At 36.1% G+C, this 65,643-nt stretch overlaps 3 protein-coding genes across 6 annotated transcripts; 2 read left to right on the top strand and 1 right to left on the bottom strand.

Moving 5' to 3' along the window:
• The first annotated feature begins 10,295 nt into the window (after positions 1-10,295).
• LRP2BP (LRP2 binding protein) lies at positions 10,296-31,971 on the top strand. The gene is made up of 7 exons (XM_012946780.3): positions 10,296-11,230; positions 11,267-11,404; positions 11,436-11,593; positions 16,520-16,677; positions 28,285-28,456; positions 30,367-30,523; positions 31,812-31,971. The coding sequence occupies exons 1-7, from the start codon at positions 11,009-11,011 to the stop codon at positions 31,875-31,877; spliced, it is 1,071 nt and encodes a 356-aa protein (XP_012802234.3). The 5' UTR covers positions 10,296-11,008; the 3' UTR covers positions 31,878-31,971.
• On the bottom strand, positions 29,154-44,720 carry MRPL28_1 (39S ribosomal protein L28, mitochondrial; the record flags this gene model as incomplete). 3 transcript variants are annotated; one of them, XM_035730665.2, is made up of 9 exons in its annotated part: positions 29,154-30,196; positions 33,259-33,348; positions 34,937-35,466; positions 36,647-36,806; positions 43,708-43,839; positions 43,876-44,017; positions 44,049-44,171; positions 44,212-44,377; positions 44,537-44,720. In XM_035730665.2, 7 exons carry the CDS (start codon positions 44,718-44,720, stop codon positions 35,417-35,419), a joined length of 957 nt encoding a protein of 318 aa, XP_035586843.1. In that variant the 3' UTR covers positions 29,154-30,196; positions 33,259-33,348; positions 34,937-35,416. The 3 variants fall into 3 exon arrangements, with proteins under 3 accessions (XP_035586843.1, XP_051069297.1, XP_051069298.1); XM_051213327.1 differs by lacking the exons at positions 29,154-30,196; positions 44,537-44,720 and adding an exon at positions 31,331-31,683 and having other exon boundaries at positions 44,212-44,385; XM_051213328.1 differs by lacking the exons at positions 29,154-30,196; positions 44,537-44,720 and having other exon boundaries at positions 33,030-33,348; positions 43,876-44,171; positions 44,212-44,381.
• A 2,947-nt stretch (positions 44,721-47,667) lies between these two features.
• On the top strand, positions 47,668-57,833 carry MS3_00005293 (uncharacterized protein). 2 transcript variants are annotated; one of them, XM_051213326.1, is made up of 3 exons: positions 47,668-48,162; positions 51,755-52,378; positions 56,804-57,833. In XM_051213326.1, exons 2-3 carry the CDS (start codon positions 51,755-51,757, stop codon positions 57,221-57,223), a joined length of 1,044 nt encoding a protein of 347 aa, XP_051069296.1. In that variant the 5' UTR covers positions 47,668-48,162; the 3' UTR covers positions 57,224-57,833. The 2 variants fall into 2 exon arrangements, with proteins under 2 accessions (XP_051069296.1, XP_035586842.1); XM_035730664.2 differs by lacking the exon at positions 47,668-48,162 and adding an exon at positions 50,555-51,029.
• Positions 57,834-65,643: the final 7,810 nt, after the last annotated feature.

The following is a 65,643-nucleotide window of genomic DNA, read 5'->3' as shown; positions in this document are numbered from 1 at the left end:
ATGGAACTCATCCCAAAGTTCCTACTTTGAGTTTCGAAAGGAGTGGATCTCAACTGGTTACTTTGGAAAGGTCTTCATTTATGAGTACCTTCTTGACAAACGAATTAGCTCAGAAGTAACGTCATGAAAGATTTTGACAGGATCGGAAAAACTTCCATCGGACTATAGACCCGTTAGTCCAACCAAGGTCTTAGATAGCATATTTCAAATAATCATCTAACGAAATGTTATAACCATCATGAAAGTTGAGCAACAAGACTTCAGGAAAGGAATTTGTTGCGCGAATAGCCTCTCGCTAGCAGGAGAAAAATGGTCATGGTTCTTAATAGTGGAAACCGGAAATGTTGGCGATGACGACTTCGACGAAACACTTGATTATATGTAGCTTTGTGAACTTATATTGAAAATGAATATCTACAATTTGAAGAGTCTTTACGAATTTGGAGAAAAGATTTTCTAAAACGCTTAAATTAATCACAAATACTCATCCTCAGAACTAATAGTTAGCAAAGTACTACAAAGGTTCCTTCTAGGTTCAACAATTTTTGTACTTCATGTGAATGAAATCCTGCGTATCGTTAGGTCTTCAGTGGTAATTTAGGCTGGTGAAGTCAAAATCTAGCGAAGTCTAAAGGACGATACAAATACACGTGCAGTTCAGCCTGACTCAGTACTTCTGGTTCAACGGCTTACATCGTGTTCTGTGCGTAACATAGCGGTCGAGTATAAATACAAGCACCTTGGACACACAAAAATATGCAGAGAGCATCGAGAAGGCTTCTGTGCCCTTTATCCAGTTTTGTAATGTTTTACGAGTAATAGTGAGTTAAAACTTTACGATATTGGTTCACAGCCATACCGCTGAAACGTAATAGGTGGACATTTGCCTCGCTGAATTTAAATTTATGCACACGAGTGCACACACCCTTAAGGAGATCCAAAATTGAAGACTGAGCCTATGCTTCAGACCACTGTTTAAGTGGCTTGGATTTCTTGAAAACAATACTGGGTTATCTTTCAAGTTCTCGAAGTCTGAACCTAACCATACACGATTCAGCTTAAGAAGATTGAACACTTTACAATATCTGACTGAGAATTGAGAGATAACCTAATTTTGACGTTTATAGTTTTGACTTGAGTTTCCAACTTGAGACATGCTATATTTTCATAAGGTCAGGACGGCCCAAAGGTCATGTCCAAGAATTCACAGAGTATTACTTTATACTGATTAGCCCACCGGACAGTCAACTCTTGGATTCGACTACCAAAATGTGAAGTTCATACCTTTTACTGACTCATTCAAGAAGAGAACTGGTGCCCACTTATCTTACTAAAAAATGACTCGCACAGGCTTGTGCTTGTCTGCTTTTGATGGACGAATATGAACCTGTGCATCTTTTCAGTTCTAATCCAGGATAAACAGTGTCTCTTGTGCATCAAAGTGTGAGATTCGATCTTCACCTTACCACAAACTGCCAGAACTAATTGTGATAATCAGAAAAAATAGAGAACTGATTACATGAGAATTGAGAATAGGCAAATTAAGGTTAGCATCACTTAAAGTATCGTGTTTGGAGGTTAAGTCAGCAGCGTAATCACATGCACGGAAAACACCAATTTATGCAGATACCACGACCCTACATCGTAAGTGGAAATCCAGATTTCTGTCATTCATTTTACGTCTTCAATGCAGGCCCATCATGTGTCTATCTAACTGTTTATTAGATGAAGTCTATGTTCTCTAAAATGTATTGAAGTACTAGAAACGAACAGTTGATACAGTCAGTACGTCCACTAGAAAAACTAGCTTTTTGGACTTTATTTCTATGCATAATGCCTCAACACATACTGAATATATTGGTCTTCAGTTTTCAAGAAGTGATCACAAAGTTGTTGCTCGTATACAATATTGCGCAAATAAGCTCCTGTACTTCTATCGGAAAAAACGTTCCTGTAGATTCTCTCGGAAACTTTGTGAGCAACAAGTTGTCATGCTGTGAAATTCTACCATGTAGTTTTAATTAATACAACGTTTTGTTGTCTAGTGAAGTAAACACTACACGAGACTTTTCTTATTTCTATCTCAAGGCTTGTCGGGACTTAATCGCTTCAATTCTTGCCAAAAACCCAGACGTTCCTACCAAATTCTAAGCTGAGGAAGTTGAGAAAAATATTACTTGTTTAACATGACTTTTTTTCTACTTTCAAAATCTGAAGTGGTATTTGACGATTGTCAATATATCGGAATTGTCTGACCTAGTCTGGCTAGCGATTGCAGGGGATGTTGAGCACGGCGTTCTCACTCGTGATCTGGTGCGGATGCACGACCGAGTGCTTTCAGCTAGGTGACCCCACTAAGACTAATGTGGCCAGCATCCAATGTCGAAAACTTACAGAGCTATTTATTTTGGGGATTTATTTACTGCTACAGATCACTCCCCCTTAGTGGGGTAGTGATGACTCTAAGACGTAGCCAGTCAGAAGTTTAAACCCAATGGGTTTGTCTTTGTTAAACGCTCTTCTGATAGCGCCTGGTCGTCTTTCCTCACTATAAGGGACCATGAAATACAATATAGTAAGAAAATAATGTACAATCAAAATTTTGGTTCCTCGTAAACCTCATCGTTCTTTTTATCGTCTTTTCCAGCCGTCCTGGAAAAGAAAAAAAGAATGTGTAAGTGCATGTCGAAATAAACTCGTACGCGCTTTAAGACACAAAATGGGCGAAAAAGTATAAATAAAGTAAAAGCGATTTTTACGAAATTTTTTAAAAAAAATTGTTTTTATAATATACATATTAGCTGAATAACAACATATAAATATAAGCATGTAAAAATTGATTTTTTAAAATATTACATTATACCATGGGAAATCGAGATGAAACAAAATGTTAACTAGTGTCTTACGTGCAATAGTCGTTTAAATCTTCTGGAAATCTTACTCTTCTTCCAGAACGCGTTGTTTTAATTTCATTTTCAAATACTGTCGAAGTATTATCGAGCGTGTTGGTTGTCGGATGAAGTACTATAAGACTCGGAGTCGTGTCGTTCGATTGTACCGAAGGAAAATCGACGTAGATAGTATTTCCTACTAAATACTCCGCATTGAGGCGATCGATGCTGATGCTATCGTTGGTTCCGTTTTTATCGATTATATAGTACTAAGGTTCGCGTTGAACAGCTTTGAAAGGTCCTTCGTATGCTGATTCGAATGGTCGTCGATGCGAGTCTCGACGTACAAAGACGTGTGTACTATATCATAAGTCGGGTTGAACGAAAACATCAGTTGATTGAGGCCGAGTGGAAGCAGGTTTAACTGAACGCGTTGCGTTTGTAAGCTTGTTCGCGTAGGATGTTAGATCCATGTTCATTGAAGAGGATGAAGGATCCACGAATTCTCCTAGGAGTCGAAGTGTCGTTCCATAAACGAGTTGAGCCGCAGTGCATCCAATGTCAGCACTCACTGCATTGCGAACACCTAGTAAGACGAGTGGAAGAGCGTCAGTCCACTGTGAAAGGTTTGCAGCTGATAGTGAAGCTTTTAGTTGTCGGTGAAAGCGTTCTACCAACTCGTTTGCTCGTGGGTGGTAGGCGGTCGTTCGGAAGCGAGTGATTCCTAAAAGTGTGGTAGACAATCGAAAAGTTCAGATTCTAATTGACATCCACGATCTGTAGTGATGGTTGAAGGGTAGCCGAATTTTGCTGCCCATCGTTTGACGAAGGTGCGAGCCACTGTTTCAGCAGTGGTGTCCTTGATAGGTACTGCTTCTGGCCATCGAGTGAAACGGTCTACGCAGGTTAAGAGATAAGAGTATCCATTTGAATCTTGTAAAGGTCCCACCAAATCCAAATGAACATGGTCGAAACGAGCATCGGGATGTTTGAATGAGCCTAAGGGACATCTATTGTGTCTGATAACCTTAGATTTTTGGCAGCTCACACAGGAGCGTGCCCACTCCCTCACTTCTTTATTCATGCTAGGTCGGCAAACCGTTCTGCTATAAGCTTGATGGTTGCACGAACACCTGGATGAAAAAGTTTGTGCAACGTATTGAAGACGTCGCGTCGATAATGTTTCGGCACGATTGGGCGACCCCTACCTGTAGATGTGTCACAAAGTAAGGTTTCCTTACCTGTTTCCATCTGTTTGATGCAAAGCTTGAGTGTTGCAGACGATAACTCATGCTGAAGATCAGAGTCTTCTTTTTGCAGCTGGGCGAGTTTAAGAAGATCAATTCCTTAGAAACTGTTCAAGGAAATTATGCGAGATAAGGCGTCTTCAACTACATTGTTTGCTCCAGAAAGATATTGACGTGAGAAATTGCTTCTATTTGTCTGTCCAAAGATTAGAACAAACAACTGTTAATTTCGTTATCTTCATACTCGATGACCGAAGACAAATGAAATGAACAAGAACTAGAATATAAGTGATTGTGAGTGTATATTTAAATATTTGGATTACTATGGCGTTTGAACGAACTAGTGATTCTTTCGTACTTATTGAATGCTCGATTTCGAATTCTAAATACAATACATTAGTTTGTGCTCATCTAGTACTTCTTGATTCAGTTGCGTTATTTCTGGGATTCTTAGTTCATACTATAATTCAAATACTCGTTATTATCACATTAGCGTCACGATGGAGCCTATGATGGAACGGTTGGACATACATTCAGATTCTGATGCTTTTAAGGATTGCTTTGTAACGTTCGAAGTCTGGGCTTTGACCAAGGAATATTATGAGGAAGTTAATGTTGTCGCACATTTCCTCAAATTCATCGGAAAAGAAGCATATAGTTTATTAAAAACTCTGGCTTTACCGAAAAAGCCCATTTCGCTTTCTTATATAATTCTCAAGGATCTACTGCTAGGCTATGTTAAATATACAAATTTCGAATGTCGTAAAGGTGCAAGATTTCGTAGAATGATTCATGAGGATATAAAATACCACTACATTACTACGTCATCCCAATCCAGTGCATTCTGAAGGTTATGCAGGTAGTTCATTGAGTTTGGATGCAGTTCACGAAAATGGGCAGAAGTTTGGTCAGTGTTTATTCTGTGGCAAGTTCCACTCTCTTAATTCATGTAAATTTCGTAATTCTAAGTGCTTTAAATGTGGTGATATTGGACATATTCAATCAGTTTGTAATACTACTGTACATCTTGCTGCAACTAATATTAAGTCTTGTAATTCTGATTCTATTAAGTTGAGTACTTGTAATGATCATTCATCTTTATCAACGACTTCAAAAGACAGTGTAGAGCCTCTTAGCAGATCAGAGTTAAATAAAACTCAGAATCCATGCGAGACAACAGTTTGTAATCAATCAATTTGTCAGATTTCTCATGTTATTGTACCAAATGTGGTTTCTCCTAATGATTCACATATTTCTGATGAAATTTCTTACAAATGTGAAGAAAATATGTTGAGTGAGCATAATTATGATCAAAAACCTGATGTAGTTTTGATGAATGCTGATTTTTCCAACGATCCCATGCTCTACAATAAAGTTCCAACATTATTGCGTGGGGGAGGATAGTCTAAAAGTCTACGTTTCAAATTCTAGGTAGCGGCGGTTTCAGTGCACAACCAACATGCTGATTACACAATCCTAGGAAGCAGGTGAGTCTATTCCGATTTCAGTTGTTTATTCTAATGCTAATGCACACATTCTAGATAATACAGATTCCTCATCCAATACACTGTCCGACAGACATAGGATGAACTTGAATAGAAGACGTACAACTGATTACAGACACCTAGACCCCAATTTAAGCTGTGGCGGATGTGGTGTTTTATTGAACTAATGATAACTTTGTATAATTGGGCTTCATCCTTCTTAAATGGTCGAACCCAAGTAGTGAAAACAGGGCAACGCTTCTCCTCATGTTTTCAGTCATTGGACCCCTGTTTTTCGCCGTGTATGTTAACGACATATGCAAATGCTACACACTTGGAAAAGCATTCTTATTTCCTGATGACCGTAAATCGTTGTATGCATTCCACACAAGTCCCATTTTAAATATCGGTTATACGATACAGTAACATCTAGATGGGTTCCAAAACAATCGCGTTGCATGGTTTTGTAGAATTATGGTCTAATGCCGTATTAAGATTACCCTAATAACAGATCCAATCCCAAAATTGTAGATTTTTCATGATTTGATTACCTAATTTCTAAGATTTTACTTGGAAATCACATTATTGTCTATGCTGACTCGTCCTTTCACGACGATCAGAAATGTGTCTAACATTTATTAAGAACACATGTTACATTGTCTGCATCTGCGTGACCGAGTCATACCATTTCAATTAATAGTTCCCGCGTTCAACATCTTCGAATTTCTCTCCGTGTTAAATGTTGAGTGTGAATTTTCTGAGTTATTTTATGTACAGCTTAAAATAAATAAACATAACCACTGGGAAGAAAAATTATTTAATGATAATTATAGGTCAGTTTGTCAATGGTTTAATGCATTTTACCAATGATATTACGTAGTTTTCAAGTCACAACAGTGCTTTAGGACGATATTCAAAAACCATTATTAACGACCAGTTAAAATGTTGATTGAGGACTAGCTAGTGATAAATGAGTATTGTATTTTTGTGTGATTCGGAAATATCGGAAGTTCGTAGTACATACCGATCCAAGCCGCCTGATCGTATTACAAGTTTTGGTCTAGAAATATTTGTTCACTCAGCGTTAACTTTGGTAGTAAACTGCAGAGTTTTAATTTCAAATGCTTGTTTGACTAGCAATTACCTGACAGTTAAGTTATTATACCAATGCAGTACGATATCGTAACGAGGTAAATTTATTATCTGAACTACGTTAAACGTCTTTTTAGGCACTTAATATGGTAGTACAATTCATAAACCCGTGTGCTTATAGCAATAAGGACTGTGAAGCTTGTTCGAGAAATAATTTAAATGTTGAGACGACCTGTGAACCTACAGTTAGGAACATGGTGGGTATAATATGGACCTCAAAAAAGAGGTTACTGTAGTTGGTCTAGTAACATTTATAAATATGTAACAGTGATAATTAGAACCAGGGAATACCAAAAAGAAGTTGAATCTAATATGGCTTTCGCGGTAACGACACAATTATAGTAGCATTTCATCTGGACCTATTATGTCTTTTTCATAACGAAAACGGTTGTGAAGTATTAACACTATAGTTTCGCTCTCTTAATACCGAAAAGTCTAGGTATATGTACTTGAACACGTCGAACACGCAGATGAATTTGTAGCTGAACAAGTTGGGATTTAAACAACTAGGTAGCATTTTCGATTCTGTAGTGAAATATTCCAAAAGTCTCTTTTAGCGAAAAAGTTACATTCCTAATTTTTAAAGCTTGTAGACACGTTGGGCCTATCGAATGTAAATTCCATTCAAAACAATTCGAAATAAACCTCTATAAGGTATGTGTTCGGCTCTTACTAGAATACTGCTCAATCGTATTCAGTTGCATGTGTTTACCAGTCCATCAGAAAATTGGGAAAATATAGAGCTATTTTACAAGACTTCTCTCGCCAGACCTATCTCATAAAGGTAAAAGTGAAGCGCGGCAACTGGATCCACCATAGTGTAGACGAATTACACTTAAGCTTACCTTACTTTTTGAAATTCTGTATAATGGTGTAGTGGCACTGAACCATAACCACACAATCTTCAAAGCTGAACACGAGACTAATCGGAAAATAGATATCCAATATTTAACGTAGAGAAATACTCAACGATGGGGAAGGCGGGAACAAGGAATTGAAGTAATTGGAGTTGATCGGATGGCATGGCTTGTCCATGCAGGCGTGGTCCCTGTGGAATGTTACCTTATGCCTTTTTTCATATTCAATATATTGTTCTTTCTCTAGCCTAAGCTTGTTCTCCATCATGTATTGGTAATTGTTACGATACAGTGAGTTCGTGTAGACGATGATGTGACTTCCAGGTAAGATCTTATAGATTAAGCAGTTATATCATGACAAATCTACAGTTTTAGAATTAGGTCTATTATTAGAGCAGTTCTAATATCATAGTAGACTATAATTCTAAAATGGTAATACAGTAAACTGTGATATCTCGAAATTTGCAAAAACAATCATTCTAACCCTCAGAATTAAGATTTTGTGCTGGAGATATCGAGAACACTGAGCAAATTTAAGTCACATTTACTTGACACTAGCTACTCGGGCCTTTGAAATGGGTCATCAACAAACATGCGGTCTAATCAAATGCTTACCCAATTTATATCTATCGTAAGCTGCTTCATGGACCAATTTGGAGTTTTCTGCATTCCCAATGTGACGCATTTTAACCGAGCCCTACTTGACGATAGGCCATCTGACACCAAATCCTGTGAATAAATAGCCGACTGACACATAGTGCCCACGTCACAAAACACTGATATTTGCCACTTAATAAACTCTGTCACTTCAAATTTTACACGTCGCAGTCCTAACACTGTGCTTCACTCGTTTTTCTTTTCTATATGTATTGCATTTATCTTTAAATCCCCTTTGCTCTATTCTCGTCCATTTTGACAACGCTTAACACTTTTTTCGGTTTATTTAAATGCAACTACCTGTTAGGCAGCCATATTCCAATAAGTGATGAGTAATTTATTCAGAGATTGAAGTTTATCGACATGGCAATTGTATTGATGGTCCTGAAAAATTAATTCGCCATCAGAGACTTAATTTGTAATCTGCTTGACAAAAAATATCCCCGTAAATTAAAATAACTGTTTGTTGTTTGTATCTAGTTTCAAATGTCTTGGATGGTTAATTGATGGTGACGGCTTCAGCCCAACTTCATTGATATTTATTTGGAAAGGAATGCGATATTGGTACAGATCACAAAACCAAAAAGTTCATTAATTATCCTGAAAGAACACTAACATTTTTTTCTGTTGCTACGGTTCAACTAAATGGTATTACTTTGAGCGCTACTATTCAGCACAGAAGCATTAGACAAACTCAGCGTGTAAATGACGTGTCTCGTACGTTACGAAAAATGAACATGCTGATAATACGGAATGTTTATTAATGCAACCTTTATAAGGGAGCTATAGAGATCTCATTAGAGAACCGCGTCATTATTTCGGATGTGTACTTGTTCCTATACAAAAAGGTTGGAAGGATAATTTGACTCGAACATTTTCTGTCGCTTTCGCGAAGCCAATTGGATTGTCGACTTCTCTTGATAATATTTTGTGTTTGAACTATCATGCTGTTATCCTCTCTTCAATACGTAAATCCCTTTTGTGGATTTGCACAATGAACAGTTGAGAGTTGAAAAACGAAAATCGTAAATAAATGCAGATGTGTGCCACGTGGCAGACAACGAATAAGTATTTCGCAAGCCGAAATATCCTTCTTCAAAGGGAACATCATGCTCAGTATCATTTTAGATCTGAGGGTGAATCCATACAGCTACTTTGATTCATTTCACAGGACAAACTATGAACGTATCGTCAGTGATTCATATTCAAGTAACCTGAAGGTTTTTCACAACTTCGTCGAACTCTATCGTCACTATATAAGCACTGAGAAAGGTGTGCATTCTCAAAGGGATTCACATGGTAACAGTGACTGATGATGGCTATTATTTTATCTCAGGTGCAGTTACTGCCTGATTGAATAGCATAGAGTCCAAATAATTTTTTACTGCCCCCAAACACGCTTGTTCTAATTGTCAGATACAAAATATCTTCAGGACGTTACAAACCACTAATGATTTGACTGCTTCTGCAACATTCGATGAGCTGAGGAAGGAAGTTGACACATTTCTGCTGCAGTATAAAAGTGCCAAACATTCGGCAACAAAAGATGCTTCACCAGAATTGTTAGGGGGGTTAGACTGTGAGTTCGAGCATGAAAAGTTTAGAGTTCATGGGAGTTATAAATTATCATGGGAAGACTTTCGTTTAGACACGAAAATTTCGGTGAGGAAGGTTGGAAAATCTATGGTTCCAGCTCTAAATACCAATGATTTAAACTTACTCTGTGGGATTGTCGATTAAATGTAATTCTGAACATCAGAAAAGTTTGTTCTGATTCACGTTGTGGATCCTGATACAAACGGTAATTTCTTTCCATATAACTGTATGTTAAAAATGCCTTGACAGCTTTTAATTGTTATATGACTTACTGTAATAAGTTCCTCATTTAGGTTGGTACGTAATAGAACAGAAAAGAAGGTGAATTTGCACGCATAAAATGAATAACTATATGAATAATAATACAAATCAGGTTATGCCATTTTTACAATCATGATCAATTTGAAACATATATATGCAGACAAGATATTACCGAAGTAAGGTTAATAAATGGGAGAGGACAGTGAAAATTTTGGTACGATATTCATGCAATTGCGCTAAAGATGTCACAAATATTCGGAGTTTCATAACGCTTCTACTCATAACACCGTTAAAATCGAAGTATCCAAACCCAGTAAAATAAACTATCAGAAATGTAGGGGTTTGAAGATATATTTGGAAAGCTACCGATGTGTTGAGAAGCGTTTTTTCTAAGCTGGCTAACAGATGTAAGGTGTATGTCTCACAATGTACCCACTCTAGAACGGGTGTGGATGCGTGACTGAGCGCCCCCAGCTTGAATGTGACCAGTAAAACCAATGAGGCCAGCATAAGTGTCGAAGACATGTAGAACATTTTTTTGGGATTTATTTACTGCCAAAAGCTATTTAATAACAGGCCCTACCTGAATGCTTGCATGATCGACAAAAATAATGGAACTCATGACAGTTACAAGTACAGTTTAAACCAGTATCGATTTCATGAGAACCCAGTGAGCAAAACAGAGTGTTGAATCAGGAAATTAATTCAATCTCTGAATCATGTACAAAATAATCATCGGTTCGTACAAATACATCATTACCACAGGCCAACCAACCCCTTATGCTTACAACTGACCGCTAATTGCTTTTAATGCATCAATTTTCAGCTTCTGTTTCTATTACAATCACCCAATATTTTAATTGATGGAGTTACTAAATGGACTTCCTAAAAGTATTCGGCATGAAGATATAAAATTTTTGTCTTCTAAAACAGTAGAAAATGCGATTCCAAATGGCACGCTTGAGTCCGAAAGAATTTTCAATCGTCACTTAGTTAGTGAAAATTTGGAAACATTACTGAAAAAATGGTTAGATGAAGGTGATGAGCAATGTGCATTTTATCTCGGTCAGATTTACTTTGAGAAGGTAACCACGGTAGACAAAATTTAACTGAAGAATCAGGAGAAATATAACGAAGCGTGGACTTATTTCCGAATGGGTTATGAAAAGTTTAATGATCATAAATCGAAGTTCCAACTCGGTATTATGTTATATGACAATCTAGTCAGTAAAGACGTGACAAAAGTTTCAAACCCACAAGTAGTTTTCATGTTCATAGTTACTCCATCAGGCTAAAGCTTGTGAATTTTTTAAGGAGATTATGACCTTGAACGTCCAATTAGCTTTACCCGTCGACCAAAGAAACTTGGTTTTTAGTGCAGCTTTTAATCTTGGAAGAGCATATTATCAAGGCTACGGAGTATGTCCATCTACGGAAGATGCTTTGAGGTGTGTCTAATGGGTGTTATCAAAGGGATGTAGATCTAAGTGAAAAAATGATTTCTATATATATATTCTTTATTTGTATCTGGCGCAATGAATGCATTGACTATCAGACGATGGATTGCAATGGGCAGTTACTTTCGAGTAATCGCTTACCATCTCTTCCAAGTCATTTCGTTCCTAAACACGTGTTGGAGATTTACCGTTGACAGATTACCGGTGACCGTTTCTAGGTCCATCGCGTATTAACACGCTGCTTCTAGAGTTGATTTTTCTCCCGAACTTGATGTATGTTTTCGATTCCAAGAACCATGTTTTTTTGTCTGTTTCTTTGTCTTTTCCCTTGAGTACTCCAAGTTAGAGCTCGTATTGTGGTTCAGTTGGATGGTTTCTGTAGTATGTCCAATCCACATTCAGAATACTTTCCTAATTTTTTCCTCACTTGACGGCTGATTCGTTTCGTGCTAAAATAGATTATTCGTCATAATACGTGAGTACTGAATTCTGTGTCTATTACGTAGACAGTTTTTGAAAAATACCTGTACATTTTTGGTGGTGATGGAAGTTCTCTACATTCCATTTTCTTACAGTAGGATGTTTTTAAAGTTAGTGTTGAAAATTTTGACTTTGGCGTTCAGTGAAAGTCCTCTCAAATTCTATAAACGTTTTAACTGTAGGAATGTTGTTCTTGCATTGCCATTTAGTACTTTCACACCTACATCAGATTTTTTTTTTCAGCGGTGCTGTTGTAGTGTATAAAGACTCACAACTCTTCTGGAGCTTCACCATCAGGTGTAATCTAGATGGTGTTCAGTGTATTGTATTTCAAAATATAGCTTTTTATCTCGTGAATGTTGATGCCTATTGCCGTAGAAACTGCTTCTAGACTGGCTTTTTTCCTCTATGTTTGCTGTTGTGGATGGGATAGCAAGGCTGTTATCTGCAAATTTCAAATCGTTCATCTGTGTCCATGATATTCACTGTATTCTGTGGTTCGCCTGTAACGTGGAGATCTACATTATCTAGTCAGTTGTCAGAACAAGGAGGAAGTGAGAGAGTAGGTAGTCTCGTCCGGTACCAGTCCTCACTCGGAATGCGTCTATGAGGTCCCCTCTGAGCATGGATTCAGCCCCTTGATAGAGTTTCGTATGATTGTGACCAACTTCTCGGATACTCTACAGTATTCGAAAAGACATTACAAGATTTTACCGTGCACGCTGTCAAATGCTTCCTGATAACCAACGAGGTCGATATGTAGTGATGAGTGTCATTCGGTTGACTGTTCAACAATGATTGGCAGAGTTGTGATTTGGTCTGTACCTGGTAGATTCTTACAAAAGCCAGGTTGTTGATCTGAAATTTGAGTGTGTACTGAATCTTTCATTCCGTTGACCAACAATCTACTGAAAACTTTGCCTAGTATTGACAAATATGTGATGCCTCTGTAATTCTCATGCTTACTAAGATCTTTTTTCGGTATCTTGGTAAGGTGTTCCTATTTTCAATCTGTCAGAACTTATTCTTATTAAATCTTTCTGAAGCGAACATTGAATATTTGTGGAGTCACCCCTAGGTTTGACTTCAGTGCCTTGGCTGGTTCACCTCCTCGTCCAGCACCTTTGATACTCTTGACTTATCTGATCCCTTATTAATTTTTCTTTTGTTAGTGGGGTATCACCTCCGCGGAGGTCAGTATGTGCTGCTTTGACGTCCGGTGGATTCAGTGAGATTGGTCTACTCAAGGGTTCTCCGTAGTGTTCTATCCACCTATTCTGCTGCTCGTGAAACTCGGTGATGGGATTTCCCTCATTTCTCCTGATCGGTCTGTCTGGTTTATTATATTTTCTTACAAGCTTCTTGGATGTTTCGTATAGCTCTTACATTTTCTTCTCTTGGATTTTGTTCTACTTTTTTCCAGGTCTTCTACATGTTTTTGTTTATAATCTCCAGCTCCTTTCTTTGCCCATTTGTTTGTTTCTGTATACTTAATATGTGCCTTGAGTTTCTATGCTTTTGTTGGACTGCTGATGATGATTGTTACCCACTAATTATTTCTTCATTGAATTTTTTTCAGGCTGTCTAAAGAGATCCATTTTCTATTCTGATGGTTCTTGGAGTCCAGGATCACCTGACATGTTAAAGTTATTGCTCCCCTAGTTCTTTTCCAGTCTCTCTTAGTAGTGTTTTCCTCTTCTCCTAGTAAGTACCTAACAAAACGGCTCCGAATATCAGTTAATGATTTTATGAACTGACTTCATGTTTTGACTTGACCGTCCTTAGATTTCTTATGGCCCACTCCAACACTATTGCATGTCGCACGTCGAGGTAGTCGGTGGTTAGAAATGTGTAACAGATGTACCAACCACCAAAGTTTATGAAGTTATCAGTGGTTAAATTGAGCCATGCTGGGGTGTGCAACCCTGCTTGTTAGGAAAAGTTTAAAAAGAAGTAAACCAGACTTGGAGACTTTGGATGACATGGTTCGACAATGGTTTCTATGGTATAAGTGAATCAATTCCTTACCAATCTCCAATTCTCGTATAATATTATTGATTTATACTTCTCTACAATTGATTTTATTATTTTTTTCGAAGTAATTCTGATATATAAAGATTTTACCATTATTTTATATCCCGAACCTTGTAAAATTTTGTGTTCAACTTTTTTCCCATAACGATTTTTATTAAGTTAGCTGGGAGTGATATAGATTGGTGTTTTATACTACTTTGTTTGTGAATAAATGATAAATTGGTATGTATCATTCCTGAAAGCACTCTTTCTCACCCATGATATTTATTTCTTCAAGGAACATACTCAATAAACTTGTTGTGATAAACACTTTTGATCGCCGTCATTTATATCTTGGTACCTTGAACCTATGCTACAAGAAAATGAAAGATAATCGTGCTGAAAAATTTAACAGTGAAAATCATGAAACGAGGGTGATCATAAAAAGCATCAGAAAATTAAGTCGTTGAACATTTAGTTTTGTTCTTAAAAAATCTTACTGTTTGTTAAAAATGTATGAATCTGGCATGCTACACTATTTTTATTTAAATTAAGTAAATGATATAATACCATAGACTATGAATTCATTCCTTTTTAAGTTATCATTTATGGTAATTCGGATTTTAACTTTAACGCTTTAACTGGCATTAAAGTGGTCAGTATTTATTACCTTTGAGCTCTCCATGAGAAATATTTACGGCACAGCAATTAAAATTAACATGAACCTAAGTCCTCTTTTTCTGACAACAATTTTTCCACTCAATACCATATGGTTTTCCACTGTCTACACAAAAAACGTTTCTACTTACCACTCACATGATAAACTTTTAATCAAATCAGATATTTTTACTGTTGGAAGAAAATCCTAGATCGGATAAGAATTTTAACAGTAGGTTCATCAATGTTGTGCAATGCATATGGCTTCTGTTACTAGTTTTTAGTGATAATATTTTGTAATTAACCTTTCCCAAAATAAAACAACATACCGTTTTTAATATCGTCAACTGGTATCAGTTCATATTGCAAAGAAATCAAAATAGCCAGTTGACTAAAACCAATAACTCAGAAAGGGATTTTTCAAATAAAACTTTTATTTTTAGATAATTATTATTTAAATTAAACACTCAACGGTTACAAATTTTTGAAGACAAATAAACGATAAATCATATTGTTTGCTCATGATTTGATCAAAAATGAAGCAACTCTATCTTTTTATGAATAACTTATTCAGCAACCAGAAAAGGCCAATAATGAAGTGACATGCTAACCTAAAAGTTTTGTAATTTGACTATTGATTTGTCGATTTCTGCTCAAAATCAACTCGTTATTGAGCAAAGTTGTTTTTTTTCAGTCATAGGCATCTTCCTAATTTTTTTTGGAATAAAATACTAGGCAATCTCAAGTTAAATGGATGTACAATAATCGTTTGGTTTGGAAGAAAAGGTTAATTTTAGTATCCGATAGATCGAATATCAGATTTCCGTTGGACTTTTAGTTTGTGAATTTTTAGATTAGTACAAATACTACTGTAAAGAATGTACTTATATTTAGAAAAGTTTGTACATCTATCAACTTAATAGTTGTTACTGATAATAAAAATTAATATTAATATGTTGGCTTATGGTTTACATTGGAGCTTCAACTACGATATTCAGATAAATAACAAATTCTAAATCACTGTTTTAACTTAATGCAAAAATCGTTCAAACAGTGGATAGAATTTAATCAATGGTAAATCTAACCATTAAAATCTTGTTATAGTTGATTTATAAAATAGTAAGTTATCGATTTTACTTAGATACATCTAAAGGTTATAAATAACGTTTCAGTCATTAAAAATCGAGTGTATAGTCACTTTGCGTACAACCCTAGGCAGATCCTAATTGTCCCAAGTTGACATACCATACTAGCACGATGAGAGGAAATTAAATGAATGTATAATATCCACGTTATTTATTTGAGCCTTATCAGTCTACACAAATTTGAAAATAATTAAACAGGTATTTATTTTCTTTGAAATCTTAGATTTTTGATGGGATTCACTACCTAGTTTTACTAGATACAAGAAATAATTAGAAGTAACTAGTGACCAAGTACTAGGTTTTCTCGTCGGTGTACATTTCGTTTGATCATACAGATTAATAAAACCTGGTATTTCAATAAACATTTGTTTATTGGTGTGGGTTCAGTTATCTGTTACTAGGTTACCGAATATCTGTTTCCAACACGTTCTCTTGCAAGTGTTCATACTTCTCGATTTTTCATTTTTACCAAACGTCTTATCAGTTCTTGAACTTTTGATTTATTAAAATTTTTTCTATTACGTAAAAGATAGTACCCCTATTTGTAGACTAATATTCCTTACCAGTATTGCGAACACATTGGCTAAATGGTCTCAAAAACTTTATTCCCAAATGAATTTAGGTGCTTTTTATTTGCTGCGAACAATGGTGATTCTAAAGCTTGCATTTCAGCTCAAACGGCACTTGGCTATTTATACTCAGGACCAGAAATTCGTGATTTACAAAAAGCGTTTCAATGGCATTCTGATGCTTGTGGAAATGGTAGTGTTGAATCTCAAGGTCAGTGCCGTATTTACTAGTTATTAGTTATAGGTTTTATTAATAAACATCGAATTAGTTTGAAAAGTGTTATGTTTTCATTAAGTTTGATTAACTTGGTCTCGGAAACTGTGAAATCGCTTTTGAAAACAGAAAAGATACTCACTACACTCTCATAACAAATTAAATTAATAGAGGACAAACAGCAATCATGTTAAATAATTTTTAGTAACCATTTAATTCATAGTGAAGTAGTAATCCCTGTTATTTCCTATTTATTCTTTAACTGTATACGAACCACTCTGTGGAAACTGAGGATGACTATGAGAAATGTGAATGGACTATATTAAATATAAAACTTGTGAACCATGTATGTACAATATTTGAATTATTTTATACAGAAATCTGTTCTAGATATATCATTGTTTGCATAATGTAAAGAAGATAAGTAGTTAAAACAAGGTATTTTATAGTTTGGTCCATAAATTTTAAGCAAACCCAAATTAGTAAGCAACATTTTCCCTAAGATTTGTTCCTTTATAATTCAAATATTTACTTACCATAACTTCTAGGTTTCACTTACGTTAGGTATTGTAAGTTCGTCGAATACTGAAAGTGATTATGTTAGGTTTGGAGTAGTGACATTATTGTTTATTACTACATGCTAATGTAATAATTAAGCTTATGAAATTGTTTTAGATAGATAATATAAGAAATATATAATTTCAGTGGAAAATAACCCATATCATTAGATATTTTTTATGTGAAATAGTATGATTTTTGGCAGATCATTTATTTTTTTCAAATGGACTAATATTACTCAAAATAAGTTTTTATTCAAATTGAATGCTAGTTGTTGTAACGGGCATATATATATATATATATATATATATATATATATATATATATATATATATTATATTCTTCGTCTACACGGATGGGACGTTAATTTGCCTTAGATGAATATATACACTGGATTCCCTTCTTGTATCTATTCCACAGGGTTTCAACACAACTCAGATTAAGAATATGCGATTAGCCTGACTAGGACGTGAATATATTTGCACACCATAATACCGACAACAAGACGACACAATCTAATCACAATCAATAATAATAATAAGGATAGGAGAATATATAACTCATCTAACGCTTGTCAGACTATCTACACGTCTGACTAAACAAAATACCAATCATTGACGTCCTTGTCCACACATCGCCTTCTCACTGGATTACCATATCACCTTTCACTCCCAAAAATAAGTCTTGCTCCTTGGCTCTAACTGAAGGCATTGAGGGAAAAGTTGTCTTCTTGGAGTCTGGTCATCACTTCTTCTGCACTGATCTTGTCGCTTCAGACTGACTGTATCAACTAAGTAACCTCGTGACAAGTTCCAGCTAAGAGGTTCTTTATCCGAATTCAGTAGTCTGTCGCAGATTCGGTTTGTATGCCACATCAGGCATTTACTTCGAACATCAGTTTTGTACATCACGTCACCGACCCTTCTTACGATAACACCCACTACCCACTCAGGCCCACATTGTTGGAAGTTTCTTATATACACAAGTAACCTATTAAGAAACTGACGTTTCACTCTCCTCGTCTTGAGTTTGTAATCTCGTTTTCTTATTTTTGGATACATGCTATCAAATGAACTCTGAATCTCCCCTCCGAACATTGACTCGGCAGAGGAGACACTGTTAGGTGAGGCTGGATTCGGGGTGATTTTCTCTGTTGTGGCCTCCCCTTATGATCACTTTGAAAATTACTCGAAAACCTCTGCTTCCATTTGTGCATCAAATGAGAATAAGAAGATACTTTGTTAAAAATAAGATTAGGTGATTGGTTGAACATTTCTAAATCTGGATTGCAAATAAGATTAAATGGGTAATCCAACATTTTTATTTCTGTGGTGCAGTCAAGACCCAATAGATTGAAGGATTCATCAGTGGCATAAAATTTGGATTTGATCATTAAATTTGACAATATATTTGATAATTCCAGGAATTTTAATTATGATGCCCCACACATTCTTTATGCAATCAGTAGTAGGAAGAATGCTTGGCCGACCACGCTTGTGCCTAGTTTTGTGAGAAATCAAGGTAACATTGGATGCAGTGTTCAACTGTAGAGTGATAATACGATCATTAACATAAATGGATATGTAATTGCGTAAGCGTTTAAGGTTAGATTTTGGAAAAAGATACGCACAAGTGATTATCCTCGACATTTGATAATGAGATGGAGGTTTGCTGCATTTGCAAAATCTCCTCATATGGCCAGTTACTCCGCATTTTTAGCGTTTGTGGTAATTAGATGGACAGAAATGGGAGAAATGTCATGCCCCACAGTTCCAGAAACTATTGGGAGGCCTTAGAAAGCGACGTGGATTAGAGTTCTGGAAATTCAGTTTGGGTGAGGAAATTTTCGCGAGTCGTACTTTGTGACATTAATAATGCACTTGTAGTGGCTGTGCTTCGATAATTAATCACCCTCGAACCGTTATCGTATAATCTTCAACGATGTTTGAAATCAGAAGGCAAAAAGAAGCAGCTACTACAGTTTATTTAGTAGATAATTCGGACCAGACAGCAGAGAGGCAAAATGAATGAGCAAGCGAACTACGATTGTAGCAGTAGCAAGTAGTTGTAGTAGTAGTAGTAGTGAATGGGTGCAAATGTACACATATATATACGTATAGGAAAATGGATGAGTCAGCGAATAGATTAAGCAGTTAATAATGAAGCTAGCAGAATGAATACATGCGTAGGCGCTAAACAATGTTCAAGCATATGTATTTCATACAAGCATAATAATAAAGATAGTACAACAAGTTGTTACATCATGGATGACTTTGTCCATTAAATAGGTCAACAAAAGACCTTGATTGAACTAAACTCGATTGCACGTGAGTCACTATACACTCTAAATGAGAAATTTTCATCAAATCAAATGAATTAGGATTAACGCCAGATGTATGAATGGGATTTGGACATTCGATCATTTACTAACATTTTTAAGATTAATAATACGACATTCATTTGTAATATCTTTCAGCTTAAGGTTGGGATCTGACTCTATTCTTCTTAAAATTTTAGTGTGAATATCTGAGTCTGACGATGATTGCAATCTGCATACAATGATATTTAAATTCTTCATCTGAAATTGAACGCAAATTAAAATTCATGTGTTGTTTTTTGATAAATATGCAGTATCGGAAACATCTTCTGGTCTCTTAACAATTTTAAGACAATTTTATCTCAAGCTAAATAAAGGAGTCTGAGTAGCGAAAATTTCTCTTAATTCTTGTAACGTACTATTAAAGGAAAAATCTTCGGGTTTTTTGGCAATAAAAGATTTGAACACTTTTTATGTTCAGCTGACATAAGTTTCCGAATTAGAATTCTCATCTTTGAAGAATCATTATGATAAGGAAAAGCAACTTGAACAATGTCTTCAGATCGCTCGAACCATGATTCATATGTTGAACCTGCATCAAGATCAAAGTGATACTGTAGTATTGGGTACTATGCCAAACCCACATAGCTCATTCTAGCTTTCAGATAGGCCAATTTATTCACTCTTCTTGAGTGACATTTTGACCTTGCTAATTATTCGCTTGTTAACCTTGACTTTTTTATGTGTGTATGTGAGTGCATTCCTCATCCTACTTACTACATGTCTGTAGCTTATTTTTGTTCTGACTATAAATATTGAATAACGATTAATTGAATGGAGTTGGCTAACATGCCTTCTCTGGTTTGTTCCGCTCTGCACACTACACGCTCTCTCACTTTCTTGTGTCCTTGGTTTTCTGCGTTGCTTGCGGATTTTACCAGTTACACTATCCCTAAGACTGGTGTTCTGTTTTTTGAATTATCTCGAGTATATTCATAATACTACTAGGAGATTGGCCTGAGTAAATTCTCGCTGACTAAATCAATCAGATATTCAGTATTTGAGCCCCTAAATTCGGACACCTGTACTGAATTTTCTTGAATTAAGAACTTTTATGCAATTGTGATGCTTGAAATTCTTTTTGCTGATGCTAAATAATCAATTTAAGCGGATCTGCTGAAACCGACATTCTCGAACTTTATTATTCCGTGGGTTTGACAAAAATGACATCGCCTTCAATTAATTTGAACTGTAACGGGATTTCTTTTGAGATAGGTCCTATTGGAAAAAAGAACCATAGTCAAGTACAACCCTTACATAATAAAGTAGATTTTTAACCGATTATCAGGCCTCATTTCCTACTTTAACTAATGGGATAGCAAACTTAGCTACTAGGTTTACTCTGTTCATGAAGTGTTATCATTCAGTATAATGAATCTTCTCCATAAATTCATAACTTAATTGCATGGTGTTATTTGTTATGAAGGTAAAACTAAATTTTTGGTGATTATCGCTCGATATATAAAACTAGATGAAGTTTATCTGAGATGTGATTACTGTGTTCATACGTTAGTTTAGAACTAGAAGTAACTGAAGTTGATGTTCAGTGTAGTAGGCAATATGCCCAATTCACGTTGATTAAAACGTATTAATGTTCTCTCAAAAATTTATTATTACAATTTCCTCCATCTTTCGTATCTTTTTACTTCACTTGTTTTTTCTTAGACGTTTTATTTAATTTCTCACTATTATTGATGTCATTTACATTGATTTGTTGTTTATCTTACATTAGGTTAATGTAAAGCGTAGCAACGAGTGTATTAATTCAATCATTAATTCTGTCTAACAGTTGACTTTTGCCCGTCAATTATCACACACCGATTTGCATGACCTTGTTCCTGTGCTAAACTAATGATATGTCAACCAGCACTAGCAGCCTTGAGTCAACTCTGAATTCTTATTGGTTCTTCTCACAAAGCCCTGCCCGTTGAGTCCAAAACTCAATCTCAGACTCCACACAATAAATCGTATATTTCAGACATACGTAGATTATATACAAGCAAACCAGACCTCATCATTACCATAAAATAAAAAATAACAATCATACAAGATCAAACCAAAAATGGCTGTGAGCGTGAGAGACGGTAACTAATAAATTGGGAATAACTTAAGAATAGTAAGTCGTATAATAATGAACAATAGGTACATTGAAAGCTTATGACAAATGGAATATAAATATATATAATATAGTTACTTATCATTTATACAATAAGAATAAATATATAATAACAGTGTGTAAATAGTTCCCGGAATTACCTACGTCTGTTACCCCTCATATAGGAGCATAGGCCGCTCACCAGCATTTTACATCCAACTCTGTCCTGATAAATCCTTTCCAGCTGCTATCGATCCTTTTCATATCTGCTGCCGACCTTCGACACAACAGGTCCTCTGGCCTTCCTTTTTTCCGTTCTCCTTCACGTTACCAAGTTAACGCTTGCCTCGTGATGCAGTTTGATTAATTCCCCAATGTGTGTCCTATCCTCCTCCAATGTCTTTTCCTAATTTCCTCTTCAGATGGAAGTTGGTCTTGTTCTCTCTCACAGAAGGCTGTTGCTGATGGTATATGGACAATGGACATTCAGTATCTTACATAAACAATTGTTTATAAATACTTGCACCTTTTTGATGATGGTTGTGGTAGTTTCTTCACGTTTCAGCTCCGTACAGCAGGACTGTTTCGACGTTCGTATTGAGGATTCTGACTTGATATTGGTTGACAGTTGTTTTGAGTTCCATACGTTCTTCAACTGTAGGAATGCTGTTCTAGTTCTGACATTCCAGTCAACAGCCTGAACAAAGAGAAAGGAGGAGAGTAGGGAGCCTCGTCTGACTCCGGTCCTCACTTGGAATGCGTCTGTCAGCTGTCCTCTATACAAGGCTTTGCAGTGTAGTTCGTTGTATGAGTTTTGCACAATGTTGACAATTTTCTCAGATACCCTATAATGTCGAGGAAGTTCCCATAAATCCCTCCTATCCACACTGTCAAATGATTTCTCATAATCAATGAAGTTGATGTATAATGGCGAATTCTGTTCAATTGATTGTTCAACGATGATCCGTAGTGTCGCGATTCGGTCTGTGCACGACCGATCCTTACGGAATCCAGCCTGTTGATCTCAAAGTTGGGCGTGTACTGAGTCTTTCATCCGGTTGAGAAACACTTTTTTCAAAACCTTTCCATGTACTGACAGTGATGTGATGTCTCTGTAGTTCTTACATCTACTCAGATCTCCTTTATTTCGTATCATCATATCCTTGACATGCTTCTTTCCAGTCTATCGGTACTTGTTTTTCCTCCTAAATCTTCCTGAATAGAGTGTGAAGCATGTTTGCAGTTACTTCTATGTCTGACTTTAGTGCTTCAGCTGGTATATTTTCAGGTCCTGTTGCATTCCCACCGTTAATTTATCTGATGGTCATACTGATTTCTTCTATCGTTTGTAGAGTGACTATGAAGGAGGTTCTGTAGGCGCTGTTTGCATATCCGGTTTGTTGAATGGAGCTGGTCTTTACAGAAGTTTCTCGAAGTGTTCCACCTATCTATTACGCTGATCTTGAATTTCAGTGGTTGGTATTCTTCTTTGTCCTTGACCCGTTCCTCTAGTTTACCGTATTTCCCAGTCAGTTTCTTCATCGTGTCATATAGTTGTTTCATATTTCCTTGTCTTGCAGCATTTTCCAGTGTCTCTACTAAGTCTTCCACTTATTTCTGCTTGTCGGCTCTAATGCCCTTCTTCACTTACTTGTTTGATTCTGTGTATTTAGCTTATGCATTGACTTTCTCTGTTCTTGTTCGGCTGTTGTTAATTTCTGTTCTTCTCTTGAATCTTGTCCATGGTTTCGATAAAGATACATTCCTCATGATTATGCTTCTTGCTGCTCATCACCTCCTGACACGTTGAAGTAAATAGTTCCTGGAAGTTACCTATAATCTAATCTTCGAATACAACATTAACACCTAACTAAAATTGTTATATAGTTTTGTATTGAGTTAAACTAAATGATGATGTTATGAACTTCATAACTGTCATACTTTTCATATGACATAAGTCGCGTAAAATAAATGTTAAAATTATTATAGTACTAGGTGTACAAAAAATAACATTCAGAATGTAAGATCAGTTAGCTTTTAGTAATTATCAGTAAATTGTCTTAAAGTAGTTGTGCAACGACCTAAAAAATTACCTATACTGCTGCTTGTTGTGACCGTGGATATAACTGTTAATTAATACTTACTGTATAACGAAACAAAGACTGATTTACTCGACCCAAGGAACAGAAAATTGGAGATGAAGAATTTTTTATTTACTAACAACAAATCTCGAAGTGACCAATACTGCATCGTAAAAGTCTTTCGGTTATTTAGTCAATAAATCAAATTCAAGCACATCTAACTGACAGTAAAGTAAATGATGACTTAGAGAGGCAAATCAATTTATTGTTGAATGTAAAATTACACAGTGCTTTGTAAATTCGAAAAGCATACATTAAATACATGGCGAGACCATAATTTATAGACGACTTTTGAGCTATGCTAAAGTGACCTTGAGAATGTTCACCTACTAACTACAACTAAATGAGGGTTATAAACCAGTGTGAGGTATTAAAATTATGATTTACAGTTGATGATTAGGGTGAGGAATCAGACTTAAGGTTTTCATCACATACTAACATCATATATAATGCCAAATGTATGGATGAACTTCGTGCCAAAATCCAAGACTCGCTATCTTATATCTGATTGGTTCGTCCATAAATTATAGTGTCGCCAAATACATTATTTGCACATCTTCCATCAGTTGTCCTTTAGATGCTTCATGATTCCTCCAATTCTGTTATTACAATTAATCTCTGTTTGCATTTCTGTTCTCTTCAATTCAGTCTTCTGCTGCCAGGTATTCCACTTCCGATTGGTATTACATAGTACTTATATCTGTTGACATCAGTAGCATTCACCACTACAGTAGTTGATATTAATTGATTAATACTCTAAAGTATATATGTCATTTACAACATCAGTCAATTAATTGATTTAACTGAGACGTCTGACTTAATTATTGAATTATACATCTGTGCTCTTCTTGACAAGTTGTTTAAAGTTAAAACTTAAAATACCAACTTCATGAGTTAAAACAGGATTATCGAGTGGTACTATTAAGTAGGATTAGACTAAATTCCATGCTCAAGTGTTAGGTAGTAAAACTGATCCATATCCAACAGTTGTAAACGATTATTTCAGTAGAACATTCTGCAACTACTCGATAGTTATAATTTCCTTACCATCTATCCTTTAGAATGACAAACGTATGACAACTTTCTTTATTGGCTTAGAACTAGATTACCTGCTATATAATAAATTTACCTATACTCTTTAGTTTTGGAATCCGTTCATTGAATGACATTTGTGAAAAAGCCATAGTTTAATGCATATTTAAATTGAGAGTTTCTTATAATATATGGAGGTGTGACCGAAGTTCTGGTTAGTAATTTGTTCATGTATTGCCACTTTACCAAGAAAATAACTGGAATATCGTAGATCACGTAAATTACGTTATCTTTGAATGGTTAAAACCATGGTTGATTGACCGCATCATATGTTAATCACAAAGGATCGTTCACTATAAGTCCCATGAGTGAATATTTGTTTGGATATCTAGATGTGTTCTGGTGTACTGCGATAGTTCAATCTTTCCATTATCACAGGTTTTACATCTAACTTTATCAGTCCTTACAAGACTTTACTCTTTCCTCTTTGACTTAATATGAATGAAGAGGCTTTTGGAGGAAAGTGTTCAGAGTATCTACTGTCTCATGAAGGTGTACCACAAAAAGCCGTTCTTTCACCTCTTCTTTTCTGAATGATCTGCCATCTTCCACAGTAAACACTTTTGTGAAATATGTGGATGATCTCACTGTATGTATTTCTATCTCTACCTCTTACATCCCATAGAAATGAATGAGTTTTTGTCTCGTATTGATTGTTGGTCTGTTGGTAATGGTCTTATTCTAAATCCGTCCAAATGTCAAGCTGTTAACTTTAGCATGAGACATGAACGGAATCTAAACACCATTTTGAGATCCCATAATGCTTGTACCATCGGAGACTGATATACACAGTGTCGAAGGTCAATTATCTTGGTGTCACCTTTTCCTCTGATCTGTCTTGGTCTTCCCAAGTTTTATTGTTACCAAAGAAAGTTTTCCGTCTGACCTACTACATAAAAAGACTGTATGTTCTTGGGATTACTCGTCATTTACTATTACAATTTGTCAATTCTTGCATATTACCTATTATTCTTTACTGTTCTCCATTATTTTTTCCCGGGCTTTTGAGGAAAGACTTTGCTGTATTGCGCAGAGTGCTGAAAGCAGTTAGCAAGATTTTTGGTGAATCTTTCGACGTCATAATTAATATGGTTGTGGATAGACATTTAAAATCATGCAAACTCCTGGCAGGTGTCATTTTATCAGATACTAGCCATCCCCTTCACTCTTATCTTTCTCCTTGTATATCTTCTGGCAGAACGAGACTTAATTAAATTAAAATCCATGCACGCAAGCAAAAGTATAAAAGTTCTATAATACCTTACCTAGCAAATATAGTCCGTGACGAACAGGTTGTTAGAGTTAACCTAGTCAATAACCTGCATTCTTAACATGTCTCTAATTTGGAAAGTTGTACAGTTTTTCATATTTCTCTCAGTCTTTTTTTGTTTTTCGTAAAAGGAACTTGTTGAAATACCTTATGCTAAGAATTCTATAGTGTACCGAAATATAATATTGAATAAAGCCATTAATAATAATAATAATAATAATAATAATAATAATAATAATATAGTTTTAATCCATTGTATATTCATTTATCTAATAGGATTATTACTTACGCTTACCGGATATCTTTTCAAACTAAAATATATCAATTAGCAACGTTTATTTGTTGGATAATATACCTTAACATATATAGTATAGGAAATAAAGTACTAATCCATAGCTTGATTTTAAATAATTTTAATTAGAAATTAAAGTACACTGAAAACATGAAATATTTATTGCGATTATATGAAAAGGGCGCTGGTAGTTTGCCAAAGAAACTTTATTGAAATACTTGTAAAGGAACAACTTTCAATAAATTTCATGAAAATATTTTACTGGTATTAAATTACTTACAAAGTTTTAATTGAGATCATGAATCGATCAATGCTAGACCACCATTGAAAACTTGCAACCACTGAATGGCCGTTCTGTCGTAGTATGTAACTCCGCAGCAGTCAGTATTCACAATCCCGCACGCGGAACTCAGGACCTTCGGTCTCACGCACAAACGCTTAACCTATAGACCTCTGAGCTGACATCCAAAAATGTTAGTATCTAACTTTAACTGTTCTACGATTTTGCGCGACCATTTTCTACTGTCTTCGTTGGATAACTGCCTCACACACGATACGGAAGTCTTTAGACAAACTTTCTTAAATCGCAAGTTGGAACCAATTGGAAAACAACTAAAACCTCGTACTTAGCAGAATAGCTCATCTTATTTAAAGATATCAGCATTGTATATTATCAATCTCATGGTTGATTGAATCTAGAAATTCAAGCCTTGCAGAAAGCTTTTTGTCATTTAGTCTCTTTGATTGAAGTTCGACTACCTGTAAAGTGATATGTTAGCTTATGAATAGAAAATGATCCATACACTGTGTTGATAACGTACGTCTTAGATTTTTAACTGATTAATAAACTAATTGCGGGTAAAACAAGTTTTTTCTGAATAATTGATATAGAAATATACTCCATTTAAACATGGTGACGTGCATAATCACTCTAACGCTGACTGTAAATCGCGTATAATACCGACGGAAGTTCGATTCAGTTGGTACGAGCCCCCATTGGTTTCTCTTTGGATGTAGTGTTGCAAAACCTGCTGTTCTTAGCACCACTCTAGAATCTGAACCGATCATTACTCTTTGGGTATTGATGCCAAGGTTGAAATTGATAATTTTAAATAAGTTGAAAGTTAATAATAAATATATTATTGGCATCGCAATGAGTAGAACTCTGAACAATGGTTTGTCAATGTTCAATTTATGTAAATAACAAAAGTATTCAGAATCTTTCTCTATGATGTATACGTATGAGCTAATTGTTTTAACGAACTGACAGAATTCTCCACAAAATCGGTACGAACCATTAGTCTTGCTCTGAAATTATTAGTCAAACTTAATCTAGAACTTTGAGTCATTCAAATATTTGCATATCTGCATAAGACTTCTCATCGTTCCTGAAAAATGGTTTCCTAAACACGCTACTTTCATACGTAAATCCACGTTAGTTAGTTGGAAAATCATTATACCGTGCTTGCTTACGATTGCGACTGAGTAGGCAAGCAGCTCAAAAATGCTTCAAGTATTCATGGAGTTGTGTACATCGGATTTCACAACCTCTTTTTAAGGTCAAGATTACTACTTTGTTCAGTGATGAAATGTAGTATATACATTCTCACATGTTCCGCCCAATTATAAGTTTCAAATACGAGTAAGTTTATTAAATAATTTGTTTGAAGTATTTTCATTTCTTTTTTTACTTTGTCACAACAAAATTAAAATGTCTTAAGGTAGCATCTACTATGTATTATCCTGCTCTTATTTTTTTTATTTACCTTTGTTATTTAGCCGTATTAGGTGTAATGTATTTATATGGAATAGGTGTGAAAGAAAATTGTGATAATGCTTTATTCTGTTTATCTGAAGCTTCAGCCAGAGGCAGTTTATATGCTAAAGCAAATTTGATTTACTTTTACTATCGACGGAAAATGTTTACGAATGTATGTTACTTGGCTAGCAGGTAATATATATAATTTTAATTGTCAAAATATATTACCCGTATCATCTAATCTAAAAGAACAATCTTTAATTTAATTGTGTATTTTGTTTGGATAGGTTTGTGTTATGAGTCTATAACTAACCGAGTGTTCTGATTTGGTAATAAGAAGTCTGTAATGATACTAGTCTTTCTTAATTACATATAGACGGATATTCTTTGTCTATCGGAGACGAGACTAACATGAAGCTAACAAAGAAGCAAAACAACAAACAACAGATGAATATTTCGTTTTCGACTGATACTTTCTACTTTTATCTAAACCAATCTATATTCTAAATATCAATACGATTACTTTCGTTTTTAACAACAATGGAACATATTAATACTTTTAAAATGTGCAGCTTTTATCATCGGACTTTCACTAACGAATGGTGTTTCAGTACATTAAATGCTTATTTTATTAATTCATAGTATTGTATTCCATTTCAGCATTCTCTTCCTTAGTAAACGCATATATTCGGCTATAACGACATATTTACAAAGGATTTTCTTCCTTGTACTCGTTTGTTGTTTAAATTAACTGAAACTATTCAATGGAACTGTAATCGTAATGAACGAGAATTCAAGTGTGGGAAACCAATTTAATATACTATACTATACCATAGAACACATATTCATTAAATGCATTATCTGCACATCTAGCAGTAAATATCTAAAGCACTTGTTAAGATATAACACATGTCCATCAAGTCTTCTGAATTGGATTAGTTGAAATTCACTATCTCAATCGATTGATGACATAATATGAATTACGACTGTTTCTTGACTTTTATTAATTTATTATAAAAACTGATATGATACAAAAGTAATAAGTTCTAACTCGAATTCGCTATACTTATCTGCAGGCTGAACATCGGTATCGCGTGTAAGACTATCTCACGTTTCTAGTTTTAATGTGAAGATTTTCATGAATGAAGACTACTTAGAATCAACACAATCAAACTAGAAATACAATTAAGTAATTTCTGGTTGTGTTTATATGATCATTATGAAATCTTGATGAAAATCATTCTAATATTTAGCAGAAAAATAATTTTCGTTGATGACGGAGAAAAGTTCTGGATAATTTCTTACTATTACTATTGTTAGCGGGACATGAACTGGATTAAAGCATGCTCAATGCACGATTGATTTGGTGCGCGCTGATTGGCTAATTCTTATCCAATCAGCGTTAGTCAATACTTAGTGAACACTAGAAATCTCATGTGAAAAACTATAAATACACTAGCGTTTTCCCTATTGCACTACTTACTTGCTTCTTACTTCCATCTAACCTTGTTATTTGGAATATAATCCCTTTCCTGTTCAACCGTGTTCTGATTTGGGGACTTGTCGAGTGATTTGGTGTCCAAGAATACTAAGCAATAGGAATAGCTGAGTTATAACTGTAAGAGAGAAATATAACGACTATCAAATATAGAATTTATTGCTTTTGAATCGATTATCATCAACAAATACCATACTTGATTATAATATGAAAACTATTTTAAGTAAGATAGGTTATATTAGTAGACAAATAAACACACTGAAGGATGACTTCGTATTCGAGAACTGAATGTTATTTGTGATCCAATAATCCGACTCAGTTGTTATTTACCCGAATATAATTTCACGTTGCTGTTTCACAAGAGTTTCGTCAAAACGCAAAGAACAATTATTTACCTAACACAAATGCCTTTATTCACTGTTCTTTACCACGAACTGAAAAAAATTATTTGAGTAACTTTAATATCATAAGAATTGCTACGATGGAAATACACGAAAATTATCTTTTAACTCATTTGAATATTTTACCAATTCCAAGTAATTCATAAACATACATTATCTTTACAAACTTAGTATTTGATTATTTTGTAAATGTCTTTGTACAGAATGGTAACTTGTGACAATTTTGTGACAACATCAGAATGTATACAAACATTTCAATATCGAGCTATGTCAATGGCATGTTTTCTTTATGCATTATGCTTAAAAAGTGGTAAAGGTGTACAAAAAGATGAACTATTAGCTGATCAGCTATTCTCTAAGGTTTGTATATTTATCTCATCGATTGTTTTACATTCATACAGTTGATTCGCTTATTTAACTGTGATTGTGTTATCAAGCTATTGTTATAACTTCAGTTCTTCTTCACCAATAGGCCAATAGTTAAACGTTTTAAAGAATAAAATAAATTCATTGCATTTTGTTTCATTTGATTTCCTAACGTCTCCTAAGTGCTTTTCATCAAAAAAGATATTTAAAGTGTTCATTTAGGACATTAAAAAATAGTATAAAGATATTCCTTCGTTCCAACGACGTCCCTAGTTCTTATTATCAAACTCGAAAGTATATTACAACCAACCAAGTTTCAGATATCTAATCAGATTGTTTGGTTTTCTAAAATATTTATTCGAAAGATTTTGGTGATGGGTGTTTGCAATATTAGAATAATGTGACGGCAATATTTATGACAATATACTACTTCGATTCATGGAATTCTGATAGTAAATATGTTAATGGTTAGAAAGATGCTACAGACTAAATACAAGGAAAAATAGCAACAAATTAATGAATTGGTATCACCAAGTAGAATGATACGATGATGAATGAATTGAATGATAGTAAAAGAACATTTAACAAGTACCGATTGCTGCCTCCAATTACCTTATATCACCAAGTTGAGAGATTATAAAAAATGATTATTTGAACTTTGATCGTAAAAACTGATCATTCAAAAAAATATAAAACTTTATGCACATTTCAATTAATCTGAAACCATAATGGAAAAAATAATTGCATGGCGTACTCTGACTAGTCTCACATCAGAATAAGTAAGCCAGTTACAGTCAATACACAAGTGAGGATGGATTTGTATCAGTACACGTTGCCACGGCAAGATGACCAGAGGTTAACAAGATGAATAGAATAGGAAGGAAAATAACACAAAATGCAATAAAAATCTCAGCACAAGAAATATAGTTTTAAAGAAACAAATGAGATTGAGAAATAAAGAGTTAAAGACGATGCTAAAACTAAAACTCAATGGAAAACAGAGATTGTGAGAACCTGCAACCGATTTTAGAGAACTTCCAGCTCAGAGAACAAAACTCCATCAAAATCATCCGCCTGAGCTACAAATCTCCACCATCTCAAAAGTCTTCAGCTTGAGGCTATCGTCCAGGCTCCAAGCATGGGACTTAAGACTTCTATGTGAAAATAAACAAGTTACCATTCGTTTATTAAGTTTAAACAGTGATATAACACTTTTTATGTTGCAATTTAATGAAATTGTTTTGGTGTTCTGGTAATTTTCTTATTGTTCCATACATTGTAGAGTGTTGAATGGGACCCACCATTAGCCGCGAGATATGTAAATTTAGTTATAGCAGGCGAATTGTAAATATGGAGATCGAAAACAAACTCTAAGAATTCAATCTGATATTGTCACAATTTCTTTGATACACATCACTCAATGACTTCAAATTCAATCATTTCCTCCTATATATTTTTACATATATTTTTCTTAATATTTTAATTTGTTGGTATAAACTACTGTTTTTTCTTGTAAACCTTATACGTTGATTTAATAAATAACCTGTCTTATTGAATTCCTAAAATTGTAATTCGTCACTGTGTTCAAATAGCCTATATTCGTGTGAAAGCATCCACTACCACAATAGATTAATGAGAGAAAGTATTCGAACGTGATTGGTGCGTTATCGTTGCGGGAGGAAATCGTGATTATTAATTGTTTCTTATGGATACACAAAAGTGAAATTCCACTTACTAAGTAAAATTTATCCACTCCAAGCCCCTGAAAATATCGTACTTTTATGAAAGATATCTTATTGGTTGATTTAATAAGAACCCCTGTTTTCTTTACTGATTGATCACTTAGCAGTAATCAGTGTAATGCATTCTATAAGAGATGGAATATAACTAGGAATTGAATGTAAGACGCGCATTTCGTCCAATTTCTGACTCGTTATAGAATGTGCACAGACTAACTGATACTGACCAAAATTTCAGTTAGGAACATCAACAATGGAATAATTCAAACCACTGCAAACTGAATTACAATGTGATGTCTATTTATTTAGCAGTGGTGAAATTTTAATAATTTACGTGACTCAACATGCATTCTCTACCTCGATTATTATGATTTCCAGTATTGCTTGTAACAACACAACTAATTTTGAACTCTCATCGTACTGCTGCCACCGTACAACCAACTTCATAGGATATGGATATCTTTAAGATATGTAGGTTGCTTAATAAGTTAATTTTAAAATGTAGAATGATTAGGTGTTGCGTTTAACCGTCAGTTACTTTTTTTAGTTAACTATTCATCCTTGATGATTTTTGTTTTCGCATGGCTTTTTCTGATTTATAAAATGAACTTGTAAATGTTATCTCCAGTTTATTTTTTTCCAGTAATCTTTTAAAATTAGTTTATTTAGTAAACTATCAGCTGATATATAAATGGGAATTCCACTTGGACCTCCTTTGTTATCATGAGAAACATCTTTGGTCAGAAGTGACATCATGTTAAAGTACAACATTATTTTCGGAATACATGACGTAATAACTATAAATATTTTAACCGTGGAGTTATTCTTAATAAATAGTGTATGAAAAACCTGTGTAGAGAAGTAGCACAAATACAGTGTACTGCGTTTCAGAACGATAGATGCCATACTTTTGTTATGGAAGTTACACTAAATAGTTTATTTAATAGAATATAACTTGGTGTTTTACGACAATTCCGTGTTCATTATTACCTGATGCCATCTTTGTGAAGGTCAAGAAAGTACGTATTGTAATGTTAGATGGCTTCAGTCAAGTCACAAAGTTCGTGGTAGCATCCAAAACTGAAGAAAATGAAAACAAAGAGTAAGAAGAGAAAAAGTCACAGTAATAAACTACCTTTTACATCTATTTTATCAATCGTTTCTTAGTGAAGATTTTCTAAACTAAACTGCTATTCTGTATACATTCTTACAATAATGTAGCAAACAGTATAATTAATGTTTGTAGTCAATAGGGTATAATATGAACGATTTGTCACATATGCTTGTAAGGAAAAAAAGACTTAAAAAAAGGCCATTTTTGAGTAGGTTCATTTATTAGAGTGCTTGGACATTTAGTGCTATTATAATCTCCCAAGTAAACTACGATAATAAACATTGGTGTAAGCATCTCCACGACAATGGCAGAAGAGAGGAAATTTTCGATATACATAGTACATGCAATGGTAGTGAATTAGTCTTGCGCACAGATTGTGACAAATTTTACAGATTCTCGGAAATTTACTGATAAAGTGAACATGGGATGAAAAATTTTGCATTTTTGATTGAATTACGGATTTCGATCCATTACTGGGTATGAAGGACAATTCTCTCAGTAATAGGAAAATAAAATTTAGCTTGTCATTGCTTAAATAAAGGAACAATTTCGAGCTTAGTTGATTTGAATTTGTAGTCTGATGTACAATCACTCCCAAGAATTTGAAGATCAATACAACCCTGAACAGATTATATTCTAATTTCATCTTTAATGAGAATGCTGATTAAAATTGTATTGGTGAATTGAAATCTTAAACAATATCATATTGGCTCAGTTCTTAGTCCTAATCAATTTTATCAATCAAGTTGTCGTGTGACTATAAGTTTGAATGACCAGACATTGGATGCACTATGTTTGAATGAGATATTGCCATGTGCGCAACAGAAAGTGAGCACGAACTGTTGGTCTAAGAGAACGTGTCTCGTGAATTTGTCAAAATTGCACGAGAAGTCGCTTCAATCACAGAACCATAGCATAGTTTTCAGAAAGTCTTATTACTGATTTTTACAGTTTTAATATTAACCGAAAAGAATAAGCTCAACTCGCTGGCTATCAACACCAATAAGAAAACAATGAAATCTGCGTGACTACTTAACTATTTCATATGGCCCTGATTTAACAGATTGAATGTAAATATTTTTCGCTCAGTAGTGTACTACGATAATATGGTAATAAGGCTGGACCGGGTTTACAATACTGCTAGATTGGATACTCGAGCGATACACTATACGACTATATAAAATTATATCAGATACCTGATTCAGGATCAAAAAGGGAAAAGCAGAGTAACGCTAGAAATGCTTTATTCTACATAATCACAAATAGTCACTTTCATTGAGTCCGGAGTCGAAATCAATTATTGGAGGAAAGGAAATCACATATTCTATAGTCAGTAAATAGAATGCCTATTTGTCCACACTTAATAACCAATAACATTTTATACACTACAACTTATCAGGGCCTAAGCATCTATTATTAGTAATGTAGTTTAAAGAAAAATTAAATGTGCTCCCATCTAGGGTTTTAAACTCCATTCTTAACATATTCTAATAAAACGTTTGTGTAATGAAAGATGTCCAAACAAAGAATAATTATCAATAGAATTTTACTCACAGTTTTGTTGGACAGAAGACGTAATCCAAAATACACTTTAAATATTATGCAATTGAGACAAGGACGGAATATTTGTCTTGATGTATGTAGTTAAAACATTCATTCTAGTGGGTTTGAAGTTTGTTGACTAATTGTTTATTAAATTCCTCTTTCAATTATTTGTAGACGATGAGTTACATAAATTCCGTATGTTGATCAGACCGTACAAGGTAAAGTAGAGCAGACATTGGTTACATACACTTTTTAAAAAAAAAGTATTTCGGTCGCACAACAACATTAGCAATATTACCTAACCTTATAATAAAATATTTATTTACTAAACAATTCAAGTTCCAAACAACAGTTGCAAACAGTAGATTTTTCAAAAATCATTTTAGCGACTATACATACAAAGTAGACACAAGATGATAAGGAACTCCTTGTTATCTGAACTTCTCTGAGAAAAGAGACATATCATATTTGTTCATTGTCAAAGGTTTATCAACTGAAAATCCGAGACGAGTAGCTGGACGGATATTCTTCATCCTTATCTAAGTATAAATAGTTGAGAGAAATGTTGATTAATCAAATATTTTAAGAATAAGTAAACGTATTTATATTTAAAAAATGTAAGATCTGTAGAAACAGGCTATTTGCTACTGACATTTTCGATACTTTATTCATCAAGACTACATTAAAACTGCGGACTAGAATATACAATTCATTCCACTGACCAAAGCAATTCAACATTGTAACACATGGTTAGACGATGAATGGTAGAAAGTAATCGAGGATAAACCACATAAATAAGGTCTGATTTCTACAATGACCATTAAAGACTTGTATTGAAAGCCGCCAGTATCATAAGCAAGTAAAAAGCTGAACTATCTAATGTATCCTCTTCACCTTTAAATACACGAAAATATAATAATATTCGTGCATTATTCTTTCTAACAAACTATAGTGACGATAAACAACTGCATAAGTTTTGGTTACTATCATTAGCATTACTGCTACAATTGTTGAAGAGTCTCAAATCGAGGTAAAGCAGATGTCTAGTAGCCCCAAATGCCCTGGTACGGCCGAGAGTGGGGAGAGTCCGCTCTCCCTCTCGAAATGCTCTCACATGGCCACGCGATTATAGCCTCTGCCAGGGAAGTCCTACTCACTGCCTTCTCGTGGCGGGGGTTTGTTTACGAAATTGAGGGCGAAAAGCGAATGTCTGGCGCTTTAACTGGATTCCAAACCAGTGGTGTACATGGGCTCCAGTATCCTGCGGGAACAAATGGCGTATGAACCAATTATTGGTCACCGGCTTCCATGGGACTGCATCTCCTTACGATGTTCCACTGCCTTGTGGATCAGACCTTCAGGTCGAAGGCTCGGGGAGTGGCCCCCTAAGAAAACCACCTGCTTCGGTTTGGGCACCCGGGCAGTATCACAGCCTTCACACATATCGAATGAGATTTGTGTGGCGCATATGTATTTGGTGCCTCCTTGTACCAATATCTATGTGTTAAAATAAATAAATAAGATGTCCAATGTTACTTCATTTTTGAAGGTTCTATAACTTGCGTTAGTTCACGATGATAAATGCCTGGGACATTTTAACTTGTTGTTTAAATTGCATTTTCCAAATAATAAAACTACATAAAGATCAAGGAAATCTTAATTTATGAAAAACAAAATGTTGCATAGTATATAACGCTTGGTGACATAATTATCTCTAACCTTTCTCATCTTTGACAGGGTTTCTTAAACTATCAATCAATTTTTCTGCTAGACTGAATTTTAGTGGCTTTAGCTGACTTCTGGATATTTCATGTTCCATTTTCATTTGTTTTTTAACAGCTTCTTCGAGTGTTAAACCAATCCACTCAGCTTCTTCCAACTACATAAAAGTATTAAGGTTAGAGTGACCATAGAAACAAGTTGAAATATGTATACAATAGTAAAATTTGATTGAGATAGACACATAAAGTAATATGTAGTAAACAGTGATCATGCTTTACTACAAATTGGCTGAATTTGTAAGCATGGATCACTGGGTCTTCGATAAGCGATGTAAGGATAACATTTTAAATTCCAGTTCTGGAAGTTTTAAGTTTGATTCTATGGGGTGGGCTACGTCCACGCCGAATTTAAATAGTTCCTCTAATTCAAGTCTGGTGTGGAAAGCAACTTTAACTGAACAACGAATGTAATTTTTGTTAGACAGATGAACAACCTACCATAAAATCGAATATTGAAAGAATAAATAATGATAAATCTTATTCTTTTATATAATTAGGACTAACCATGTTGGTACTATCCACAAATATTAGGGATTTTATACATTTTAAGATACAAAATATTATAGTCTGATGGTAGATTTCATCAATTTCGGGTGTAACCCTTTCACAGTACAATCACAAAAAAACACAAGAAAGCGAAATATAGGAGCGGTGTTTAACAATCAAAATTTTTACTCTTTTCACGAAAATCGAGAATGGATAAAGCACTACCAGTGAGACTATCATAAACTATACTCTGGACTAAGTAGTCAATAAGGTAGCACGCTCATCAGCGTCAATTCCAAGATGATATGCTAAAAATGATAACTGTGTTATTAATCTATGTCAGTCAGTCAGCTACAACGTAGGACACATATATACATCGGTTCAAGTTGCCACACCTCATTAGCACACCACGATCAACACAAAATTCATAAAGGCGGTTACTTCAATGGTAGTAATGCATAAAAGATCGCATATATAACGTGAGACAGGGAGAAATAGTTAATTCGTAGAAAGAAAGATACAAAGCAATTTTAATCTTACGGTTTAAAAGACATAGTGTATACACCTACGCCATTATGATCGGTTCTGAGTCATGTCACCCACAGTCTCCAACCATTGGTTACGATAATCACGCGGACCCCAATCAAGTAGTCTGCATCTACCAACATGGCTAAGACTAGAAGTTAGTGACTTCAAAGACTGCTGCCGCGTTTTGTTTTGGCTACCCCTAACTTTCTCCCAGACATCCCCAACACTAGTCAGCATTGTGCGCCGCGGTAATCAGTGTTCAGGCATAAGAAACACGTAACCCTACCATCTCAGTCGGTGAAGATTCACAACCTCATCAACTGATTTACCATCATTCCCTAATACCCTGGGTCTAACCTCACTATTACTTACCTGGTGGTCCCAGAAGATGCAAGCAATATTTCTAAGACATGTGTCATCAAAAATAGTAGCTTACGAGTATCTTCTACTCTTAATAGCTACGTTTCGCAGACGTAATTGATAGACGGATATTTCGCCTTTGCCATGGGTAACGTAAGTTGGCAAAAGTCAAACGGTTTTTTTGAACCCGTGCAGAGATTTTGTCAGACATCAACCAATTAGGGCCGATCAGACTTCCAAGATAAGTGAAGTTTTCGACGCGTTCGACTACTTCACTCCCCATCTTTGGTTCACGTGTTGACGAAGGCCGGTCCTGAAGCAAAAATTTGCATTTAGAGAGGGAAAAACATATCCTAAACATCCTGGCATTGTAGCTCAATGTATTGGCAGATAAACGTGGTTCAGTTTTGGTGAAAATATTCATATGAAAATTGAGAAGCAGCCCAGGAATAAGGACTTACTGAATATGGCCAATGCATTGATGTGAAGTATAATGTACTAGAATTTCGTTTTTTAGATTGGCCCAATGTTTCGTCCATCTAATGACACCTATTTTTGACAAATATTGCTTTTCATATTTCTCTTTAAAGTTAATCGGTATAAAGATACACCGGTTATATATATATATATATAACTCCGCCTGTAGTCCCTCCGGGGGCTACTGCCGGTCCCAAGCCCGGATAAAGGAGGAGGGTTGGGCATGGGGTTAGCGTCCCCATCCCGTAGAAAACTAACTCGCTAAAAAAACGCTAACCAGAAAAAATTATTCAAAACTTTTAAACTCTGCCCTGGGAGTCAGAAGATCTTCATTTAGAAGAATTATGAAGCCTCATGATGAAAGCCGAATCCCTTCGGAAGTTACGAGGCCGATGCCCCTTCTGACAACCAGAGCGACCATTTATTTAGGTACATGGAATGTTCGTACAATGTGGGACACCGAAAGAGCCTTCCAGATTGCTGCAGAAATGAGAAGATACAACCTAGAGGTACTTGGGATCAGTGAAACACATTGGACACAAGTTGGACAACAACGACTAACTACAGGAGAGCTCCTGTTATACTCCGGCCATGAAGAAGAAGATGCACCACATACACAAGGAGTTGCATTGATGCTGTCCAAACAAGCGCAAAATGCACTTATAGGATGGGAATCTCATGGACCAAGGATCATCAAAGCCTCGTTCAAAACAAAGAAACAGGGTATTTCAATGAACATCATCCAATGCTATGCGCCTACCAACGACTACAATGAAGACGCTAAAGATCAATTCTACAATAGGCTGCAGTCAATAGTCGAGAAGTGCCCAACAAAGGACCTGACCATTCTGATGGGAGATTTCAACGCCAAGGTTGGAACGGACAACACTGGATATGAAGACATCATGGGACGACACGGACTGGGAGAAAGAAACGAAAATGGTGAGAGATTTGCAAACCTATGTGCCTTCAATAAGCTGGTCATAGGCGGCACCATATTCCCATATAAACGCATACACAAAACCACATGGACTTCACCGGATCACTCTACACGAAACCAAATCGACCATATTTGCATCAACAAAACGTTCAGGAGGACTATAGAGGACGTGAGAACCAAGAGAGGAGCTGATATAGCATCAGATCATCACTTACTGGTCGCCAAGATGAAATTGAAACTCAAGAAGCACTGGACAACGGGGCAGACAGTATCACAAAAGTTCAATACGGCCTTTCTCCAGGATACTAACAAACTCAACAAATTCAAGATAGTCCTCAGCAACAAGTTCCAGGCCTTTCATGATCTACTCAATGGAGAAGGAACTACTGTGGAGAGCAACTGGAAGGGGATCAAAGAGGCAATCACTTCAACATGTCATGAGGTCCTGGGTCACAAGAAGCACCATCACAAGGAATGGATCACTGTTGGTACACTGGATAAGATTCTAGAAAGGAGGAACAAGAAAGCAGCGATCAATACCAGTCGAACAAGAGCAGAAAAAGCCAAGGCACAAGCTGAATACACGGAAATAAACAAACAAGTGAAGAGGAGCATCAGAACCGACAAACGTAAATATGTGGAAGATTTAGCAACGACGGCGGAAAAGGCTGCAAGAGAAGGAAACATGAGACAATTGTATGACACGACAAAGAAACTCTCTGGAAATCGCCACAAACCAGAACGACCAGTGAAAAGCAAGGAAGGCAAGGTAATCACCAACATTGAAGAGCAACAAAACAGGTGGGTAGAACACTTCAAAGAACTGTTGAATCGACCAGCTCCACTGAACCCACCCAACATCGAAGCAGCACCCACGGACCTCCCAATCAATGTTGGCCCACCAACAATTGAAGAAATCAGCATGGCCATCAGACAAATCAAGAGTGGCAAAGCAGCAGGACCGGACAACATCCCAGCAGAGGCACTAAAAGCAGACGTAGCGGCAACTGCACGGATACTCCACATTCTCTTCAATAAGATTTGGGATGAGGAACAAGTACCAACAGACTGGAAAGAAGGACTACTGATCAAAATACCGAAGAAAGGCGATCTCAGCAAGTGTGATAACTACAGGGGCATCACTCTTCTCTCAATACCGGGAAAAGTCTTCAACAGGGTATTGTTAAACAGGATGAAGGACTGCGTAGACGCCCAACTTCGTGACCAACAGGCAGGATTCCGTAAGGATAGATCGTGTACAGACCAAATCGCAACTCTACGGATAATTGTGGAACAATCAATTGAATGGAATTCATCACTCTACATCAACTTCATTGACTACGAAAAGGCATTTGATAGCGTGGACAGAACAACACTATGGAAACTTCTTCGACACTACGGCGTGCCTCAGAAGATAGTCAATATCATACAGAACTCATATGATGGATTACACTGCAAAATCGTGCATGGAGGACAGTTGACAAAGTCGTTCAAAGTGAAGACCGGTGTTAGGCAAGGTTGCTTACTCTCACCCTTTCTCTTTCTCCTGGTGATCGACTGGATCATGAAGACGTCAACGTCCGAAGGAAAGCGCGGGATACAATGGACATCTAAGATGCAGTTGGATGATCTAGACTTCGCAGACGATCTGGCCCTTCTATCCCAAACGCAACAACAGATGCAGGAGAAGACGAACAGTGTGGCAGCAGCCTCAGCAGCAATAGGTCTCAATATACACACAGGGAAAAGCAGGATTCTCCGATACAACACAAAATGCACCAATCCAATCAAAATTGACGGAGAAGATTTGGAAGATGTAAAAACCTTTACGTATTTGGGCAGCATCATTGATGAACAGGGTGGATCTGATGCAGATGTGAAGGCGCGGATCGGCAAAGCAAGAGCAGCATATTTACAACTGAGGAACATCTGGAACTCAAAGCAACTGTCAACCAACACCAACGTCAGGATTTTCAATACAAATGTCAAGACAGTTCTACTGTATGGGGCAGAAACCTGGAGAACTACAAAAGCCATCATCCAGAAAATACAGGTGTTTATTAACAATTGTCTACGCAAAATACTTCAGATCCATTGGCCGGACACTATTAGCAACAACGTACTGTGGGAGAGAACAAACCAGATCCCAGTGGAGGAAGAAATCAGGAAGAAGCGCTGGAAGTGGATAGGACACACATTGAGGAAAGCACCCAACTGTGTCACAAGACAAGCCCTCACATGGAATCCTGAAGGTCAAAGGAAAAGAGGAAGACCAAAGAACACATTACGCCGGGAAATGGAGATAGACATGAGAAAAATGAACAAGAATTGGATGGAACTAGAAAAGAAGGCCCAGGACAGAGTGGGTTGGAGAATGCTGGTCAGCGGCCTATGCTCCATTGGGAGCAACAGGCGTAAGTAAGTAAGTAATATATATATATATATATATATATATATATATATATATATATATATATATATATATATATATATATATATATATATATATAATTAAAACGTTCTTTATAATTGGTAGATGAAATTACATTAATTAACTATTTACTTATAAGTAAATATAGCCCCTTAACAGACCAACGCATAAGATGACTAGCTGTTGGACTTGGACAAGGCAGAAAAATACTTAACCAAAATGACTATCCATGTATTGATGAGATCAATAATGACTAAAACTTAACTCAAAAACTGGACAACAAAGCAAACATACACAACATTTAAGACAAAAATGACTATCTGAAGATATTTGACGGAAAATATTGAAATGAATACTAACAGTGTGATTAGTGGTATTACACAGCCCGGCCAAATAGAGTAACAATTCGCTTAATATAAAAGGATGCGTTCGCTATTACAAATTTCTGATACCTACTCCAAAAATAGTTCTAGGTTGTGATTTTTTGCTTAGAGGCACTTCCTGACGATTCACACCTCTTACCGTCAGGAAACCCACTTTTTCATTAAAAATTAGGAAACAATGCTATACTGTTCGAAAACAGTCGACTCAAGTGGTGCTTTCGAATGGCGTCTCACCGTTCCTACATATGAAATGATAACTGTTTAGTACTCACTAGCTTGGATAAAGTATATACTACAAACTTAGTAGTGATAATATAAGCGCTTAACAATGAGACTCGATACATAACACCCTTTATTTGTAATGTAATTTTCAGTTCTGTTGTGAGTACCCGTTAAAGTAAACCTACGGACAGTGACGGACTTTGAAATGACCGATGATTATACAACCTGTTCTCACACAAAATGAGAGACAAAGCCTGGACGTTTTTGAGAATTTGGACTAGGGTGATACTGAAAATAATGAGCCATCTAGTGAAACGGCATTGTAGTGTACAAAAGGTGCCCATTGACTTTGATGGCACTATAAAGGTTAACGACTCATAAGTCACCTCAGGGCCCCCAGACGCCCTGGCATGACAGAGAGTGAGGAGTCAACTATCCCTCTCGAAATGCTCTCAAATGACCACGCGTACATAGCCTCTGCCAGGGAAGACCTACTCACTGCCTGCTCGTGGCGGGGGTGTTGTTTACGAAATTGAGGACGAAAAGCGAAACTCCGGCGGTTTAACCGGGTTGGTCGATATGGAAAATCCGCCTAGGGGAGTTGGAAAACCCTGATTTCAAACCAGTGGTGTACATGAGCTCCAGGATACTAAGGAAACAAATGGCGTATGAACAAATTATTGGTCACCGGCTACCATGGGACTGCATCTCCTTACGATGTTCCACTAAATTGTGGGCCAGACCTTTAGGTTGAAGGCTTAGGCTGTGGCCCCCTAAGGAAACCACCTGCTTCGATTCAGGCGCCCGGGCAGTATCACAGCCGTCACACAAATCTGAATAGATAACAATTATTTTACGAAATACTATGTTTGCTCCAATTATAATTCGGACATTTTACACTCACTTGATAACACTCATTTTTACTATTATTACTGTTATTATTTTCTTAATATACTGTCACTTATCTGCCTCTATTCTCACTTCATCCATCCTTTTTTTTCAACTTATACATTCTTTATCTCTTCCCATTCCCATTATTATTGTGTGGCGCATGTATCTGGTGTCCCCTTGTACCAAGTCTTTATGTGTTTAAATAAAATAAGTAAATAAAAGTCGTCTGACGAATGGTCATAGTAAAAATAAATATATATAATATGTGAAGTATGACTCACAGGTATAATAAATTTAGAATACTTTTCCCAGCTTTTTTTCATCTTACCATTCATCTTCGCCTTTGCGAGCGTTACCAACATATCTCTTTTTAAATGCATTCCAAGCCTACTTTTAAGTTTTGATTCTGGAGTCTAAGAAAATAATATAATTTATATACATGGACAAACCGAGAGTATATAGAAATCAAATCCACTAGCCTTTTCGATTTGTCTTAGGGCGCTATCTGTTGCTATTATAATCATCCAACGGTCTAGAATCTCACTATGAAATACGTTTTCCATGAGAACAGGACTCCATGTCTTGGGAAATCTTTCAAAAATTAGGCCTAATTTTGGCAAACCTCGGCCTCGGTGTTTTTTTCTCCCAGTAGCCCTGAATAATACCCTCACCACCCCATAGGCATTTTTGAGACTCAGGAGGATAGACAATTTTCATAGGAGTATCAAAATACGAACTAGGAAGCCTAGATAAAACGGTAAGCACAAAGAAATAAGTCAACATACGCAATTCCTGTTTCGTGTTTACGTAGTGATGAATTGCACACTCTTTCATTGGCCAACTCATGCTGATTCTGTAAATACCTTTTCTTATAATGAGGAGGCAAACGGCTAATCACTTCTTTGATCTGATTATAGAAAAACAGGCGCGACATTCTCAAATACCGCCAAACTACAAGGACAAGATATATTCAAATAGCTCAAATGATTATGGATGGAATAGAATCTTTCGCTTAACGGCCTTCCGTATCTAGTAGCAGTGGATCACCGATGCCTGCAGGTAGGAACTTAGGTGGAAAAGGAAAAATGTTAATAAATCATAGTGAGATACTGTCCTTAGTTTTTAAGAATATATCAAGTTTTCTCTTAAAGGACCACTGAGAAGTCGCTTGAATTAGCTCAGCCTGCAGTGAATTCCAGCATTTAACTACTCTTAAGGAGTAGAAGGCGTGTCTACATTCCGTTCTGCTAAGTTTTGTTCCCAGTTTCTGGATGTTTGTGTTCAGACTAAGCATAGGTAGGTGTTAAAGGGGTTGCTCAGAAGTGCTAAGGATGCTGAGAGTCATCAAAAGGTAGCCTATAAGACGTCTATACGCTAGTGAGTAAAGGTTCAGTGACCTGTGGCGCTCTTCATAAGGCTTGAATTTGAGTCCTCAAACTGATTTTGTGGCTGACCGTTGGATGAGTTCCAGAATGTCCTTATCCTTTTGAAGTGAGGGAGGAAATGGCGAGACTATAATTTATGGACGAACCAATCATGTATAAGATGACAGGCCCCAGATTTTGGCACAAAATTCAGTAATCCATCTGGATTAATAGAGTGTTGCGGTAAATAAGTCCCCAAAATATTAGGTGTTACCGGTTAAAGCGTCGTAAAACTCCAAATACCTGTGGCATATTCAGGAGTTTTGGCATTGTAGCTGACGTCAGTTGATGAAAACCCTAAATCTAATTCCTGACCTTAATCGCTAACTGTAAATTATGATTCCTCACACAGGTTTATAACCCACATTTGGTCCTGGTTATTAGGTGGGTACTCTCAAGGTCAGTCTAGGGTCGCTCAAAAGTCGTCCATAAGTTATAGCCTCACCGAGGAAATACTATATCTCAGTATTCTAAACGGGAACGAATGAAACTGTTGAAGACTATGTGGAAAGTTCTTTCGTCGAGCTGGCCGAAAATGCACTTAAACGTTACCAGCGCAAGGTTTACTCGAAAGGTATTTTTGTCACAGGTAGCGTAAGACTTCAAATGGTAGGGTACCAGTACTCCTAAATCTTTTCCAACTTGGGATACCTTTAGAGGGCAGCCGCCTAAGTTGTGGCTTTAGTCTGCAATATGTCTCAGGTGGACTACTTTACACTTTGAAGTGTTAACGATAAGTCCGTTATCATATGCCAACCCCGAAGTCCAGTCAGATCCTTCTGAAGTTCCGGTTTATCCTCTTCGTTGCATACTTTCCTCCAGAGTTTCACATAATTAGCGAAAAGTGGTAAATCTGACAATACCTGCTGTGGAAGATCGCTTGTATAAGTCAAGAAAAGAAGAGGGCCTATCACTGAACCCTGAGGACCCCACCAGGACATTCCATAGCCTGAGAGAAATTGAAGTTAACCCTGACCTTAAAATGTCGATTCTTTAGATATGAAGTGAGCCGATCTGTTAAAGATGATTTGATACTTAAGTGGTTGAGCCTATTGATAAGACATTTGTCGCCGACCCTATCAAAAGCTTTCGATAAGTCAATGTAAATGACGTCAACCTTCTCCTTGCGATCAAAGATGGTTGTCCATCTGTCCACCGCAGTCGGCAGGTTGACTAAACAAGAGTTACCTTTTCTGAAACCACGCCGTTAGGACGGAAGGAAGTTCATGGATAGTAAGTAGTCATGTATACCATCGCATATCAGGGACTGCATAATTTTTGAGGGTATAGAGAGTAGTGCCAGCGGTCGTTAGCTTGAAGGTTCGCTGCGTCGACCTCCTTTGAAAATTGGTGCGATATGAGCCAGCCTCCACTGTTCTGATAATGTGACTCGGTTTAGCGAATATGAGACTGAAGGTGCTTCTCTTAGTATAGCAGAATGGACTATATCTGGACTAGGAGAAGTGTCTATTTTAGGTGCTGCACTTTCCGCCACACCAAGTCAGCGTTCAAGTTCTCTTAGCTCAGTTTTGCTGATAAAACTGAAGGCTATGATGGCATGATCGCTTTTCCCCAGAACAGCCAGGATTGAGAGGTTGTCAATTAAGAATTCTTCGTCTGTAAATACCCAGTTTAAGCGTGACGGTGTCTGACTGCTTCTCCGACGAGTTGCCGACTTCACATTTTCAAATAATCCCAGATTTTCAATGAGATTGAAGAATCGAGCATCAGTAGGGTTTCTGCCTCCAATGAACGTATGATCCGCGATGTCCAGTTGACCACCCCCACTACTTTGCTCACTCCAGATTTGACATTGTTTGCGACCAACTGTGTCAACGACCTGACCAGCCTTTGCGGTTCACTAACGTGGATGAGCAAACCTAAGATGGTGCTTTGGTGTATACCAATTGTAATCCGTTTCCATTCAGGTTCTGTCTCACTTTCTCTCATCATCTCCGGCCACTGTAAGTTTCTCATCTACTCTTGTTTCGTAACTGTTGTTCCAAAGCCTGAGAGATTCTGCACAGATCCTTACTGAGATAGCATATCATATTTTTTGCTGAAACCTATGAATTTCACAACAACAGACGAGGCAATATCTTGGTCTAATGTCCGGTACTCTCTCGCAGTCACTAAGTAATGTAGTGTGAATTTTTATTCCCAAACCCGTATTGCTCAAGAGGTTGACAGATTGTATGGTTCCGTATGATTAGGTAACATATCCGGATTTGTTTTCATAAATACCACAACTACTATATTAGTTAGACTGAAGGGTCGGTAGTCAGACATGATGTGTCATTTTCTATACACAAACAAAGGACTTATGATAGCTCTATTCCGATTCCCAGGGAGTTGAGTTTGAGAAAGCGACATGTTGCGCAGAACTGTAAGTGATTGTGAAATAATGTCCAGACGAAATCACAGCAGTCGTTCATATAACCCACCAGTGCCCTGTGACCTAACAAGTTCAAGGTGAATAAGTTATTAAAGAACAGCTTCCTTAGTCGCAAGCACTGCTCCTTTGGCTGGTATCTTAGCAGTGTGATCACGAGCAGTTTATCAGGATACCCGCGCAACAGTAATGGGTAACTCAACTACTACGCTTTCTTGTTAAAACTACCATTTTGATCATGTACAGTAATCGTATACCGAATGTCTTTCGTAAACAGTGCGGAATCTAGCTACTGCTTTTCTACGTATATATTCCCGATTTTTCAGTATTCCAATTGAAATAATTCACGAATCGCTGTTAAGCACAAGTTCTAAGCATGTTTTTTAAACTATAGCAGCTTTCGAATTTATTTGTTGATTTGTGGAGGGAAATTTGATTGACAGCTTACGTGTTCAGCATTGGATGATTGGTAATGTTACGGCTGGTTGATTCCCTTTTGCTAGAATTTACACAAGTCTTTCCCAGCAGAATCCTAAAAAATGAACCACATTTTTGCAATATGCTTCAGATGAACGACAATCTAAGATAAGGTGCCTTGTAACCTTTTAGTTTTGTCATGGCAACTCCACGTTATTGAATAAGGTTTATTGCCTTAGTAGCATAGATAAGTGCACCAGTACTAACCTAGGTCATATCTAACAGGTGTAACTTCTGTCAGGTTTCATACCCTACTGACAGTATGGGAAATCTCGGACATTTGATCCCATTTATTTCCTCCTGTACAGTAGCCACATTTGGTTCGCGAGGAAGCTGTCGATTCGCAAAGAATGTGGTGGATTATCGTACTGAAAAATGAACAAATGAGGTGTCTATGAGTGAAAGCAACGTTCTCCAGGAACCTAAACACAAGTTTAGTAACGGTAGGTAATGTCAATTCAGTTGTAAATCACCAACGTAGATGATCTATGTCGAAATGATTGGAGGCCTACTCGAGTTAGACGTGAATAGTGTGACGAACCAACTAACGTCGAAGTCACACCTCGTGGTCAGCACCTTACGTGGACTACCCCCATTGACGTAACAAGGTACTATAGATGCTTTGAAGACTGTACAACACAAAGGACGTTATTACAGAAATATATTAGTTAAAGTAGATACAAGCGAAAGTAAGACCACTGCCGCATGGGCCAGTCCATGGCGTATGATTAACTAATGCGCGTTGCTTGTACATGACCTTGGCAGGGAGCGATGATCTGTTCGACATTCAGTGATCCAACTGCCGGATGATTTGGCTAGGGCTCAGTGACATTTCACTGGCCCTACAATACTCCCCCACCAGATTCAACGGCCGTTTGAATCTGTACCAAACATGTTGGGAGCAGTCGCGCGCCAGAGTGCCAAACGAATATTATAAATCCTCCAGGTATTGCTTATCTGTAAAACAAATGGAAAGGAGGAGGCAGGAACTGGTCGGGAAACAGCGAGTCATAATATGTTAGTAGGACGTTGCTTAAACGTAAATTGATCAACCATAGAAATAATGAAAAGAACAAAACGTTTTATTGTTCTATCAAGTCGCGCTGAAATATATAGCCTTGAAAAGTAATTCAGTTCCTCCGATGACAAACGTTAAGTCTGCCGCAAAAGTAATGATGCTATAGCGATAGTAGGATAAGTGTATTATCAATCGATATCCATATTTGTACTGTCATTAGTTTAAAGTTGTAAGTCGGACAGTGTCGTTGACAGCTATTAATTAGTCTCAAATTCTAGTTATATCTATATCTAACAGACTAACCGTAAGTACAGAAGTATAACAGTGAAGAGTGGTCGTGATTTCGTTGTGCGAAGCTATTGACCAACTTGTAGTCACAGTTTGAAAAGTCGATGACTGCTGTTACAGTCAGTAAGGGTTGAAGGCTACAAATCGACAGCAAAAGGTGGCACGATGAAGTCTCTAAAAGATGATAAACGGTGAATGCTGCGTGTTTGTTCGGTTAGTGGCCCTACACAGTCTTCTCATATCATGGGACAGTTGGACAACCTCCTAGGACCAAAAGATACCAGTTCACATAATATCTCTTAAGTTCAGGGAAGTCTTTGGCACAGCACCTCATATACTTCTCTTACCAAAAATTGCAGAGATTGGCTTTACTGACCCAATCTTATCCTGACATCGAAATTACCTAGAGAAAAGAATGCTCCGTACCAAAGTAAATTGAATGCGAGCACATTAGTGAGTCTCAAAATGTTAGGTCCACTCCCGCTCTTGATCTTTAATGATGACCTGTTAGATGAAATTAACTCAACGGCACTATTCTATGCAAACGACGCGAAAATCAGGTCTGTAAAATACGAAAGGATTCACTTAAACCTCAAAAGGACCTTACGATAATCGAGGAGTGGACAGTTAACAATGGGTTATCACAGTTCTGTCTCATTTGAGATGAAGCATCTACACATCCAATCGAAATTCTCTTCCGATTGTCCCCTTAGAGTGTGATCTTCAGCTTGCGATTAGGAAGAGCTTAAACACCAGCTTGAACAACATAGGTGATCCAGTCGAGGCCGGTTCATCCTTCCACTTTGACCGTGGACAACGTGGTGCAGTCACCCTAGAGTCATTCCTCACACTGTTCAAAACACATGCACAGACTTATCTTAACGTCCAGAATGTCGATGCACCTCCTCTCTTCAAAAGAGACATAATTCTTCAGATCATGTGCTGGGACAAGCAACCGACTGGGGGATAGGGCTATGATACAAATCGTACGAGGGTAGACTCTAACACTGGGGATTATTCTCGCTGAGCCTTAGGAGAATAAGAGGTGATCTTATGATGACATACAACATATTGAGTATGACAAACCACCCCAAAACGAACATACTGGCGAAACATCAACACTAAACGTTAAAAGGATTGCACATCGAGGAGCTCCTACTTTTTCTTATTAAGAGTATCACTCATTTGGAATGCTTTCCCTCCCGAATTGACAAACATATACTCACCCATGGATTAACATATCCCTCTTGGACTAGCTGTGTCTGATGCGTATCTCATAATTAACCATATTTATCATTACCGTACGTCAGGAACCGCTTACCAGCTCGCTTATTGTCATCTCCATTTCAACTTTTATTCTTATGATTCAGTCTTCTCACGATGTCTGTATCATTAATTAATTAACTTATGTATTTGTTCGTGAGACAAGGGTCTTCTCTTAGCACTGGAATTACCACTTTATTATTTTAAAACTGTAACTGACCAAATCTTTTGCCTATCAGTGAGATAGAAGATGGAACCCATAAACCTTACTTCCCTGAGGTGAATGCACTCACTCAAATTACAAGATATATCAATTCACAAATGACTACCACACTGACTAGAATTAGTGCAGTCGAGTGGTTAGAATAACCTCAGTGGACGTTGCCAAATGCCTGGAGTCTTACTGAAACAGTAAGAAATGAGCGCAAACAGATCAGTTGGTTATACGAGCTCATGAAAAAGATATAAGATATTGGATTGAAGGCTTGCTTCACTGCGCATTTTTCGTATAGCTGGTTACAGTAAGTGGTGGTCGCGGCGACTCACTCCGCCAATACCAAAATATCTGCATTAGTCGCAGTATTTAAAACGTCACTCAAAAACCAAGCTGCTCATAGAAATGTGCGAACTTGCAATATATTGATCAGTGATATCCATCAGTATATTTGAACCCAGGAATAGAAACGGATTGAAACGAGGCACATGGGGCCGAATTTTGCGAAGAACCCCATTTTTAATACAGTCGGTCCCATGTTTTGCGTGTGGTTTTTTTCACCTTATTTGTTTAGGACACCATATTTTACTGAGTAGAGTACTAATTTTTACCATTCCCTTTACTACCCTGGGCGCATGGCAGGTTATTGTATTTTATGTATTGAAGTACATTTCGAGTAGTAATAGTTCAAAGCATTTTATCCAGGCTAACAGCCATTTCTAATAGTCGTTTTCAATACAAAGAGTTCAAAAAAGTTCCATGTTTCCATTTGAAAATGTAAGAGTAGAGCTTTTTGATGGTCAACGTACTTCTTTGCACACCTTCCAGATAGTCATAAAAGTGGTTGAATAACATGGTCACACGCAGGCATTAGATCTTGGAATACAACCTAAATTAATTGTCAGTAAGCATACTTGATCAATGAATTTAAGTTCAGGTCTAGAAACAGTCTGGTTTTCTCTTATTAGGTTCTCGGGACTTCGTCAAGGATTATGCAACTACTGAAGTCAATATTCTTGGTTTGAAATTGGTTGCTCCAATTCTTTTACTGTTATGACGATAGAACAGCCTCTTTAATCTAAACTATCTGTGATCGTGACCAGCTTGGTGGAATTGTCTTTCCACTCAGCTTTTTGTCAATTGTAACCGTAACAAATTTGGACGGCCGGTTTTCGTTTCTAGCTATAATAGTAGTTATTTCTCCTTGGGTTCTGATATACAGTGATTAATCACCCAGTTTTATCCTTTTTAGATGGATATTATCAAAGAAAATTTAAATAACATCACAGATATTAGTTTCAAGAAACCTGAAGGGAAACTCAAAACTCTAAACTTAATTCCTAACAGTGTACATCTTGTAGTAATAAGCAAATTATCCATCCCAAAAATTATTCGTGTAAACTTACCACATCGTTCACAAAATCTATCTATCTGTTTGATAGTTAAAGATTTTCGCAAAGATGATTATGAACGCACTACAGAATCTTGGAAACGGCGTTGGAACATGGATTTGAAAAAGTCCGAACTTTCTCACTTAGACGCACCTGAAGCGACATTTTTACCTCTGCGGGAACTAAAAGTAGCTTACCAAACTTTTGCTGCCAAACGTCGACTGGCTGCCACTTTTGACATATTTCTTGCCGACAAACGAATTGTTCATCGTTTACAAAATAAACTGGGTAGAGCGTTCTACCAGGAGGTTTCAGGGAAATTTCCTATCCCAACGTCATTTTCGAACAATAATCTTGTAGATACTGTCCGACGGCAACTACATACATCTTTGTTCGTAATTCGAGGCAATGGGACAACCGATAGTCTCATAATTGGGGATGATCTTTTCTCTTCATTCGAGCTAAAGGAGAATGTAATATCAGTTGTAAGTAATTTTTAGATTTCTGTTCTATATTTCAAGTCCTAAATGTTTGAAGTGAATATAATGACACGTCTTGTTGCTTGCTTGTCGTATCTGTATACTGCTTGATATGACTAGATTTTTGAAGTAGTAATAACAAATAATAATCCTGTTTGTTTCCAGATATGTAGGTACTCACGAAAGCCTTACTATTTTACACGTTACTTTCTGTATTCCTTTTTTAAGTGACCAACGTATTGTTACTTAAAGATCACTGAATAACTGGTATTTATTTGTTCGTCTTAACGAAGATGTTGCATACCAAAAAACAGTAAACGAACCTACATAATGAGGAGGGGGGTCGAAATAATTTCCTTCATAAAGTTCCATATGTGAACTGGAACAACTCGCTGTTTATGGGGTCTTTAATTCGGTGCAACTCAGTCATTCGGTCACCCCAACCAAGACAACTAAAGTAATCAGACGTTACAAAAGCTTTTGCGGTGAACAAAATTTCAGGTTACCAGTACCGGTTAGAACGACTCAACGTATATTTAGCGTTAAATAAGATGCCTTATGGGCTGGGGTCAAAATCATATTAGTTGATTTTGTCCACAAATTATAATGGCTTTTTTTACGCCGTAGTACAACTCAGTAGTCTTACATTTTATCAATCATTTATTTATTTATTTGAACACAAACATTAGTACAAGGGGGCACCAAATACATATGCCCCACACAATAACGATGAGTTTGTGAATAGATAAAGTGCGTATAATAAAAAAGAACAACAACAAACAGAAATTAGTGTATTAGAGTGAATTAATAATAATAATACTAATGGGAGAAGCAGTTCAGTTAACAAAAGTATAACCAGAAAGTATTCTTTCAATCAAAAAAGTTACGTTCATTTTTATTAAAGTAAAAGAAAGTTACGGCAGCATCGACACTGGCTTTTATTCTGAGCCATATCTAATAACGTCTCTAGCTACTGTGTTGCACCATCTCTAGAAACCCAATCACGGAGTCGTAAAGGTCCAATAGAAGCCAGTCCTATGCAGCTTTTTTTCGTACCGTGACATCATGTCATACACTGACCGCCTCCCCACTTTTTTCAACCAGTTCCAGTGTCGGCAAATAATGCACGACATGAAGTTCTCTGAGACAACATTCGTGGGACATATTTAAGGCACCAAAGTCAATGTCTCAGGATAATGACTAATTGAATTATCGTCGCTGTGCCTGAACACACAATATCGAACCTCTGCATTACTAAAATGGTGTTGCCACTGGATGCCAGCAATCCTTCGGAGACAACGGTGATCAAACACAGATAGTCGTCCAACATCCTCAACTCAGAAAATCCATGTTTCACAAACAGAGCAAAACTGCTCTCACCGACGCGTTGTAGACCTGACATTTTACAGCTAGACTGGCATCACGAAGGCGCCAAAGATGGTCCAGATTGGCATAAGCCGCTCTGGCTTTCACCATACACGAATTGATCTCATCACTCGCACCACCACCAGCACTTATGCAACTACGAGCTTCATGAACTTCTCGACTACTTCTCTGTGCTCACTACCCAGGGTGAGTGTAGGTTCAGGGTCCTGCCAGTCTTGATAAAGTACTTTGCACTTAAAAGGTACAAAGCACATACCATACCTACGGACATTAATATGCCAACTGATTGAGTGCGGATGGCGTGGCTTGGGTATGATCGCACAGTAAGACGATATCATCTGCATACTCAAGGTTGAGAGGTTTCTCCAGGCAACAAATCCACACCAACACTACCTACATCCACCAAAGCCGTTCTCAGAACGTCATCGGTAGCAAAGTTGTAGAGGAATGGTGAGATTAGACAACCCTGTCTAACCCCACTGCTTGAATGGAACAATGGAGAGAGGTGGTTGTATGCCCTCACTCTGCTTGAGGTGTTTGTATATAGGGATTTTATGATGTTAATAAACTTCTCAGAGACACCAATCTTCAACAGTCCTGTCCAACGAATAAAAGGCAGCCCTAATATCAAGAAACTACAATTGTTGGCTTTTGATAAGTATGACGGTGTTCTAAGATTTGGCGGAGGGTGAAGATATGATCAACACATGCTCGACCAGAACGGAAACAAACTTGCTCCTCGGGAGTCAATCTTTCTCGGGTTCTGAACAATCTACGAAGTACGATGGAAGTCAATAGTTTGGACTCCGATAGTTGTTGCAGGAACGATGTAAACCCTTTTTAAAGATAGGAACAGCTACTGACTTATTCCATGATGCGGAAACACTCTCTAATTGTCAGACCTTTGTAAACAACTCACTCAGTTCCTTGATCAGAAAGTCACTACGATCTTTGTAAAAGGCAAGAGGTAAGTCATCTGGGCTTGGTGATTTGTGGCGCTCCAAGAGTTGCAGTTCCTTGTGGACTCCCGTCTTGTTAAGCGGGTCAGTCGTCACAGGCCATGGATGGTAGGACAATCTGATCGATGTTGCTGGAGCAGCAGGCCAATTGAACTGCCGTTCGAAGAATTCTGCCCATCGTCCAAGACGTCGATGGATGTTAGTGATTGGCATCCCGTCATCCTCACAGATTGTCTCACTCACACCAAACTTCTTGCTGCCAGTGGCTCGGATGAGTTGAAAGTTCCCGGCAGTTACCAGATGCAGCTGCTGCTTCCAGCTCTTTAGCACGCTCTGACAACCAGGCTTCTCGGTCCTTACGCAAGTTTTTTCCAATTTCATTGCATGATTAGGGTCCAGATAATTACTTCAAAAGGAGCGGCAGGCTTGTACACAACCACGCCAGCGATAGGTGATTGCGATATGATCAGTCTGAGCCCAGGCTTAAGATGCAGAGGAAGGGATGCCAGGTAGCACATCAGCGATGTCTGTGCCGCTATTTAGTGCTAGCCAGAAACAGGTTGTAGTTTGCTCACGGTTTCAGTAGATGGTCACCGTTATCTAACCTGCGACCAACAAGTCCCAATCAGCCATCCAAACGACTTCTGTGTCTAGATGCCCGAACTTTCCATTCAAGTCTTCGGTCAATACAACAATATATGTCGAACACTTTTCGTAGAGGAACACATAATTAGTAGTAGAACTCATCCTTGATAGGATCCGAGCTTCAGTCTGTCGGGGCGTAGGCGTAGATGTTCAAAAAAATCGTTTCGTACACCGACTCACTTTGGTGAAGCTTTCTAGTCTATCAGTGTATAACCAACTGGGAATTCAATTGGTCAGTGCTGCCTCAACTCTAGCGCAACGAACGTGAAGTAAGCTTTTCGAAGCGACAAATGGAGAGCGAATTTGTAGTACTTCGCTAGAGTCTTGAATACGAGTCTCGGATAGACAACAGACATCGATATTAAGACTTCTTAAAGACATAACCAACTCATCTGTTGTTCGATCTGCATTAATGTGCGGACGTTGAAGGCAGCCAGTTCGAATGGTGCACGTGGTCTGAGAAAGACTTTCAGTATTCGTAGTCGGTAGTAGCATTCATTTTTCGACCAGTCATTGACTTGGGATCGTTTAGATAGGACAGGGTATCCACCATAGGCGAGCCACTGTGTAAGTTGGAAAAGAAAATGTGCAAAATGAGAATAAAGGGGAATACATAAGTGACGTAGTATAAAAGCGATAAGAACGAATATTATCGAATGATTGTGAGTGGAGTTTATCGGAATGCGAGTTGAAGCAAGAATAATTTTTCCGGTAGTAATAATCATTTGGTTTGTATGAGGGCTGGAATACTGCCCGGGTGCCCAAACCGAAACAGGTGGTTTACTTAGGAGACCACATTCAAATCCTTTGACCTAAAGGTCTAATCCACAACGTCAGGAAATGCAATTTCATGGTACCCAGTGACCAATAATAGGTTCATACGTCTTTTATGCCCTTAGGATCCTGGAGCCCATGTACACCATTGATTTGAAATCAGGGTTTTCCAACTTCCCTAAATGGATCCTCCATATCCACCAACCCGGTTAAAGCGCTGGACATTCGCTTCTCGTCCTCTCAATTTCGTAAACAGAATCTCTGTCACGAAAAGGCAGTTAGTATGACTTCTCTGGCAGTGGTTGTATACGCGTGTCCATGTGAGAGCATTTAGAGGGAGAGTACTCTTCCCACCCTTGGTTGTGCCAGGGCCGGTTCCTGATTTTTAACAGTTCCTTATCTGATTTCAGCCCACAATGACGAAATGTTTTAAGCTGACAAATTATAGAGGATTTAATAATTGATTCCGACTCTACGTATCACTGGCTAAAAGGACTTTTGTGGGATCATGAAATACTGCGTTTATGAACTACTCAATGAATCACTATCTAAGTTCCCAATAGTTCTATAATCAGTGTGACTATTATGAAAACTAGCATTTTTATTGTTTCCATGCAATCACTAATTTAAAACATCAGTCTTTTAAATTTCCTCTTTATCTTTTTAGTGTGAAAAAATCTGTTCAGAATGGCCAGGTGGTGGTATGGCAAATATCCGTTCTATTTACATTCAAAGCTCAGGTATCTCCATTCCTTTGTACTACGATGAAACAGAAGCACCTTTAACTACAATAAGTGAAAAATTATCGAGTCTTCCTAAAGCTGTTCACCGAAGATCTCATACACTTATTAAGAAACTAAAAAACACAGAAGATGGTGTGCCAATCGTTAGTCAACCTAAAAAGTCTCAAAAATCACTTAAAAGATTACCGAAAGAACTCGTTTCACAAATTGCAGATGATCTTCCTTTGACATCAGATGAAGTCGACAAAATTTTACGCAAACGAAACTTCAACGATAGTAGCATCACCCAAATGAAGTTAAAACGAAATAAAAGGATTTCCCGTCATAAATTTGTAAAAATATAGTTCATTCTTGTCAACGTTGCTTTTTCTGTCAGTACAGTTTCTACAGTAAATTAGTACGTCTGAAGAACAGACATTTACGTTTTTGTAAGGTAATCTCGTCGCACATTTGTAAAAATCAGTTGTTTGATAACACAAGGGTCCCGGAACTTGCACGTGTTCACATTTTGCATAAGATACGTAACAAAAACTCAGATATTTGCATTTGTTTTTATGAACTGGTTGACTGATAAATCTCCGCTTAGCTATTAATCGGTAATTCATGTTATTTGTTGCACTTATTATAATCACCAAATGTTAGTTCCTGGTTTGTATTTATCTTCATAAGTATTGGTATCAGCCGACTTTAGATGACAATTATTCAATCGTACTTGTATATTTTACATACCTTTGATGAGGTGACCGGTAGTAAACATGTAGTAGCTTCGCTCTGTACACCTCTAGACATCTTTAGATTCTTAACAATTGCACATTTCCTGTCTTTGTATGGATCAGGATTGAATGAGAATTTCCCACATTTCTTCTAGCAATCGCATCTTCGCGCATTTCCTGAGATTGGTCTGTTACTGATGTCTGCTTGAAATAAACTCATCCACAATCTTGGATATTTGACCCTTTATTATGTCGTCAACAGTTCTTGAAGTAACTAAGATACCAACCTAGAAATGTATAGGCGATCAGTTGGAAGACATCTTAGGTGATAAAAGCTTTACACTGAAAGTTTTTGTACGTTTTCCTAGCAGTCGGATTTTAGAAATACATCTGTTCATTCGGTCGAACTAGTAAAATGTGAGCTAATGATATATTGAGATGATACTATCCAATTTAGTTCATTATTCAGCTGAAAATACTACTTGGTATACTGAATGAATACTTGCTTGCATATTTTGGCTGAATACTATTGACATTTCCTTCAAACACTTATGTTAAACAATTTATCGTTTAATATCGATAACTATCAGATGAGAAAAGGTCTTATTTATTAGTTTGTTTTCCATAACAAAATTAGACCTATGGATTGAAGATTGACATTCAATATCAGCCAGATAAGCATTCGTGGTGGTTTGAATCGCCAAATATTAGAACATTTTTAACATGTTTTTTTATAATACTACAGCATTCTGCATTTAACCTAAAAGTGATTCTCGTCCCTATACTATTGATTATTTATGGAGTAGTATAGATAATATCATGCCACAGTTATTCCTAAAAATTTACCTTCAACTTGTGAATATTGGCAAATATAGCACATAATACACATGCCTAAATTAAGTTTTTTTTCTGCAAAATATTGACACGAGTAATGTTATAAATTTATTTTAGGTAAAATTACTTTAGAATGATATCGAAAATTTAAGCCACATATAAACTACCAAATATAACGACTTATATATGAGGTCGAAACGTAGGCTGAGAAGCATCAGCGAATAGAGATTAAAATAATCGACTATCTGTATTGAATACTGGGTTGTCTGAATGTTTATCATAATTTTAATGAGATGTAAACGAAAGTATCTTGCATATAGTCATATTGTGTGTTATGCATCGGGAAGTATCGTATTTCACTGAATTTTTTCAAGATTTAACGAAGAGCTAAGCGATATCTGTTTAACTTTTTATGAGGTAATACGACTAAATATCTAAATGTTTATAATCAACTTAATTCTTGATAATTCTTAAGGATTTTTCCATTACAAATGTCTATTACATAAATTTCTGTTGAGTAACCTTCTTTAGGGCTGATTATATTTTCACTTGACTTTCAGTGAATAGACATTATGGACTAAAATAATTGAAGCATATCAGAAAATCAATAAAAGTACATAAACATCTATCTAGGAGTAGATATCACTTGTATTTATAAAGCAGAACAAAACATTTAAGTTACATTATTTTACCTGTAATAATTTACAGATTTAATTTATCATTCAGTAATGAAATATTTTACATTCCAGACATGAAATATTAAACAGTCAAAATAAATAAATATCACACAAAAAATCTCTCATCAGCCTAACTAATGTCTCTGAAATACTTAACTTGATCTTCAACGTCGATTTCTCTGCATTTATATGTTCAAGAGAAACGGAACTATTTCTGAATGAAAAAATTACAAGAGTAATATTTTCAACAGAAGCAAAACGAATCTACTATTTTAAATGTATTAATCAGATCAACTATCATGTGAATTACATTTAGCTATTTAACTTGATGTGTCTTCTCACCAAAATCTTTTATTTATCAATCATACAATTTATATTTTGCTTACTGACAATTTTCAACACCACATGAACTAATTCTACTATTATTATTACTATTGCTGTAATGAACGAGAACACCAGTGCGGACAGTCTAATGTATTTGAATACGAAATTAAAGAACATCTTAGTAGAATCTGAGAACCATACAGTAAATAATTAATTTGCAAAATGTCAATCGATTGTCTCAAATTTGACTGTTCCTTTTGCAAATGTCAGTCAACCATCTCAGACTTCACGTTCCTTCATTTCCACACCAATCATTCTCTTTTCTCGTTCGCTTTTCTTTAATCTTCTTAACCTTCTGCCTTCAGGTATTTCACTTTCGATTGATCACACATACTACTTATATCTTTCGACATTAGTAGCACACTACGTTACTACTGCTGCTACTCTTACTAATAATATTGTGGACGAGAACACAGGTGAAGACAACCAACGTATCAAAACCCAACACTACAGAATCTCTTCGTTAAATATGAAAACCATACACTTGAAACTTCATTTGTAACTTTCTGTTGCTTGTCCTTCACATTCTGTATGATTTTCAAGTTCACAATTTCTTCCTATTTTCCCTTCTATTCTCTTCAACATGATCTTAGCCTACTGCTGCCAGGTTTTCCACTTTCAACTGGTGTTACATGCTACTTATGTCTGTTGTCGTAAGTAGGATACACAACACTACTACTAATACTACTTATACCAATACTAATTGTAGTAGTAATAATAACTAAAATATTTTATATTTGCGTCCAGTTGATAAAATTTCAGCGTTGTTAATGTGATTAGATTAATAAATAGATAAATATTGGTGGAAGCATTGTTTTTTGACTACAAATAGTCAATGTTAAACTAAGAAGTAACAATAATTGAAATTATAAGCAGAGATAGGTGGAAGCAAGCAGTAGAATCGTCCTATTTGGGACCCGAAAGATACTTAATTCGAGTTCCCGAATGAACATCAATTCTGGGATGTGGTACATTCAGATGACGAGTCCCAAATAAGATGAGACGCGCGTCCTGGACTCCACTACTTGCCACCATCCGTTTATGCTCATAATGTATATGTTACTTATAGTGACCAGTGTACGTTTGTATAGTGCCAGCCAGCATTATACATAGATAATATAAATGAAACTAAAATTTGAAAGAGGAGAATTCAGAATTCGGTGTAAATCGTGAATCAAATAGATCTAAAAGTCCAACAATCTATGCAGTTACAAAGTCATTGCGAAGCAACCTCCTTCATTGTCCGACAAAATGACGGGATGGCGAAGGTGGTCCTTTAAGCACATCAACTAGATGGACCAACTGACGAATTAGGTATGGGAAAACTGCACCCGAATACCGTGGTGTGGCTAAGAATAAGAAGAGTTCGCTCTTCCTCTCGAAATGCTTTCACATAGCCAGTGTTAGACTTTATCCAACCCCAATAGTACTTTGGTTTATATTCATCGTCTTAAGTACTTTATTTCCAAACTCCTGATTAGAATAACACGCCTACGTTTTCCACCATTTTGCTAGTCTGCTACTAAATTATTATGGATTATCATTGCGAAAAAGTTGTGTATATTTACGATCCAACAGTTAAAATAATTGGATTTGAAATCAGCGGTTTAGGTGTCAAACGTTAGCAACGAGATCTATCGTTTTTAGTTTTGATCCTTGGAGAGATCCTGACTAAGAACCACGAAGAAGTCCAATCATATACTTTTTTACTTTATACCCCATTTAGTCTCAATCCATGATGAACACAATGTAAAAACAAAACTAATCTCTACAAAAATAAGTAGAGATATACTCAATTAACACGGTACTTCTTGACAGGTATTCCAATAAAGGGTAAATTTGAACTGATGTTTTTGTTATTCTTCGATAAATGATTACTTGTGAATTAAATGTACTGTTTCTGGCAAAACAATGTTTTAGACAATTTCAAAATCTTATTTTTCAACTAAAAACTATTATTTTTTAAAACTGAAAAATAAATCAAAATACTCTAAAATGGTAAAGTGAATGATTCAGTAAGTTAAATGTATTGAAGAAATGTTGATATTTTTAAAGCACTTTTTCTTAGGAATTATTACATTAATCAACCAGATAACACTTCGGGTTATGTTATTTTTTCCATACTACATAGACATTGAACATTCGATTCTATTTGATTCGTCAATGTGAATCGATCTAGAGTATTCTTTGGGGTAATCCAATTAGTAATCTTCATAAAGTTAGACACTCAATTTACCGTAATTTATGTAGGATGTTTGAGTTAACCATAACTTGTTAATCTGACCATTGTTTCCTATTAACTTCAAGGATGTATGTATTCAGAAGTAAAGTGATATTTTATCATTAATCAAGAAAATAAACAAGTTTTTTACCATTAATCATGCATACAAATAATGGCATATACACACTAGAACAGTATTCCTGTAAGATGCAGTTATTTATGTAAATAAAATTTTTAAGAGTTATTCGATCTGGCAATAAACATTGGTGATAAAAATTCACCACTATAATAATAAAGATATCGATTAAAGTCCTTGCGTAATTCAATAATTTCAATGACGTGCCAATCCTGAAGTACGAATTACTTACTGGACGATACTAGAGAGCCAACTGCAAACATGAAATGTAGCGTGGTCTACTGATGTTGACAGATATAAGTAGTATGTATGATCAATTGAAAGTGAAATGCTTGGCGAAAAAATGTTAAGAACATCGAAGAGAAGAGAACGAGAACAGAGAATGATCGGTGTAGAAACGAAGGAACAATCAAGTATGAAACAGTTGATTGACATTTCGAAAATGAATTATTTACTGTATGGTTCACAGATTTTACCAAAAGATTCTGTACTTTTGTGTTCAATTACATCTGGTTCTCCCCACTGGTGTTCTCGCTCACTACAGAAGTTCGTAAAATGTGTTGTTTCTCGGATATAACTTAGTTCTAGGAGTAAGAAAATATGTTTTACTGATATAATTATTCGGTTTCATATAATTAAGTAGAAAACATATGGTACATTTTATTTACAAAACGAAATGATGTAACACTTCTCCTAAAAGACCCAATTATACAGCTGGAATGTTGTGTAATTTCTTTGAGTTATAGAAGTTTAAAACCATTTAAGCAGATCATTTGAAAAAAATTTATGAAATGCATATGAAATTAACACTAGACTTTTACTTATTCAGTATATGAATTTGTTAAAGAACAATAATGGATATAAATTCATTTGGTATTGTTTGTTTGAATCTTCCCATTGATGTTGAAGACTGCAATTGATCAGTCTCTTATTGGCATATGTGCATAGTGTGCGTACTGCCTCGATATTGCCTTAATTTACAAGCATTACTCTAAGGTGCAGGTATATCCAGCTGACGTGTCCCAAATAGGGCGAAACGCACATCCTGGATCCCACTGCTAGCCACTATCCATTTTTGCATATAATAATGAATATATTTTAAACGTGTTATTTATGTAGAACCTAATGAAGAAACTTTTTTTCTAAATTACGTAATTTTTTACTTATGGGTAGCATAAAATGTTGGTAACATTTATGTCCACATGAACTCGATCAAAAAAAGAGGAAATCGTTACAATTATAGTTTATTATTATTCAATTATTTTTATAATTAAATATCATTCATTCTTAGAATCAAGTTAGTTGAAAAAAATTGTTTGTAATACCACTTCATTTATTCGCTTTTAAAATTACGTAATGAAGGAATAAATATACTTAGATTATCTAATGTCGATTGATTACAAAAAAAGATGAGACTACCATATACAAACCATTTTCGTTTGTTTCTTAATTTATTGAGCACTTTCGATGATAAAGAATAGTGTGTCTGGTAAATGTTACAATAATTACTACTACTACTACTACTACTACTGTAGTATGTACTACTTATATCGACATAAGTAGTATATGACATTACTCGTGAAAAGAATTTCTGGGAGCAGAGAGACAAGAGGATCGAACAGTGAAGAATGGAAACAGAATGCGATCTGTATGAAAATGCAAAAACAATGAAGTCTGAGTCATTCTGAGACAATTGATGTACATTTTGCAAATTACGTACTCACTATTTGATTGTTATATTTTATTAACAAGTCCTGTAATTTTGTGTCAAATATATTCGATTGTCCCCCACTTGTGTTCTGTTCCATACACTACAGTTACTACTACTGCTACTAATTTATTGTATATCCTTAAGTTCCGATTAAATTAAAATTTGAATTTGCCTGATATTTATTCTTTCACTAAGTTATATTATTTTGTTGTCAATTAAAATACATCATTTATACTTACAATGAATGTATATTTTGAATTGAAAGTGCCATGTGAAACCCGCATGTAATTTTTACTTATAAGGTGAATGATTCATTATTGACTAAACTCTATAAATTAATTTTATTTTAATACGTGAAACTGTATTATTAATTAAACTATTCAGCGACAACCCGAAGAGTTCACCTTATGTCCTTATAATTAATTAGTATTCTGAGTATTTTCATCCATGTTGAGGAAACTTTGACCAAGTAGTTAAATGTATAAATAAAATTATTGATCCAGTATTTTTGTATTGCAAATTTTTATATTTTCATACTGATTAGTTGACTTTATTATGTTTCAAAATATATTGATGAATAATAGATATTATGGTAATGATGAGTGAATCTGTAGTTATGCTTAATTGTCATTGTATTTGAGGGAGATGTTTTTCGTTGGTTAGCTTGATAAATTATTTACTGATCTATAAAAATCCATAAATAACCAAGTTTTGACTTCTTTTTACTTTACTATCATTATGAAAAACTTGTACTTAAATGTGTTTTGATAAATTTCTTTCATTGGTACCACTTTATGGAGAACAGTCGATTATTCGAAAGAAGTATATGTTCTAAAATAATCTACAATGTTCTTGCTTTTAATCCAGCGATTAAGTAAGCCACTTTTGTCAACTAATACTCTTAAGTCAAAACAATTTTCAGACCAACAAACATCTAAGTGAATCAGCTAATGTTTTGTTTTGTAGCCTATTCGGGCAATAAATGTTACAAAATTTTTAAATCAGTTATTTTTTGTAGTTATTAAAATGCCACCTACAGGTTGACTTAACACCGATTAGAGACATAGAGAAAAATATGAGTCTCAGCTACTATGCAAACAAAATATGCAGCTTTTTAATGATTTATTTCGATTCTTCAACGAAATGTGACGAACATTATTTGGATGGCTTTTGAAAACAAAGGCTTGTCGGAGATTTGTTTCAATATATTTTCAAGTACACCTTCAGATTTTGAGGTCATCTAAATGTTTGAAAAATATACAGATGGATGTATTTCAGAGTACATAAAGTATAAACCAAGATGTATTTGTTTCATCTGTCTTATTATTTGTAACTATACTTCAGTCCTGAAAAGAACTACAGGTCTGATTTTGTGAACAATCCTATCGTAAGTTAGAAATTCGTTTCCTCACTGCTTCTTTGACCTGTTTGATCAGAATAAAATTGTGAGAAAAGTTAGCTTTATGTAAACATAGGACTCTCGTTTATGCATTATTTACTGAATTAAAAATATATAAAATGACTATTGATTTATAAGAGGTTAAACCTAAAACCGCCTGTAGTTATAACTCAGATCTAACTAACATACCAGCAATTATTTTAATATAACAACTGTTAGATTAATACAACATAAATATTGTGTTTCCTTTCTAGTCATCCATAATGGATGTATATGAATCAGTTATAGAATTTATGGTTCAAATCTAATGTTTCATAAATCAGTTGGGAAACATTTAAGTATCAAAATAGTATTTTCAATTTCATTTGTATACTCATCTTTAAGACTATTGAATTAACAATTCTTCCATAAGTATAAAGATTAAATGATGAATATAAATAACTGTAAGCAATGAAAGTATACGAGGAAAAATATTTAAGATTGATTTTTCTATTCTTACTTATTTACTTACTTACGCGTGTTACTCCTCGTGAAGGAGCATAGGCCGTCCACCAGCACTCTCCATCCTGGGCAATCCTTTCCAGATCTTTTCAGTTGTTATTCATCCTTTTTATATATGAGATTTTTCGATTGTAGTAAAAATATCAAAAACTTCAATACACTTTAATTTAAGACCATGTATTACTTAA

This window comes from Schistosoma haematobium, chromosome 3 (assembly GCF_000699445.3).
Source record: "Schistosoma haematobium chromosome 3, whole genome shotgun sequence".
Taxonomy (NCBI): Eukaryota; Metazoa; Platyhelminthes; class Trematoda; order Strigeidida; family Schistosomatidae; genus Schistosoma; species Schistosoma haematobium.
This window is presented reverse-complemented; position numbering and strand designations above follow the sequence as displayed.

Coding starts and splice junctions, on each gene's coding strand:
- MS3_00005293 (XM_035730664.2), top strand. CDS start 50,991: ATGGGGCCGAATTTTGCGAAGAACCCCATTTTTAATACA. Junction 51,030..51,754: donor AGAACCCCATTTTTAATACA/GTCGGTCCCATG, acceptor TATCCTTTTTAG/ATGGATATTATCAAAGAAAA. Junction 52,379..56,803: donor AGGAGAATGTAATATCAGTT/GTAAGTAATTTT, acceptor TTATCTTTTTAG/TGTGAAAAAATCTGTTCAGA.
- LRP2BP (XM_012946780.3), top strand. CDS start 11,009: ATGGAGTTACTAAATGGACTTCCTAAAAGTATTCGGCATGAAGATATA. Junction 11,231..11,266: donor GTCAGATTTACTTTGAGAAG/GTAACCACGGTA, acceptor CTGAAGAATCAG/GAGAAATATAACGAAGCGTG. Junction 11,594..16,519: donor TCTACGGAAGATGCTTTGAG/GTGTGTCTAATG, acceptor AAATGAATTTAG/GTGCTTTTTATTTGCTGCGA.